This window comes from Lactuca sativa, chromosome 2 (assembly GCF_002870075.4).
Source record: "Lactuca sativa cultivar Salinas chromosome 2, Lsat_Salinas_v11, whole genome shotgun sequence".
Taxonomy (NCBI): domain Eukaryota; kingdom Viridiplantae; phylum Streptophyta; class Magnoliopsida; order Asterales; family Asteraceae; genus Lactuca; species Lactuca sativa.
Window position 1 is genome coordinate 232410842 of NC_056624.2, and position 72089 is coordinate 232482930.

General features: G+C 39.9%; 2 protein-coding genes and 1 pseudogene across 11 annotated transcripts; 1 reads left to right on the forward strand and 2 right to left on the reverse strand.

Annotated features, from left to right (window-relative positions):
- Positions 1-22857: 22857 nt before the first annotated feature.
- Positions 22858-35516, reverse strand: LOC111888843 (glutenin, high molecular weight subunit DY10-like; annotated as a pseudogene).
- A 1314-nt stretch (positions 35517-36830) lies between these two features.
- Positions 36831-38714, forward strand: LOC111888893 (uncharacterized). 10 transcript variants are annotated; one of them, XR_006188632.2, is made up of 5 exons: positions 36831-37291; positions 37358-37772; positions 37850-37947; positions 38194-38245; positions 38521-38714. XR_006188632.2 is itself a non-coding variant. In XM_042899638.2 (5 exons), the coding sequence occupies exons 1-4, from the start codon at positions 37145-37147 to the stop codon at positions 38220-38222; spliced, it is 354 nt and encodes a 117-aa protein (XP_042755572.1). In that variant the 5' UTR covers positions 36834-37144; the 3' UTR covers positions 38223-38245; positions 38521-38714. The 10 variants fall into 10 exon arrangements, 8 of the variants coding, with proteins under 8 accessions (XP_042755572.1, XP_042755569.1, XP_042755573.1 ...); XR_006188631.2 differs by having other exon boundaries at positions 36832-37291; positions 37853-37947; XM_042899638.2 differs by having other exon boundaries at positions 36834-37291; positions 37687-37772; positions 37850-37941.
- Positions 38715-40320: 1606 nt separating this feature from the next.
- On the reverse strand, positions 40321-41370 carry LOC111888842 (acidic endochitinase SE2). The gene has a single exon (XM_042899641.2). It carries the CDS (start codon positions 41289-41291, stop codon positions 40392-40394), a length of 900 nt encoding a protein of 299 aa, XP_042755575.1. The 5' UTR covers positions 41292-41370; the 3' UTR covers positions 40321-40391.
- Positions 41371-72089: the final 30719 nt, after the last annotated feature.

Genomic DNA, 72089 nt, shown 5'->3' on the forward strand with positions numbered 1-72089 from the left:
AAGGTCAAACTTCAGTTTCGATTTCAATAGACAAGAATTAAATTTGTAGGGTTAACTTTAGTTCCGATTTCAATAGGCAATTTCGAACCGGAGCTTCTTTCTTTCTTTATATCAGTAATTTTGAATCTTCAAATCCTTAGCGATTGCAGAGAGAAGAGGGAGATAATCTGGAAGGAGATTGTCTGATACTCTGTCCCTAAGATGTCGATTGAGATGGGTTCGACTATTTTGTTGGAGATGGGAGTCGTCTTCGACTCAAGCAACATGTTCTTGTGCCTCTGGGAACCCACCCCTGAAAACGTCGATGAATAGATGCAGGGCTACAATAATGTTGTTGAAACAATGAAGGAGGTTTGAACAAAAGCTTCAATTGTTTTTCAAAAAAAAAAAATCAGCAGAAACCTTCTACTATGTCTGTGTGTGTGTGTGTGAAATTAGAATAAAAACTAAAAAGAGATTCTTTTCTTACTGTTCATTAGCACTCTTTCCTAATCATCATCCGATAGAATTTGATCAAAAAGAGTTTTCAGAAGGAAGTTCATCTAGTTTTTGATTTCATTGAAATTTTCATGGGTTTATTTGATTTTCGTTGATCTCAATGGGTTTTTCATATCTGATTGGGGAAAGTAGCCATGGTGAAGGAATGAAAGAGGAAACATGCAACGGTGGAGAGAGAGAGAGAGAGAGAGAGAGAGAGAGAGAGAGGATGGGACCCTTTATATATTAAATAATTATATTTAATTTTTCTAAAAAAAATAAGAAAAAGCATCATAAATGGTCCCTGTGGCAGTGAAATGACGAAAATACCCTTTAGTTAACAGACAAAAGTTAACGGAGTTAGCAATAAGGACCAATCGTCAAAAGTTTTGAAAGCACAGGGACTATCTATGACGTTTTTAAACCATGGGGACTAAACTTCAGATTTTGGGAATCCACAGGGACCATTTATGATGTTTTTTCTTCTCAAAACAAGCGAGGTTAGGTTCAGATGCACAAAAAGAGAGTTTTGATATAAACTTCTAAAGGTTAAGTAAATGAGGCAATGTATTTTTTCAAAAAAAATTAAAATAGTCGTTTTTTAGGCTTTTATGGGAAAAAAAATCCCTAAATAACAACAAATTTCATAAGTTTTTGACCAAAATAGTATTACTGAAAAAAATATTTAATAATCTACTATAGTTTCAAAAATATTAATTAAACTAGATTTTTTTCCTCTATTTTTAGTTTTTTTTTATTGTGTTTTACTTGTAAATATAAGTTTTTTTTATTCTTTTTATTTCAGTTTTTTTTTATCTTTTTTTTTAAATGTCAATTTTTATTTTTTTTATTTCAGTATTTTTAATATATTTTTAACATCAAATTTTAGCTATTTTATATTAAAACTATCATTACACACAATATTCTTTAAGGTGTAAAAGCTTCAGCACTAAACATATAACTTTTTTAAAATAAAAAAAACTTCAATATTAATTGTTACAAAACAAAATCACCCCAAAAAAACTCTATTATTTTCTCATATATTTTCTTACATTTATTCACCGGTATGCTATGACAAAAATAATAGTTTTATTTTTTTGTTTTCTAAAAGACCCTTGTAAAGTTGTAATACATGATCATATGTTTTGCTAGGGGTGTTCGTTTGGATGGATCGGTTTGATCCGATCCAATCAAGTGAATCCAAATTGGTTTCGGTTTTCAAAACATGGATCCGAATAGTCCAATCTAAATTCAAATCCGATCCAATTACAATTCAGTTGGATCGGTTTTTATAATTCGGTTTTCAAAAAACGAAATATTTTAAAATGATATATAATTATAATATTACCCAACTTTACATAAGAACTAAAAACAAATTATTTAGTTGCGTTTTGAAATTTTTAAATAACTACTAAGAAGATATATTATAGTTAAATATTTTATAGATAGAAAACTTTTGAAAGAAAATACATATTAATGTTTTTTTATCGGGTGAAACGTTTTGAACCTATTTGAAAAAAATAAATTACCAAATTAATAAATAACTATGGATATATATTATAAATAGATAAATAATAAATGTTTATTCGGTTTTTTTATATTACTCGGTTCTTATTTTATAAACCAAAACCAATCCGAAATTCAAAATAACAATTCGGTTTTGTTAAAAACCAATCCAAAAATTCAAATATCGGAACCTAATAGTCCAATCCAAATTGTCCAATTGGATAATTCGGTTTTATCCAAATGGTGAACAGTCCTATGTTTTGCCTCCATAATTTGTTGGTTAAAGGGGGAAACGTTTGGATATATATATATATATATATATATATATATATATATATATATATATATATATATATATATATATATATATATATATAAGGGTTAGGTTCATGTGAAACGACTTAATTTTGTGAGACCGTGAGACGTAATTTTATTTATTTATTTATTTATTTTTTAGTTAATTCAAGTTCCAAAAATAATATTTAAAAAAAGAATTTTTGGATTTTCCATCTATTTTGCATTTAAAATTATTTTTTAGAATATGTACAGTGTAATATTCTATTAGAATATTTCACGTATTTTTTTAAAAAAAATAATTTTATTTTTATTTTTTTTAGTTAATTGAAGTTCCGAAAATAATATTTAAAAAAAGAATTTTCAGAGTTTTCCATTTATTTTGCATTTTAAAATTATTTTTTTTAGAATATATCAATGTAATGTTCTATTAGAATATTTCACGTATTTTTCAAGAAAAACGGATTTTTTTTTATTTTTTTTATATTTTTTTTAGTTAATTCAAGTTCCGAAAATAATATTTAAAAAAAGAGTTTTTGGATTTTTCCATTTATTTTGCATTTTAAAATTATTTTTAGATTTGGTGTTACGTTTTCAAAAAATTAGATTGGTCTCAAATGAACCTGAACATATATATATATATATATATATATATATATATATATATATATATATATATATATATATATATATATATATATATATGGGTAAAGTGAATATACCTAACAACCTTATATAAGCTTAGGTACCTAACCTCATCAAACTACGTCATTTTGCATTAAATTTTCATTGCAATCATCCAAGGTTTTTAAACTTCATCCCCAAACTTGATTTAGTTCAAAATATTTTGGAAATTCATCATTATATTTCTCCTACATCCTTTCATTTGTAGCGGTAGGATATGAAGCCTATCAGGTGGTATTCGATAGAAAGACGTGATGTAAAAGAAAGATATTGTTGAAAGTTCAAAGATTTTTGAAGTAATCAAGTTATGGGGTTGAAGTTTAAAAACCTTAGGCAATTACAATGTAAATATGATACAAACCGATGTAGTATTATGAAGTTAGGTACCTAAGCTTATATAAGGTTGTTAGGTATATTCACTTTACCCTATATATATATATATATATATATATATATATATATATATAGAGAGAGAGAGAGAGAGAGAGAGAGAGTCAAGATCAAATAAAAAGGAAAAATTTTGGTAAGAAGGTAAGATGTTTTTTTTTCTACATATTTAGCAAACAAACAAAATGAATTATCACATGATTCATTTGTAAGATAATTCATAAGAAAAAATTCTCAAAAAAAAATGTTGATGATTCATTTATACAATGATTTTGTTGTTATTCACTAAAATTGTTATAAAAATAAATATTTTCTTAATTTACTTAAAAATAATCATGAAGATGTTTTTTTGAAATTTTTTTTTCTTGTGAATCATCTTACAAATGAATCATCTAATGATTCATTTATTTTTTTCGTCAAAAAAATATGTACAAAAGAAACTTCTTACCTTCCTACAAAAAAAAATTATTAAACATTACTTTATGTTTTCTTATTTTGAGATTTTTACAATATGAAAATAAACGTTTAGTGATTACAACGTTATTGCGGCATTATCTGGTCACATGACTTGTTTTAATGAGTTTTTTTTAAGATCAAATTTCATAAATATCATATTTTACAAAAAAAAAAAAAAATGCAATTAGAAAAATATGAAAAACATCAGTTTTTAAAAAATATTTTAAGTTCTTTGTAATTTTTGATCAACTATCAAGTCCAGTTCCTTTCTTAAATTTATTAGTTTTGCAAATCAATCTTCTTAAATACATTTTTTACTATGTCATGTGTTGTGCCACTCATGTAGTTATTTTTTAATATGAACTTTTTATCAACTTCCCAATTGTAATTTGGTAGCCTGCACTCTATAATGTTTTAGCTAAACTTGAAATCACATCTTTTATGATATTCTACAAATCCTTTGCTATAGAATGATTTTTATTTGCCTATTTACATTGTATTCAGGTTTTAGGCATGTAAAGATGCTTTCATGTACTTCGACACGGTAGAGGGTTCACTCTTTTCTGTTACACCATTATAGTAAATGAATAGTCTTAGGTAATTCTATTTTATAAAGTAGGTTGTTATATATAAGAAATTCGTTGACGGGTTATTTCTTTACATACAATAGATTGTTATTAAGTCAAACTAAATAGGGGCTATTTAGGGTTACCATGATTAAATGTTGCTTTGGTTATTGCAGATTTCATTGGGGAAGATTCGCTTCTCTATCCGGGAGGGTATCAAACATTTATTGATCATATTATTTTTGAATCATATGATTTTGGATCAATAATATATTCAATTAAATAAAGTATTTGTTCAAAAAATAATTTTTCGGTCATTATATATGTTGAATCTTTTAATTTTCAATCATAACATATGTAACTAATAATCATAAAATATTTGAATCAAAATATTTTTAGATCGTAACAAATTAAAGATTATAAAATGTTGAAATATAATTTTTTTAATCATAATTATTTTGAATCATATTATGTTTAATATTTTAAAAAAAAACTTATAATATTTTAAAATAAAATTTGATATCTAAGCAATCTTATTTTTTGAAATTTCTTTTTAAAATTGTCATTATATATGAGATATGATAAACCTTTAAAATGATTTTTAATTTGGGATGAAAATTTTTACGTCTTATTTTTTATAAAAAAATTATAATCATTTAAACAAAACATGCGTATCTTTAACAATGTATTTTAAAAAAATAATAATAAGAGTTAACAATATATTTTTTATCTGACACGATACGACAATGTTTTATGTAACACAAATACTACACGACACGATGTAGTGTTTTTTTACTAACACGAAAACGAACCAAATAAAAAACGACAAACACGATACGACACAACAAAGATAACATAATATAAGTATTAGTTTATTTAATTAATATTTAATCATACATACCACAAAAAACACGATAAATAAATGTTAACGTGTCAATTTCGTGTTGAATTTTGAACACGAACACGACACGATACGACATCATGTTTTTTACACTTGACTTGAACACAAATTTCAATTTCAATTTCATTCCAATTTTATTTCATGTCGTGTATTTTTATTGTGTTTACAATTGTCAATCCTAACCGTGACTCCTAAATTTTGTAGGTCATCTAGCCTCATGTCACGTTTCTTGTTATCTATAACCTTGATTAAAACACTGTAATTAATGGGATAGATGTTTCATATCAAGGGTACCCCACTGGTTTCTCATTTTATATACATCATACATGAAGTAATTGTTTTGAATTCTTCTCTTTTTGAAAAATAACTACTTAAATGTACATAAGAATATCTAATGCACTTTTCGAAAAATAACTAATTAAATGTAGATAAGAATATCCAACGCACCTAACCAAATGCCTCTGGCAAAGGATTTCAACGTTCTTTTAATAGATATTCTCAAACTACCTTTAAAGATGCCCAAGTGTATTATATATTCAGAGAACTAGAGAGCCGTCGACCATGAGACACTTGTTATGTCTCCTTCAATTTTCTCTTAAAAAATCTTTGACCACACTTGTTAGCATAAATCTAGATACGTGTTAAAGTCAACATCATTGTTAACATATTTTACATATGTCCATTAAAATATATATTAAAAGCATACTCTTAACTTGAAAGCCAATACAAAATGGCCTGCCAAACCATGTGGAAAAGTACGCCACCATTCTAGAGACTAGAGCAATCAATTGTTCATATGGATTAAGTGACGGGTCTAATGAGTAATGACGATAATAACGTATCCGATGAAAACTTGTATTCCTAATAACATATATTTTATAAAGAATAACACTGTATTTTGATGTTGGACAACTTTTTTTTATTTTTTTTAAAAGATAGATTTATTACAAGCTGTTTGATCTACAACAATTAAGATTATTAAGTTATAGAAATCATTATCAATGAATAAGAATTAAAGTATGATTGCTGTTTTACATAGAATGATAAAAACATTAAAAATTTAACAATTGGTCCCTGTGGTTTACAAAATATTACACTTTGAGGACTTCTTAGTAAAAAGTCATACGATTAGTCCCTATGGTTTGTAAAATTACATGAAAGGTCATCCTGACGTTAAATATAACTTTTCAGTTGTTAGATTTTAATGGAGAAGACTATTTTGCCCGTATACCAATATTGCAATACACTACAAACCTCAATGACCATTTTTGTAATTTTATAAATTTGAAATCTTGTATATATATATATATATATATATATATATATATATATATATATATATATATATATATATATATATATATATATATATATATATTCAACAACTGGATAAATTTTTTTATCTTTTCGAAATTTTGTTTTCTATTTTTATTTTATAATTTTAGTTATTTATGTTTTTTTTAATGTTTTTATTTATTTTGATTCAAGTAATAAACTTAAATTCGATAAACCATATCGAAACCTTTTTATTTTCTTAATTATGAAATGAAACATTAATGTTTTTTTTTTAATTTTATGTTGTTACGATTTATTTATTGTTTTTTTACTTTGATGTTCCATAGTTAATATCCTTAGCAACTTTATGTTTGCATTTATTATTATCATTATTTCACATTTTGTTATATATATATATATATATAGTTATTTATTATTTTTCTATTGTTTTTATTTATTTTGATTCAAGTAATGAAAAATAAAAAAACAAAAACTCAAACACCAAAGTTGTAAAATACTCTAATATATTAATACATTTTCCAAGATGCCCATTTAGTCGTTCGTATTTATATCAAATTAGATTAACTAAAATGGGAACTTAAACTATAGTTTGTTTTTTCTTGTGCCCGTTTAGTCGTTTATATTTATATCAAATTAGAATTTTACTTGCCGCTTATTGTAGTGATAGTAATTTATTTCAAAAGTAGTAGAAAATATATTGCTACATGTTGAGTAGAAATGTAGGAAAATTTAAGTCGGAAAACCACAATAGTTAGAGGCCAAAGTCATACCAAACAAAGATAATTAATCAAAACTATATTATATATGACATGTATAAGTATGTTAGATATTTTTTAAGCTAATGAACGACGGTTAAAAAAATTAAAAACAAATTACATGTGGCCCGACTCATATGTATAAAAATAAGCACAAAACGTAAAAAAAATTACGTTGAAACGTAGACGAACTCGAATTTATACCAACACGTAAATAAAAAAACAAATAATTTTTTTTGAATCAACGAACTTAACTTTTAAGTTTACGCCGAAACGTTGATCACCTCTAATTATGTCGACACATACAAAAGGTTAGAAAATCAGGGGGTGGTAACTATAGGAAAATCATATTATATATTACGGGAGATAAAACAAAAGTTTAAAAAATAAAAATAGTGAAATTGACATTTTTCAAAGTTCAAATACATGGGTGAATATGAGTAAAAGGTTCAAAATGTTATTTAATAAAGTATAAGGATGATAACAATAGAAAATTAGAAGGAGGACTCAAGGTTGTAAAAATCGTTCGACGATCGACTAGGGTCAAGCGATTAATCAGTTTGGCGGGGATTAATCGGGGACCATAAGTTACTAATAAAACTATTTTAAAACTTAATATATCGTAAGAAAAAATTGTATTTGAATATTTTAAAATTTTAAATTTTGAAATATTGAAATATTTGGTATAATATTTGAAATTTTGAATATTTCCAAATTAAAATTTTTGAAGTTTTGTAAATTTTGGTGTAATGTTTAAAATTTTGAAATTTTGAAAATTTTAAAATCTTCCCGCCAATGACCGCCTAGCCTGAGTTTGACCAATATTGACTAATTTCCGCCAAGAACTCTAATCGTAATCAGTTACAGACCGCCTAGCGCCTAGGCCGATATTTACAACACTGGGGGACTTAAATTGTCAAAAGTTAAAATTGATTGAAGAGTGAAAATGAAAAATAAGAATCTCACGTTATATCCAAATCTTTCGTCAGCTCAAGTGTACATCCACCTAACAAATCACTCGATACATTTACAACGAACTTCGTTACTCGAGATTTCAAAGCCAATACCTAACATTAGTAACAAAACTCCTACTAACAACCCACAAGCAAACGGGGTTCATAATGATAACATTCAACAAGAGACTCCAATGCATAATTAATACTCCCCAACAACCTTTTACTGTCCACATGATCCAAACCAGCTGGTCACTGAGTATCCCGACTCCAAACAATGCACAAACACCCAAACATGCCAATAAGACCAACGATATGATACCTAAGAGTCTCAATCAAATGACTATCGGATCCCAGCCACATGAATTATGCAACCATTGGTTCACGATACATCGTGAGACCCTCTAGCCACTAGAAAGATAAGCTCACGATATCAGGCCAATCTTGCCTTCATTCCAAGATTGTCCTGAAAACTCACGACCAGCACCACAGGGGCCTATAAGTACTTAACCATCAACCGACCGACTTGCAGTATCCCAATCAATATCCCTCTCGACACAACACTAGCCATCCCTTCTATAACACACAATTCATTTCACAGTATAAGTTGCTTACCAACGCAAAATTAGACAAAAACATGGTTAAATAAAACCAACAATGAGATAAGCAGTTGTACTCTTGATCCAATGCAAAGGCTACTAACCAAATAAGAACCATACCAATAAATTCCTACCGAGTGTTCTCATGCTATCTTACTCAACTTACATACATCCCTCATGACAATATCTAATGAACTTACCACAATACATACCCTCAAGTGACCCATAATCAACCCTGGATATACTGCATTCATATTCCTATCGACCTTACCCAACGAGTGAAATACCAGTAGATCTAACGAAATGACGAACCTCATTTGTTAACAGAAACATCCTCATGAATAACCGAAACAAGATCTCACACCTTGACTGAAACTGAACATGTTCCACCAATACGCAACTAACTCGATAAAACTTCCAAAGTTATCCAGAAACGGTGCTAAAACCCTGGTCGGATCAATCCAAATACCAACCATGCCGACATCACATGCCAAAATTGAATTCTGCGTAGATCCAAAGCAGCACCTGAAAAACTAAACAACATCGCTCCGACGTCCGAACTCCTAATAACGAAGGAAAGGTGCCAAACCCGATCTCGCTATGAACAAAAATTCCATAACCAGTCATTAAGGGTACCCATACCTAGAAACCAAAATGTACAATGTACAGATCTTGACGATGGGTTGCCGCATCCATTGAACTTCAACTGATAAAGCTCGTAACTTTTGAAGTACCTGAACTATTGACGATGAACGAAATAACTAACGATCGAGAATGCATTGAAAATTAATCCAATGATCCAATACACTACTGAACAAAACCCATGTAGAACTAAACATACCAAACTCTGAAGCCAATTTACCGATCAATAACTGCCCAACCTAGACTATAGATAGCAATCTATACAACAAGCTGACAAATCCCTCGACAATTGATACTCAACCCGAGCATCCCAAACGCCTCTTGATCTATTCATCGACATCCCGAAATTAATCACTAGCCACAAAGAGCTCCTTGTCCAACAACTTCACGATGCAAAGACAACTCATGCATTCCTGAGTACATACATCTGATGGAAACTTTCCCTGCACCCACGACTTGACCAAATTGGAACCAAAGTCTCGCATACCCGAACTGCAGATCCATGTGACCCCTTCTTATGAAACCATAAACTCTAACAGATCGATGATCCTTCAAGCAGAATACCAAGTTCGAACTACCACCAACTGACATTGCAAACATACCAAATCTCAAACCGGATCAACCAGATACATAGCACTCCTAACCCTTGGAATGTATAACACAACGCAAAATGATCTTCTAGATAAAGACCAAGTAGACTCAAAGAGATTCTGAATCTCAGATGGAGGCCTCAAAAACTTCTCAATCATAACCGCCTCTAACATTAAGAATCCAATGTGCAATAATTCTGATAGTCCATTCATAGCACCGATTCTTTATCTAGAAACAAATGGACCACCACACACCTCGTCTACAAATCCCCAACCGTTAATTCATCGCAAGGGTCATTCATAAATACAAAAGGCATCATTCTCATAGTCGGGACACATCAGAGACAATAAAATTTGTCGTTCTCGATTCACTTCCTTGATCACTTAAAACAATCAACTAGCACCAAACCTTCCTATATTTCAAAGAAAACAGACCCTAGATCTCATCTCAAGGCAACCCTACCATAAGAATCCTCTTGTGCATTCCCATACTGCCATACATGCTGCCAAAAACTGCAACTATCTAGCCCCATGTGAGGTCTACATTCCAACTCCGAAAATCACATGTTTGCTCTCTCTTTCCTCCAAACATGGAAAGCTGGAAGAACATAACCCTTGTCGTAGATAGTGACATCCTAATTCATTAACCAATCCCTTAGCCTCCGTCTGCAATCCTCGAGCTGATCATCACAATCGTTTCCTTATTGAGGGCCTGTTTGATTAGATCTTGACTGGGTCCGGTAAGAGGTTTTTGTCTAACCTAGTATAGTCAGATTGTTTGTTTTGCATTTGATATGGTCCATATCTCTGACTTGGTCCACTAATAGTTGCTGATTCAGTCCGCCAAAAAAAAGAGTTGACCGAGTAAAATCATTTGTTTGCCCTTCTCCTCCCAAAATATGCGTAATCCTTCGCAGCTCTTCTTCCTTGTCGCCAAAGAACGAACGCAAGGACAACTAGCTCCACCGCTTCCTCCAAAAACTCTGGCCTCCTCCTCCAGCATCGTCCTCCATCACAATCGTCATCTCTGGCCTCCTTCATCGTTAGTTTCTTCTCTAATCTCCTCTCTGTCTCTGCAACACGATTTCTGATTCACAATAGATTTCTAGTTATGGGATACCTTGTATTGTTTCTATAAAGAACTTCATTTTGGTTGATTCTGGAAAAAAATTAGCTTGATTTTGGAAATTAATTTGAAGATTCAATTGTGTTTCTGTGTCGTTCTGGAAACAAATAATCAAATTGACTAGTTTGATTTTGATCAGGAAGTAATATATTAAAGATATAATAACCTTTTGGATTGAAATAATCGAATTTGTGGTGTGACTCTTTGACATTGAACATTACTTGATTGATGATTGACGAGTTGTTCAGATGCAAGACGCAAGATGATGTAGTTATGATTTACAATAGTAAATGGAAGCATTAATTGAGTTTAAAGTCAAAGAAGTTTGGATGGTCAAAATTGGAGTTCCATCCTTAACAATTAATCAAGAAGTTACTTTTGTGTTGATGTTTGCAAATTGAAAAAGATGCAATCAAAAGGAAATTCAAAGGAGTTCAAAATTGATATGCTTTATTGTATATGGATTATGAGCTTTATTGTATATGGATTATGAAGTATGGGTTTGATGATAATAACTTGAGAAAGAATGGGAAGAAGGAAAAAAGAACAATTATGTACATACGGAATATGTGTGTAGATTGTCAAATGTTATACCTTAAAGTGTTGTGTATTATAATGTTACTTTGGATTTTATATGTTATTTTATTTAAGGGTAATGTAGTTATTTTTTTTTACTGTATGTTGAATGTTTTTATGAAGAAATGTTGTTTGAGGGTAATATAGTCATTTTGCACAATCAATCAGATGTAAAATCAAACAACAAGTTTCAGTCAGAAGTTAACTCAGTCAGAACTTCTAACTCAATCAGCATCTAACTCAGTCAGTTCTTACCCAGTTAGCAGCTATCAAACGACCCCTGAGTCCTGCAACTCAACCAGCACTACCCCGAGCAAGGTCGTCGAGACCTCGATATCAACTAACTCACCTAGGTTTGCACCACTTAAACCCAAACTGACATGGTCACTAAGGCCCAAACATTCACCAGACCCATCCTCAGCCTAAACAACCATAACCGATAAAACTAAATATGAGGGAAACACATTGCAATGAATCAGGGTGCCAAACCATGCACTCTACAATCAATCAGCTCCTTAGAAACCCTGAAATTTTCCATGATTCGAGTATGGATCCTGTATTTTTAGTAGTACGGGCCCAATACTACCTTCCACACCTATCCATACTTTCCTCAAAAATCGTTTCAAATCCTCTAAGTAACTACTCATATCCACTACCATCTGATCCAATCACATATACTTGCTCTCAAATGAATACCCACTACTAAATAGTACATCAACTCCTCTAAGGCACTTCTTAGGCTCTCCTAGGATTCCTACCTTACCTTGCCATCATCTGCTGAAAAACCCCTGCTAATATTTGCTAACTACTTTATGAATACAATTACATGCAACAAAACTTAAATAATCTTCCAAATAAAAAACCCAACCCTACAACGGTTGGACTCAGACAAGAGTTGTGCAATAGAGGCAAGTCAATCACTCTAAAATTATTTAACCTTTATTTCATGTAACTTAAGATGTTCGCTTAATAGTTAGCTCACATCAATATGAGTCCCACAAAGCACAAAAGAAGCAACATTCAGGTAGTAACACCTTAAAACATAATGGAATCCTCCAACTCACTTGCTACTACGATGCTAGGAACTTCCACTAACATTGTTGGTTGCCTTATACATGCAAATTATACACACAACAGGATCACAAAGACTGTCGAATGAATGACTCTACCCTAAGCCCACAACCAGACAAAGAATATGATATAAGGCTAAATCAGTCCTTCTAGGGCTATATGATCCTAATCTTATACAATTTTAAAGCAACACTTAATAATCAATCCCACCAATATAGATTCCAAATCTTACATAGCATCCGATTTGTAACGTTTCAAAAATACCAAGTAAAATCTTCATTTTAATTAAGTTAAAGTCATTCATTCATTGTTCCTAAAGGCAATCAAAGTCAAAGTATATTCAAAACATCAGAATAATATTTTAATATTCAATACGGAATCAAACTCCAGTGGATGCAATGCGATCAAGTCAGGCCCTTCATTTTGAAAACGAAGATACCTGAAACCATAAACATAAACTGTAAGCATAAAGTTTAGTGAGTTACTCAAAGTACCACATAACATACATATCAATGAACCTAGCCATGGGGTATATTCCAACCCAACATAACCGCATGGTCCTAATCCTGGGGTATATATCAACCCGAACATACATGTAACATCCCGAGTTCAGGAGTGTAAGGTCAGGGTTCAAAGTGTAAGTATGATAGGAGAACTCGGCGAGTCCATGGGTGGACTCGGCGAGTAGGGTCGCGACTTGGTCGCGTGTTAAGTGGCCGACTCTGCGAGTCAGCGGATGGACTCGGCGAGTAGGCGCTGAGTGGAGAAAACCCTAAATCCGGAGGATGAGCCCTATTTAAAGGACATTATACCCTCTCCCCAGCCTCTTTACCCTCTGTAGAAGTCCAGAAAGCTCTAAGACGTGATTGTGAGGGATTAGAGTGCATTTGGAGCTTGGAGAAGTGATTGTTGAAGAAATCTTGAAGGAGAAGAGACTTGGATCAAAGGGCTTTGCAAGAATCCGGATTAATCTTCTCTTGGAGCTTCCTTTTGAGGTATTATTTCATTGTTTGAGCTGCTATTGTCTAGATTCATCATTTCGGGGGTGTTAGAGATCATATCTTTTGGGTGTATTGGAGTTTAGAGGTTAGATCTGAGGTTGCTACCTCAGATTTGGAATGGAGAATGGCTAGAATGCATAAAAGTCCCTGTTAATGAGTGATTGAAGGAGCTATCTTGTCCCAAACCCAAACCCTAGAGTGAAAATGCCTAGATCTCCTTGGATTCACGTAAAGTTTGCCACTTTACGTGATGGATGGCCTTAGGAAGGGTAGATCTATGGTTTGAATCATCTGCATGGCTTGGAAAGCCTCTGTATGGATTCAGACTTGGTGGTACTCGGCGAGTCACATGGGTGGACCCGGCGAGTTGCTTGAAGATAGGCTGGAAATCGACGAGTTGGAAGAACAACTCGGCGAGTTGGATGAAGATGGCCTGGAACTCGACGAGTTGGAAGAACAACTCGGCGAGTAGGTTGAAGATAGCCTTAGACTCGACGAGTCTGTTCTTGGACTCGGTGATTCTTGTCGAAGAGTCCCAATCTTTTCTGGTTGAGCCGTGAATCGGTGAGTCAAGGGATGACTCGGTGGGTTGTGGGTGAGTGGACTCAGAGTTGTTGGACTCGGCGAGTTGAGTCGTGGATTGGGGAATTTCTGAGCATGGGGACTCGGCGAGTCATCGGGTTGACTCGGCGAGTAGAGTCAGCCAAGGGTTGACCAGTTGTCTTCCAGGGGTATTTTGGTAATTATTGAGTCAGTGCTTTGGTGTTGTTCAGTGGAGGAGTTCGTGTCAGAGTTTGGAGCAGTGATATCTTATCTGTTCAGTCGGAAGTTTCGAGGTGAGTTATCCTCACTATATCAACAGGGTCTAAGGCACCAAGGCCGGCCCTTTATCGGATTGAGATCCGGGTAATTGTTGTATGTTATTGCTTAGATATGTTGCATCCTGGTAGCTAGGATGGTATATGTTAGAGACTTGGTTGAGATCGGTATCCTGAGATGTAGGGTGATGCTATGCTAGTGACCGGTTAGGTCGGTATCCTGTTTAGGATGATGATATGCTATGTGATCTGTTTGATCGGTTTGTTGACTATGAATGCTTATATGATTGTATGTTTATGTGCACATGGTTGTTTGGACTGGAGTTGGGTTGAGGCGGGTCCTGCTTTGTGCTGTAGGGCAAGATACCCAGGGCGGACCGGTTGTCCCGAAGGCCCAGCGAGTGGTCCGGATAGGCTGTAGGCCCCAAGAGGGCGGACCAGACGTGCCGAGGCTCGGAGAGTGGACCAGGCCGACTGAAGGCCCGGTACGGGCAGACCAGTCATACTGTAGACTCAGAGAGTGGACCAGGCCGACTGAAGGCCCGGTGCGGGCGGACCAGTCATATTGTAGACTCAGAGAGTGGACCAGGTGGATTGAAGGCCCAGTGCGGGCAGACCAATCACACTGCAGACTCGATGTATGTGGCTATATTCGAAGAGTGGACTAGGTGGATTGAAGGCCCGGTGCGGGTAGACCAATCATACTGCAGACTCGATGTGTATGGCTAGACTCGGAGGGTGGGCCAGGTGGACTGTTGGCCGGTGCGGCGGACCAGTCACAGAGTAGACCTGAAGTGCATGGTTGTTCTGTGATCGGATATGATATGGCATGTTATGCATGTATGGTATATGTGGTTGGTATTTTGGGGATATCTCACTAAGCTTTCGGGCTTACAGTTGTGGTTTTATGTTTTTCAGGTTCTTCAGGAGACCGTGGCAAGGCAAAGGCGTGATCGTACCGCTCCTCATGTTTATGTTGTGATGTGATTCTGGGAATACTCTAAATAAATTGTATTGAAAACCTTTTTGTAATAATTTAATGAAATCGGGTTGTTTTTGAAAAGTTTAAATTGGTTGGAATTTTTCGGTCGTTACAAGTTGGTATCAGAGCCTTGGTTTGAGTGAATTGGAGGAACAATCGTGTGACTCCAGTCTCAAATCGAGGAGAGTTTTCAAAAGAGAATTTAAAATGGTTTTCAAAATGAGTAAAGGAGGACGCGGAGGTACGATCAGCCGGAGCCAGTAAGTAACCCCAAAATACCATACATGATATTTTTTTTGAGCTTTGATAAAATAGCATGCTAGTGCTAGGCTAGGGATCTTCAGGATTTCATGATAATGCTGCCTGATTTGTGATGCATGTAGCCTAGGGTTTCCTTGTGGGAGATTTCCAGTGTTCCTCTAGTGGTAAGGGTTGAGCGTTGTTATGCATGTTTTCTCTAGGGTGTTGTGGTAGTACTTCATACAAATATGGGTAGGTGTGGAAGGTAGTATGGGCCCGTACTACTGAAAGCACAGGACCCATACGCGTATCAGGGAAACCATGACCTCTAGGGTTGGGTTGAGAGAGTTGGTTCCCGGATTAGTGGAAAGTGTCTGAGATTTTGTGGTGTTTTTCAGTATGGAGATTCCGAGTCATGCTGGGAATGGATCCGGGTCAGGATCAGGAGCAGGAGAGGGAGTTCCGGGCGGGTCAGTGTCGCCCGAAGTTATTGGTCAGATGAGCACATGCGAGTTGGATGCGAGGATTCGTGAGATCCTACATGATGAGATTGCTGCATTGTTTCGGGTTGAGTTGCCGGAACTGTTTGGGTCGATCAAGACCGCCATGGTTGAGTATTTTGATGAGCGCTATGCAGCTCTCACAGAGACGGTTGCCACGGCGGCTACAGCGGCTGTAGCAGCGGCAGGGGGAGGAGCTGGTCGGGGTTTTCAGTATCAGGATTTCGATAATACGAAGCCTCCCACCTTTGATGGAGTTCAGGAACCGATTGTTGCTATGAGATGGTTATCAGACGTGGAGTGGTGTTTCTTCACGTGTTCATGCCCTGCTGATCAGAGGGTGAGGTGTGCTCTGAACGTGTTGAGGCTCGGGGCGAAGGATTGGTGGAGGTTGACCATGGGGTCATATTCGGATGCGCAGAGGGCTGCGGTTTCATGGGATCATTTCAGAGAGATGTTCAACACTCGTTATGTCCCGCGAGTTGAGAGGGAGAGATTGGCTCAGGAGTTCCTTGAGCTGAAGCAGGATTCGGAGTCGGTGACTGAGATCACCAGGATGTTCACAAAGAGGGCGATGTTCTGCCCTGGGTTCGCTTCGGAGCAGGCTTAGATGTCTCGATATCTGAGCATGCTCAAGAGGGATATCCAGCAGTTTGTGTCTACGCAGAGGTCCGAGACTTTGTTGGAGTTGCAGGAGGCCGCCAGGCGGCACGAGTTAGAGATTGAGTTGCAGTTGCGTGAGCTGAGGCAGGCTCCGGTGCAGTCGCAACCAGCGCCAAAACGGTCCAAGACTGTTGATTCTAGGATGGGATATCTGAGTAGCCACACTTGTGGGAAGTGTGGGAGGAGTCACACCGGAGTTTGTAGGTCCGGTGGTGCATGTCACAAGTGCGGAAAGGAGGGGCACTATGCGCGGGATTGTCGGCAGTCAGCGCCGGTTCGGGATTTGAGGATTTGTTATCATTGTCATCAGGTTGGGCACTTGAGGGTCAACTGTCCACAACTTGCTGCAGGACCGGTGCAGGCTCCAGCACCGGCCACTTTGAGGATCACGGGTGGAGGTCAGGGTGGAGCGGAGCCCCCAAGGGCTCAGGTTCGTGCTTTTCAGCTTACAGTAGAGGAGGTCATAGCAGTGCTGAATGCAGTTGCGGGTATGTTTCTTCCTTGATGTCTTGTTATCTTTTGATTATTGTGGAGTATTGGTTATGTACTAGTATCTTTGTGTGGTTCTCGGTGTGGTATTCGTTGTTCCTTGAGGGTTATGGTATGGCTATGGGTTTAGTATTGGGAATTTCGTGGTTATCGTTTATGAGGGTTATTAGTGGAAATTGGCTTATAGTCTGGATGTGGGGTAGCATTTGCATTCTGAGGAGTGGTTAGCTGAAGATTGAGTTTATTTCGAGCGGGATGATCAGTGTGGAAATGTGATTTTTGTGAAGGTTGTTAGTGCTAGTGGGAATCAGTCCGCGTGTAAGTGTTGGTTTTGTGCAGGATTGTTTTGGGAGGTCGGTGATAGCGACCGGTGGTTGATAATCAGTGCTATAAGTGGGGGAGAATTGGAAAATTCTCCGGAAAATCGATGAGCATCTGAGGATTGCTTAGTTGTTTGGGATTCAACAGAGATCTGTCAGCCCAGAGTGTAGGCTGGTATGAGTAAGTGTCAGGCATGCGGGGCGGGATACAGACCTAGGGCATTTGATTGTGGAGGGCCTGGGATCAGGCCAGGATCGATTATGTGTGATGGAGTTAGAGTTCGGAACCCCTAGAGGGCTAGAACAGTATGCATGGGAGGATTTCCCGGAGAGATAGCTCGGAATGATGAATGCTAGTTGAGCGGTCCAGATAGACTGAAGGCCGGTAGACGTACCAGTCAGGCCGAAGACTCAGAGAACGGTCCAGCCAGACTGAAGGCACTAGAGGGCGGTCCAGATTGGCTGAAGGTTCTGAGAGTGGTCCAGATTGGCTGAAGTCCTGGTGAGGCGGTCCAGTCATGCTGAAGACTCTGCAGGTATTGTTAGATCGGTTCGAGGATATGGATTGTGTATGTTGCGGTGTGGTAGCATTAGAAGGTCTGGCCCCGGGTGTTGATCTTGATTAATGGAGATAGTGCATGGACTTGAGAGTCCCTGCGATCAGAGTCAGAGCTTGTATGTTGGATGGTTAGCGGTTACGCTATGAAGGAGTGGTGTAGCGTTGGGCGAGCACCGTGGCACTTGTCGGAGTGACAAGGCGGCCAAGTGGATTTCCTTGGTAAAGGAAAGAGAGAGGAGTGTAACACCGAGAGGGAGTGCAAATTCACGGAAGTGAAAGCGGCAGAGCAGAGTTATGATTAGAGTGATCCAAGTATGGTCATTGAGCAGCGTGTTTACGGCAGTGGAGTAAAATCACATCCGGTTTGGGATGTCTGCTAAGGTCGCGGAAGGAATTCCGCAGGTGTAAAGCCAAGAGGCTCAGAAGGGGTGCGGGTAGGGAGTCTTAGGCTCTCAGTGTGATTCTGATCAGGGAATTGTGTATGTAGTAGTGGTTCATCCTAGGGGATGTTTGGAAATGTCATCAGTGTAACGGGTTTTCCCAACCCGAGGGTGCTTGAGCTAGTTCAGCCTATGTATGTGATTGCATGAGGAGAACTCATGGGAGTTGCTTTTAAGAATGTGTCCTTCTGTCAGCAGAATGGTTAGAGTTGGACTCGGATCGGGAATCAGGTGGTGCATGGTTATTTCTAGCTCATATGGGTCGAGTGATGGTTGCGAATTGGAGCAGTGTTGCATCATGAGTAGTACTCAGTTGTTAAGTGGGGTTATCGTAGGGTAAAGCCGGTGGCCGGCTTGAGACGGTGGTCAGACACCGTAAGAAAAGGAGAAAGTGAGTTTCTGTTTTCTATGGTTGTATTTTGAGGAACCTGGTTGGGTTGATGCCAGGTGGTGTGTGGCAGGAGTATTTCTGGAGTTGAGTTGTCGTAGGCTTCGAGGACGAACCCTAATTTAAGTGGGGGAGAATTGTAACATCCCGAGTTCAGGAGTGCAAGTTCAGGGTTCACAGTGTAAGTATGAAAAGAGAACTCGGCGAGTCCATGGGTGGACTCGGCGAGTAGGGTCGCGACTTGGTCGCATGTTAAGTGGCCGACTCGGCGAGTCAGCGGATGGACTCGGCGAGTAGGCGCTGAGTGGAGAAAACCCTAAATCTGGAGGATGATCCCTATTTAAATGACATTATACCCTCTCCCCAACCTCTTTACCCTCTGAAGAAGTCCAGAAAGCTCTAAGACGTGATTGTGAGGGATTAGAGTGCATTTGGAGCTTGGAGAAGTGATTGTTGAAGAAATCTTGAAGGAGAAGAGACTTGGATCAAAGGGCTTTGCAAGGATCCGGATTAATCTTCTCTTGGAGCTTCCTTTTGAGGTATTATTTCATTGTTTGAGCTACTATTGTCTAGATTCATCATTTCGGGGGTGTTAGAGATCATATCTTTTTGGTGTACATGATTGTATGTTTATGTGCACATGGTTGTTTGGACTGGAGTTGGGTTGAGGCGGGTCCTGCTTTGTGCTGTAGGCCAAGATACCCAGGGCGAACCGGTTGTCCCGAAGGCCCAGCGAGTGGTCCGGATAGGCTGTAGGCCCCAAGAGGGCGGACCAGACGTGCCGAGGCTCGGAGAGTGGACCAGGCCGACTGAAGGACCGGTACGGGCGGACCAGTCATACTGTAGACTCAGAGAGTGGACCAGGCCGACTGAAGGCCCGATGCGGGCAGACCAGTCATACTGTAGACTCAGAGAGTGGACCAGGTGGATTGAAGGCCCGGTGCGGGCGGACCAATCACACTGCAGACTCGATGTATGTGGCTAGATTCGAAGAGTGGATTAGGTGGATTGAAGGCCCGGTGTGGGTAGACCAATCATACTGCAGACTCGATGTGTATGGCTAGACTCGGAGGGTGGACCAGGTGGACTGTTGGCCGGTGCGGCGGACCAGTCACACAGTAGACCTGAAGTGCATGGTTGTTCTGTGATCTGATATGATATGGCATGTTATGCGTGTATGGTATATGTGGTTGGTATTTTGGGGATATCTCACTAAGCTTTCGGGATATGTGGTTGGTATATGTGGTCGATCATAAACAAACAAGATCTAGTCTTTAAGTCTCAAATGGACCAAAAAAGCAAATTTCTTAACTTAATACATTAATTCAAAGATGTTGGCGTCCACTCAACTCCAAGATCACCTATAAAATATACCAAAAGTGCAAAAAACCACAAATGAAGATCTAAAGAACTAAAGAGCAAAATTAGAACTTTATAACTACATAGTCCATAAATATAATGTCTTTGATGGATCTAAACTTGAAGTATCATTCCTTGCAACCAAAAGAACCTTCTTGGTCTTTAAAATTCATCAAAATATCATAAAAAGCATCCAAAAGATGAGAGATGAGAGAGGAGGAGCTCAAATCTTGAAGGTGGAGGCTAGGGTTTCTCCCATGGGGTTCTAGAGGTGATGGAGGTTGATAAAATGGCTAAAAATTCGATACCTTATGCTTAAATACATTGAAAACACTAAAAATAATGGGTTTGGACCTGACTGATCATCATGGCGTGACGACTACCACATCTTGGGTTCTGATTCACACTCTGTGGCGACGGTTTTCACCCAAATCCACATCAACGTCAAATATTCATAACTTCTTTGTTTTAATTCCATTTTCAACGATCTTTATATCCACAAAAAGGTATTAATGATCCCCACACTTCTATGTAGTTGATTTTGGCTTAACACATGTCGAACTAAAACGATAATCCATGCAAGAAGCCTAACATATAATTTTTCCCATTTTACCGTTTGGCTCCAAAACACAAAACGATAGCTTAGATCACATAACCAATAACATCCAATTGGGTCTACCTCCTATTCCCTTGAAGCCCAAAGCCATTACCTGATCCATTTATTGCCCACAATCCCGAAATAAGAAACTTCTCGAAAGAGGATGTTACATGTTTGTTTTTTGTTTGTAGGTATGCATGACCTCTTCTATCTGTGTCTGATAGACATAAGGGCTTACAGTGTGTTTTGTTTTTTAGAAGTCCGCAAACATGGAAACATTTGTGCGAGGTGGTCATGGCACATACTTGACCTTAAGTCTTCTAAGGTCTGCATACTTTATTCAAAACCTTAAAAAAACACGCTTATTATTTCACTTGACAACACCTCACTACTAGAAAAACAGCCTTTTACGATGCTCATTGCGCGTCGTAAAAGGCTTAGACGATGTGCAAATGCGCGTCAAGGAAGGCCTTGTCATAAAGAGAGACGACGCGCTTTTGCGCGTCGTCTATAGATGACGCGCATTTGCGACACGCAATGCGTATCAAGGAAGGCCCTATCATAAATGAAGACGACACATATTCGCGTCTCGTAACCTTACGACGCGCTTGTTAATGACACGCAATGCGTATCAAGAAAGCCCCTGTCAAGAAAGGCCATGTCATAAATGAAGATGACACACATTTTTGCGTATCATAATTTTAAATGTTTAAAGAAAATATTATTTATAGATTTACTAATTCTCATAATAGAAAATAAAATATCATATACAAAAAATACAATCCATTGCATAAAATTTAATGTCATACAAATAATCGTTCCATAAAAAGATAAAACAAATCAGTAGAGTTGTAACAGAAATTTACAAACTAATAGTTCTAATAACCTAATGTGTGCTTCACTATAAACAAGATTTGTGCTGATTTTTTTAAATGTGTGCCTCACTTGTCTCCACTCTTCCTTTGTAACATCATTCAAGGACTCTAAATCTATGAATTTGCTCAAAGTATCTATATTGCCTGCAAAAAAAAAAGCATAACTACAAAATAAGTGTGAAGATGGATTATTACATTGTAAGAGAAGTTAAGAACCTTGAGCTTCCTCCAATGGGATACATGGGTAGTCAGAATTGATACACTTTGCAACATGTATATCTCCTAATGCAAGATCAACTTTATTTCTCCAACCGGAAGGCCAAATGAACCTCTTTAGTTTATCCTTAAAAGAGAAACATCAATTAAATTATTAGATTATTTATTTATTTTGAAAAAAGTAGTCGAAAAATATTAAACACCTGACCAAAGCCAGCATTTACAAAATCATTCACAAATGTAGCTGCCAGGTTTTGCCTGGCTGAATCAACACTTGCACCAACACTTGCCCGCCCATCCAGTAAGTGTGCCTAAATAAAGATAAATTATTTGTTAATTATAAATTATAAATTATAAATTATAAATATGATATAAAAATTATGAAATGGTCCAACCTTATATATGTCTTTCTCCATGACTTCAATATATCGAGCAAGGGTAACCAACATTATATATGTCTTTGGGAGATTTGGGCACCAACACTTACCACAATAATATAACCAACATTCTCTACTCATCTTACCTGATCATCAACTTTGTTGAGGTGAAGCTTTAGCAACCGCACCACCACCACCACTGATACCCTAACTTGCTTGGGTTGCCGGAGCAGCCGTTTCGCCGGCATATGCAGGAGGTTGCTGGGGGTAACCACCACCATATGAGCCTCCATATGCTGCTGCCCATACGCTGCTTGGGCATACCCTGCAGCAGCACCACCATAAGGAGGGCGCTGACCGCTTGCATCCGCCTGCCCATAACCACTATAAGGAGCTGGTTGGGCATAGCCACGACCTTGTGGGGCAGCATTAGGAGACTGTTGTGGCGGCGGCTGTCCATAAGCCTGTGGAGTAACAGGAGGCTTCTGTCCATAGCCACCATATCCAAAAGGCGGCTGGGCCCCATAGGAACCATATGAAGCAGCAGCAGGCGGCGGAGGCTGAACATAACTAGATTGAGCTCCAAATGCAGGTGGTGGAGCTTGAGCAACAGTGGTATCAGCTTGTCCACCATATGAATCAGTTTGACCAGTTTGACCATTAGAGGTTTCATTATATCCAACTATTGGATTACCATAGCCTTGTTGATCATATCCTTGCGCATAACCAGATTGCGAGTACCCACCATACCCATCTTGACTGTAACCTTGACCCTGCTGACTGTACCCATAACCAGACCCATCTGCTGCCGCCACAATGCCACCAGGTGGTTGGGTATGGGGAGCTTGTTGCTGGTTGTAGTAATCATAACCACCATCAACACGACCAGCAGCAACACCTCCTGGTGCGGTTTACTGACCGGACCGGTCCCAGTTGGCGACATATCCGGCTGAACGAGGGTAGCCGCCATATTGGGGTTGGGAGTATTGAGCGTGCTGACCGGGGTATGCACCTGGTTGCATGTAACCATAGCCTTGTTGTTGCATTTGGGGTGCGGGTGGGGCCCAGGTGTTTGTCTGGGGTCGAGCTAGGTAGCCTTGCTGTGAATATCCTCCTCCACCGCTTCCCATTGAGTTTCTCAGACGATTTTGCATATGATAAAAGTCATCATAATCTCAAATTAGCCAAAAAAAACATTTCTATAAACATGCATGGTAAAAATTAATTAACAAAGCATATACTTGTAATTTTATACATTCATATAAATATGGTAGGTAGAAAAAAATAGCATGGAAATCAATTACATGTTACAAGTAATCAGTAGCACAAATATTATTATTATTAGATTATTAAGGCACATTAATTAATATTGATGAGCATATATCAAGACGGGGTTTAGTGGCCTACATACCGTACTGGTCGGGTGGTATTACCGAGCTTACTCCAGCAGTACAACACAAGTGAGAAGAAGACCATCCTCTCCCTATTCGAAGTGAATGGGTACAACAATAAAAAAAAGGAGGCAAAAAACTTTACAATATATGATAGCAGTGTATCATTCTTGTCCAAAGAAATACTTATGGTTTACAAAAATGGTGAATAACACCTATAAATAGTCGGATAGGAATTAGGCAATTAATATCCTCAATCAAACCCCAATATGCAGAAATCTCTTTAACAATGATATATGTAGCACCCGGTTCTTGGTACGTAAATCTTATTTGAGTATTTCCCTTCTTTTAGCCTTGGACTCGGCGAGTCATAGGTTCGACTCGCCGAGTGGATGCGGGACCCGGGACACGTTTAAGTTGGCGACTCGGCAAGTCCATATCCTGGACTCGGCGAGTCCATATCCTGGACTCGGCGAGTCACAGCTGTTGGATGAAACCCTAAGTTTCAGGGGTGTGCACCCTATTTAAGCGACTTATCCGCCCCAGGCCAGCCCCCATTCTCTCCCCAGAGCTCCCAACCCTCGTTTATGCTTGTTCTTTGAAGAATTGAAGCTTTGTTGTGTGCTTTTGAAGGTTTTGAAGGAGGAAGGAAGTAGATCCAGAAGAAGGGAAGCCATCCAGGCATAATTGTGTTCTTCCAGCAGTTCCTTTGAGGTATAACCCGTTTTCCCCATGATTCTATGCCTAGTACTTCATTTAGGTCTTTCTTGGACAAATCCCCAAGCTTGTATGTGCATTATATGTCGTAATAAGATGGTTGGCCTCTGGATCTAGGCAAGATTGAGCTCCAGGAGCTCAGATCTGTTAGCTTTATGGCCCCATGTTGCTTGTTCACCCTTGATCTACCCTTTTGAGGCATTTTGAGCCCTAAAATCCATATTGGTGAATATCCACACGTAAAGTTGGAAACTTTACGTGTGATTCGTGTCCTAGAAGTCCAAATCTGTGAATGGCATGGACTGGAATCGAGCAAATCTGTGTATTTAGTGGGTGCATGGCAACGACTCGGCGAGTCGTTCATATGACTCGGCGAGTCTGTTCACGAGTCTCCGAGTTTGTCCCCTTTTCGTAGTGTCGAGTGAGCAGTGAGTCACAGGGTGTGACTCAGTGAGTCGGAAGCTGAACTCATCTATGGAGGTACTCGGCGAGTCAATGCCCTGACTCGGCGAGTTCAAGGCAATCTCCTTAGATCAAGAACAGACTCGGCGAGTTGTTCATACAACTCGGCGAGTCGCAGCAGCAAGTATTCTTCGGATGAAGATGAACTCGACGACTTGTTCATACAACTCGGCGAGTAGGATGAAGGACTTGAATATCAGTTTAGAAGGAGAACTTGTCAAGTCGTCGCCTAACTCGACGAGTAGAAACGGGATTCAGGACAATTGTTTGGGTAGGGACTCGACGAGTTGGGAAGCCAACTCGGCGAGTCGGGTCAACTGAAAGTTGACTCTGACTTTGACTTAGGGCATGATCAGGGGTAAAATGGCCATTTTACCCAAAGGACAGTTAGCAGTGTTTGATTGAGTATGTTGTGGGAATTGCAGTCGGAGGATTTCCGGAGCAGCAGCAGCAGCATTAGACAGTCAGTTCCCGATCAGATCAACAGCTACTTCGAGGTGAGTTACCTTCCAGTAGCGGTGGGTCTACGGCCACAATGTCGGCCCACCAGTAGGAGTTGTATGTTAGATGATTGTCTTTGTGATATCATATAGGTTTGCTACTACCTGATATGTTGTATGCTAGCATGATATGTATATGTGATAGATGTAGAGTTCGGTTGTTAGGACCGAAGGGTAGGTCGGACACCCCAGATATGTTTGACAGTACGTGATGATATGATTTCATGCTAGCTTGTTATGTTATATGAGATAAAGGTAGTAAGAGGGGACTAGTCCCCGAGGATCGGTTGTTAGGACCGATGGGTAGTCAGCACCCCAGAATGGCTTGACACGGGTAGTCAGCACCCCAGAATGGCTTGACATGGGTAGTCAGCACCCCAGAATGGCTTGGCACGGGTAGTCAGCACCCCAGAATGGCTTGACACGGGTAGGACGGCACCCCAGAACGGCCGTACCGGGTAGTCAGGCACCCCAGAATAGCCTGGCAGTATGTATGTTATGTGTTCGTATGGTATGTGGTACGATGGGGGAACTCACTAATCTTTGTGCTTACAGTTTTCGGTTTTGGTTTCAGGTACCTCCTCAGCTAGGGGAAAGGAGCCGGCGCGGTAGCAGCATGTCACACACACACTCTCCGGTTTCCGCATTTACGAGCTTCACTGGGATTTGTACTCTGATATTTTGGATTGGGTGTATGAATTAGCTTTTAGACATGGTTCACTTTGTGTTATGGTTTGATCAAACAATGTTTTTAGTTATTAATATTTTCTAAAGTAATGTTTTAAAACAAAATTTTTGGTCGTGAAAATTGGGTCGTTACAAGTTGGTATCAGAGCCCTGATTTGAGGGATTCGGACACACCTTCGGGAGTGTCTGAACTCAAATCGAGGGATTAAAAGATTTTCTAAAAGAAAATGTTTTCTAAAATTGAGAAAAGAGTTTTGAGAAAGAACGAAGTGTGTGATGTGCGCGACCGGCCGAGCTCAAGTAAGTATTCCCCAAAGTACCCATACAAGTTTATGTTATGTTTATCAGCTTTTGTAGAACGGCATGCTAGAATAGGACTAAGGATGTAGGAGTGATGCCTTATGTGCCTGCTTTATGTGTTTCAGTTGTATGAGAATTGCGTGCTAGATATTGAGTAGACAGTAAGTAGGATAGCCTGATTAGGTTATGCCTGGTAGTATGAGCTTAGCACTAAATGCTAGCTCAATTCCTGAAAGTAGATAGAGTTAATTGAGATTGTTACCCTTATCTGAATGTTGCTTGCTTCGTGCTACGTGGGACTCTGAATAATGGGTGTTAGCCATTAGGCGAATGCGTCACGTCACATGTGATCAGGGTTGAATAATCTTAGAGTGCCGGATTCGATCCTACTGTGCAGCTCTTGTTTGAGTCCAACCGTTGTAGGGACGAGTCGGGTACTCGAAGGATTATCTGAGCCTCGTCACATGTGATGGTATTCGGGTAATGGCTAATTGGCATTACAAGGAGGCCTGCAGCAGCTGAGGACTGGTTAGAGTAGAGATTTCCATAGGGCAAGCCTAGGATGAGTATAGCAGTGATCAGCAGTAGTGAAAGGGATCTGGTGGAGTCGAGGCATTCCTTGAAGAAGGTACGGATAGATGTGGAAGGTAGTATGGGCCCGTACTACTGAAAGCAGAGGATCCGTACCCGAACCAAGGAAGGCCAAGATAAGACCAGGGAACTTGTAAGTAGTTGTGATCCCTCAGGAAGTATCAGTATCACTAATGATTGTTGTGATGTATTGTAGAATGGTGGTACTTCGATCGAGGCCGGTAGATGGCGGTTCAGGAGAGGGGTCAGGTTCGGGATCAGGTTCCGAGCCGGTTGATGAGGGACTACGCGATTTCATCGCGTCAGAGATCACCAGAGGCATCCTTGAGTCGACCCCCATTCTCTTTGGGTCGATCAAGGAAGGGATCATGGAGTTGATGGAGGATCGCCTTCGGGCATTCGGGAGTGATATGGCATCTAGCCAGTCAGGATCTCGCACACTGTCCTTCAAGGACTTCAGGGGCAGTGGTGCGCCGGATTTCCATGGGGTGAAAGACCCCATTGCTACCAGGCGATGGATTGCAGACATCGAGTCTGCCCAGTTGACTAGCTTCTGCCCTGAGGGGTCGAAGGTGAGGTATGCAACAGGGTGTTTACGGGACCGAGCCCGAGATTGGTGGGAGTCAGTGGGTGACTCGTTGGGAGCCTCAGCTACCAAGGCTATGACCTGGTCGGACTTTGTGACCAGGTTCAGGGCAGAGTTTGCGCCGGCTGTCGAGCTTCAGCAGCTGGCCAGGGAGTTTCTAGACATGAGGCAGACGACGGAGACTGTGGCGGAGATCACCGCCAAGTTCCGGGAGAGGGCTTTGTTGGTGCCCCAGTATGCTGGTGACGAGGACATGAGGAGGACTCGTTATCATGATATGCTACGAGCTGACATTCGGGAGCATGTTAGCTTTTCGGCTTGCCCTACCTTGGACTCTATGATTGCCAGGGCAAGGGAGAGGGAGATAGATTTGGAGCACATCCGGAAACGGAAATTAGAGGAGGATCAGGCAGGAGGGGCTTCGGGGAAGAAGCCCAAGGGATCAGATGGTAGGCCAAAAGGCCAGTCAGGACCGAGCCGCTGCAGGAAATGCGGCAGGCCGCACGAGGGGGCGTGCAGGATGGGATCATCAGGCTGCTACAAGTGCGGCAAGACTGGGCACATCAGCAGGGATTGCACTGCTCTGGCAGTAGTCATTCAGACATTAGAGTTGCTGTGTTTCCACTGCAACCAGAAGGGCCACAAGAAGGCCAATTCCCCCCAGTTGACAGTCTCAACGCCAGTGAAGGCGCCAGCTCCAGCGACCCTGTGGATCACGGATGGCCAACAGGGCAAGGCAGAGGCTCCAATGGTGAGGATTCGAGCATTTCAGCTGACTACCGAGGAGGCACGTGCCGCACCCGATGTGGTGACGGGTATGATTCTTTCCCTCTATCTTATTTTTATGATGTTATGTTATTGATATGTGCTCTGTATGTATATGTATGCATTAGGATCGTTCCATGTGAACGGCCTCCCAGTTCAGGTGTTATTTGATTCGGGTGCATCCCGATCATTCGTTTCCCTTGCGCTTAGCAAGAAGTTTCATGAGTCATCAGGCGAGTTAGATTGCCCTTTGGAGGTGGAGAGTGCTGATGATCGATCGGTGCGAGCATCGATGGTATTTCGAGATTGCGTGTTGCGTTTGTTCGAGGAGCGCTATTTGGTAGATTTGGTTCCCATTCCGTTGTGTGGGAACAAGGTGATTATAGGCATGGATTGGCTGAGCCCTAATGGGGCGGTGATAGATTGCGCGCAGCAGCTAGTGCGGGTCAGGACCCCAAGCGGGGGAGAGTTAGTGATTCATGGTGAGAGGCCTCAGTATGGACCTGCTGTATGTTCAGCAGCGCGGGCTAGGCGCTACCTTCAGCAGGGATGCGCAGGATATGACGCGTATGTGATGGATACCCGGGAGCCGGGTAAGGCGACAGTGAGCGAGGTTCCTGTGGTCCGAGACTTTGCAGATGTTTTTCTAGAGGAGCTTCCTGGGATACCTCCGGAGCGACAGGTTGAATTTAGGATTGACCTTGTTCCTGGTGTGGCTCCGATAGCCAAGGCACCGTATCGGTTGGCTCCTCCTGAGATGCAGGAGTTGTCTACGCAGCTGCAGGAGCTGCTAGACAAGGGATTTATTCGTCCGAGCAGTTTGCCCTGGGGAGTCCCGATTTTGTTTGTGAAGAAGAAGGACGGGTCGCATCGGATGTGTATAGATTATCGAGAGTTGAACAAGGTAACGGTGAAGAACTGTTACCCGCTCCCGAGGATTGATGACCTCTTTGACCAACTTCAGGGAGCATCTTGGTTCTCCAAGATTGATTTAAGTTAGGGTTATCATCAGATGAGGGTCAGGGAGGAGGATATGCAGAAGACCGCGTTTCGGACGCGCTATGGCCATTATGAGTTCGTGGTGATGCCGTTTGGGCTCACCAATGCTCCTGCCGCGTTCATGGACCTCATGAACCGCGTGTGCAGACCGATGCTGGATCGGTCTGTGATAGTCTTTATCGATGACATCTTGGTTTATTCCAAGACTCGGGAGGAACATGAGGAGCATCTGAGGGAGGTGTTGGAGACCCTGAGGAGGGAGAGCTTGTATGCCAAGTTCTCCAAGTGTGAGTTTTGGTTGTGCGAGGTGCGATTTCTTGGACACCTCGTCAACCAGAACGGGATTCTGGTCGATCCGGCCAAGGTCGAGGCCGTGATGAGATGGGAGGTTCTGAAGTCTCCATCTAAGATTCGGAGTTTCCTGCGATTGGCAGGCTACTATCGGAGATTTATCCAGGATTTCTCCAAGATAGTCGTGCCCCTGACGCGGCTGACGAAGAAAGTCGTGGTCTTTCGGTGGGGACCCGAGCAACAGGCTGCATTTGAGATGCTGAGACAGAAATTGTGCGAGGCGCTGATCTTAGCCCTGCCAGAGGGCGTAGAGGATTTTGTGGTTTATTGTGATGCGTCCATTTCTGGGTTGGGCGCGGTACTGATGCAGAGGGTGCATGTGATTGCCTACGCTTCGAGGCAGCTCAAGCCTCACGAGGCGAACTACCCGACGCACGATTTGGAGTTGGGGGCGGTGGTTTTTGCCCTCAAGATTTGGCAGCATTACCTCTACGGGGTTCGATGTACCATCTACACGGACCACAAGAGTTTGAGGTACCTCATGGATCAACCGAATCTGAACATGAGGCAGTGTCGATGGTTGGACGTGGTGAAGGATTATGATTGTGAGATCCTTTACCACCCGGGGAAGGCCAATGTGGTGGCCGATGCGCTTAGCCGCAGGGCGGCGCCGATCAGGGACGTTTGCATGAGGATGACCGTGGTGACTCCCCTGATGGAGCAGATTCGGGAGGCTCAACAGGAGGCTATCAAGGATGAGCATCGAAAGAGCGAGCGTGTGGTGGGTCAGGTTTCCTCCTTTGATTATAATAACCGAGGACTATTGACACTACACCGTAGGGTGTGGGTGTCGTATCACGGAGGCGTGCGCCAGATTTTGATGGAGGAGGCGCACAAGTCCCGATTCTCTATTCATCCCGGGGCGACGAAGATGTATAGGGATCTTCGTCTAGACTATTGGTGGCCCTGCATGAAGCGGGAAGTGGCATGGTACGTCGAGCGATGTTTGACCTGCAGGAAGGTCAAGGCCGAACATCAGAGACCGCATGGCAAGATGCAGCCGTTGGATATTCCACTGTGGAAATGGGAAGATATCACGATGGATTTTATCACGAAGCTTCCCAGGACCGCACGTGGAGTGGATTCGATTTGGGTCATCGTGGATAGATTGACCAAGAGTGCTCACTTTATTCCGATTCAGGAGAGCATATCGGCCGAGAAATTGGCCGACATCTATATCAGGGAGATTGTGGCACTGCATGGGGTGCCAGTATCGGTGATCTCGGACAGGGATGTGAGTTTTACTTCCAAATTTTGGAAGAGATTCCATGACGAGTTGGGCACTCGTCTGCATTTTAGCATTGTCTTTCACCCGCAGACGGATGGTCAGAGCGAGCGGACCATCCAGACTCTGGAGGATATGTTGCGGGCGTGCGTGCTAGACTTCGGTGGTAGCTGGGATACCTATCTTCCCCTGGCTGAGTTCTCCTACAACAACAGCTATCACGCGAGTATCGACCGCCCTCCCTTCAAGATGTTGTACGGACGGAGGTGCAGGACCCCGATATGATGGGGTGAAGTTGGCCAGAGGGTCATGGGGAGCACCGAAGTGGTGCTCAAGACGACCGAGAGGATCCAGCAGGTCCGGAGCAGGCTTTAGACTGCTCAGAGTCGGCAGAAAAGTTATGCCGATAAGCGTCGATCCGACTTAGAGTTCCAAGTCGGGGATATGGTTCTCCTGAAGGTGTCGCCCTGGAAAGGCGTCATTCGATTCAAGAAGCGGGGCAAGTTGGGCCCGCGATTTATCGGACCATTCAGGGTCGTAGCCCGGGTAGGCAAGGTAGCGTATAGGTTGGATCTACCAGCCGAGCTCAGCCAGATCCACAGCACTTTCCATGTTTCTCAGTTGCAGAAGTGCTTAGTGGACGATTCAGCAGTAGTGCCTTTGGAGGATATTCAGGTTGATGACAGCCTGAATTTCATTGAGCGCCCAGTTGCAATCCTCGACAGGAAGTCGAAGGATTTGAGGAACAAGAGAGTCTGTTCGCGAGTCTCCGAGTTTGTCCCGTTTTCGTAGTGTCGAGTGAGCAGTGAGTCACGGGGTGTGACTCAGTGAGTCGGAAGCTGAACTCATCTATGGAGGTACTCGGCGAGTCAATGCCCTGACTCGGCGAGTTCAAGGCAATCTCCTTAGATCAAGAACAGACTCGGCGAGTTGTTCATACAACTCGGCGAGTCGCAGCAGCAAGTGTTCTTCGGATGAAGATGAACTCGACGACTTGTTCATACAACTCGGCGAGTAGGATGAAGGACTTGAATATCAGTTTAGAAGGAGAACTTGTCAAGTCGTCGCCTAACTCGACGAGTAGAAACGGGATTCAGGACAATTGTTTGGGTAGGGACTCGACGAGTTGGGAAGCCAACTCGGCGAGTCGGGTCAACTGAAAGTTGACTCTGACTTTGACTTAGGGCATGATCAGGGGTAAAATGGCCATTTTACCCAAAGGACAGTTAGCAGTGTTTGATTGAGTATGTTGTGGGAATTGCAACCGGAGGATTTCCGGAGCAGCAGCAGCAGCATTAGACAGTCAGTTCCCGATCAGATCAACAACTACTTCGAGGTGAGTTACCTTCCAGTAGCGGTGGGTCTAAGGCCACAATGCCGGCCCACCAGTAGGAGTTGTATGTTAGATGATTGTCTTTGTGATATCATATAGGTTTGCTACTACCTGATATGTTGTATGCTAGCATGATATGTATATGTGATAGATGTAGAGTTCGGTTGTTAGGACCGAAGGGTAGGTCGGACACCCCAGATATGTTTGACAGTACGTGATGATATGATTGCATGCTGGCTTGTTATGTTATATGAGATAAAGGTAGTAAGAGGGGACTAGTCCCCGAGGATCGGTTGTTAGGACCGATGGGTAGTCAGCACCCCAGAATGGCTTGACACGGGTAGTTAACACCCCAAAATGGCTTGACATGGGTAGTCGGCACCCCAGAATGGCTTGAAACGGGTAGTCAACACCCCAGAATGGCTTGATACGGGTAGGACGGCACCCCAGAACGGCCGTACCGGGTAGTCAGGCACCCCAGAATAGCCTGACAGTATGTATGTTACGTGTTCGTATGGTATGTGGTATGATGGGGGAACTCACTAAGCTTTGTGCTTACGGTTTTCAGTTTTGGTTTCATGTACCTCCTCAGCTAGGGGAAAGGAGTCGGCGCAGTAGCAGCATGTCACACACACACTCTCCGGTTTCCACATTTACGAGCTTCACTGGGATTTGTACTCTGATATTTTGGATTGGGTGTATGAATTGGATTTTAGACATGGTTCACTTTGTGTTATGGTTTGATCAAACAATGTTTTTAGTTATTAATATTTTCTAAAGTAATGTTTTAAAACATAATTTTTGGTCGTGAAAATTGGGTCGTTACAATATATTTGTAGTTCTTCTCTCTTTAGCCATACCAACTTCAAGTAGGTGTCACCAAAACTCCAACTACCCCAACACCCACTGAATCATACTAACAACAATATCAGCAACAAGACATAATATTCGAGTCCTTAAACCCTTTATATGCTTAATATAACTATATTAGATATCCATATAAACCCTAGATTTATCATATTCATAACCAGGTTTGTAATATATATATATATATATATATATATATATATATATATATATATATATATATGCATATTTCATTGTTAGAACCCCAATAAGACACACTCATCAGTTAATTCTAACAACTGTAAGTATAGATGACAAAGTTCCAACTTCCAACAGCCCTGCAGAGGCAATCCGATCCAATATACAAATATGCTCCCTTCTTTTCATTATGCAATATATGTATCTGCATGCATTTACCATTCAGACAGTTGTTGATTCCAAAGAGCAACACCAACAGAAATCCGCAACCTCAGATTGTACATGTAGAATATAGGGAATAGAAGCACGTGGTGGCAATTTATCAAGTTTATGGATTATGGTATAAGATGATCTCAAAATATATATATTCTACAATAAGAGACCAAATAAGAAGGGCATAAATGGGAGGTGTAAGAACCTTTAACTAAAAGATACCCAACTTGTCTTAAATTAGCAGAAAGTTCTTTAAAAAAAACCTTTAAAGAGTTTCATTTTGAGTCATGCAGCCATTGGATTCACATATTGAGAAATCAAAGTATACTATGTTATCCAAGTAAGAATAAAGATGCTATGTATACTGAAAAGCAAGTGCAATCTAGCATACAGTTTCTGAAACCAAGCTGATGCTTGGTCTCCTTGTAAAACTGCACATACCTTACTGATTACTTCATTAACCAACTGTTTTGCAGCCTCAATCTGCTCACTGGATCCATCTATCTGTACTGCCCTCTCTGTTGAAGTATCACCAGGGGGTGGGTGTAGTGATATCACCTGATAACCGGTACAATAATCTTTTCAGCTATAATCATTTCTCTTGTCAAGTGTAGTCCTCAAAGAAAGACTTTAACACTCGACATAGAAGATAAGCTTATAGAGAACAGAGAAACTTAAATAGACCTGAATACGAGCTCCTGTAATGGCTTGCATATTCTTTATGGTCTCTTGCAAAGCGTCCCTATCCTCATCATCCCCACACATCTCTTCATCAGCCTCAAAACGTGTTCCCTACGTTATGTAACATCTTTATAATTACAAATCACATACTTCAACCTCATCAAAATGCTAAACTTTTTCATCTATAATAATAACTCGTTTGCTCAAAAGAAAGTTTTTCACTCGAAATGTAAATGGAACATAATCTCTCATGAATGAAATTCAGCGGTAAAATTAAATATTATTTCAGACAATTTTTTGATCAAAAGAATATACGCCCCTTTCTTTAGCATTGACTTGTACCTAAACATAAAAAAACTTGTAATCAGAAAAAAATACTCTTTGGTGCGTTTTACCAAACACCTTATGTGCAGAGACAGAGAGAGGTACCACTTTCTCCATATTATCCATCTCCATAACAAGTGTGTTTCTGCATACAGAGAAAATAAAATTATCTAGATTCCATAAGTAAAAGTAGATGATTTGATTAAGAATTTATTTGACATAGCGAGTCAGTATCACAATCTTGAAACACGCTCCTGTTTAGAAAATACATCAAATTGATAATACACAGGTAAAGAACTTATAGGCGTTGGAGAAGAGGGAGTTGGGAGGAAACGTTGAAGGAAGAGACAGTGAGGTAGAGCCGATGGATGGTTCCTAGGGTTTTCTGAATTGAATTGATGACTTGGTTTAGGTTTTGCTTGGGATCGGTGGATGACGAGGTAGTTGTCGTAACTATTGATTCAGCAGGTGAAGCATCGATGTGATGGTGGTAGAAGGTTTTAGGTTTTTTCTCATAGAGTGATGGAAGCAGAGCATCATAGAAGGGTGTGATGGCGGTAGTGGAGGCGGTAGGTTGCTCGGCCGTAACAAAAGAGGATAGAGAAGAAGAGGGAGAATAACGATTACCTTGAAGACGTTTCATGATCGATAGTGTTTGTGTGTGGAAGTCATGAGGGATAATCAGAGACAGATATGAGGAAGAAAGCGTGTTGAGAAAGCGGTACATTCAACTATTCAACCACAATCATGATCAATGATTGTTGTAGAGGCCAGAGAACACTGAGAACTTCATTCTTGAAAAAAGCCCTAGCAAGAATGGTTCCTGCGATTTTGTGGAATTTAGGATAGTTAAAAAATAACCCCTGCATTCTATTATGATATCGAAAATCAAGCTCAAGATAACATATAAGAGAAGAATCGAACCTGCTTCTGCATCAATCGAACGTAGGGCTTGTAAGGAGAAGGGATCTTTGACTGGTGAAAACAATGGAGAAAAGAACACAAGGCGGGGTTTTTAACTTTTTGGATTTCGTTTCCCCCCTTTGTTATTAACAGAGAACATGCGTTTCCTAAAAAATTATAAAACGATATGCTTATACGACACGCTCTTTTTAATAAGTGCCCTCCGTGTTTTTTCTTTTTTTGTTGTGACACAAATTTAGGGGCACACAAAAATGTGCGTCCAAAATTCTTCAAATTTCTAAAGATCTAACAGCTTTTTTAGGTCACACACTTTTGCGTATCATTAATCAGCGCGTGTCGTAAATTGCACGTCGTAAAAGGTTGTTTTTCTTGTAGTGCCTCCTTCCTTCTCACTATTCAACCCTCCATCCTTCATCGATCATCCTCCTCCTCTAGATGTCGGTGCCTTCCAGACTAGTGGCCGCCACAATAGTCGTTGACGTCGACGTCCACAGTTGCCGCCGACATCCATTGCTCCCTCCATATCATCGACGACTCCCTCCACCACCGATCTTTTTCCTCTTCTCACCATCGATCTTCTTCAATCTCTCACTATCGGATTTTCCCCTAAAAAAAGGTTTGCACCTCTTGTTTCTGATTTCACCAAAAAAAAAGCTTGTGAAATCAGATTTTGTTGCTTAAATGTGTTATGAAATCATATTTGTGATATCATATTTTTTTATTATTGTTATATGGTTGCTAAAATTATTTTGATTGTTGTTATTCTGCTTATAATGATCTTTTGTTTCAATTTTGACATATTATGTATGTTTAAATTGATCTAAATAGGGTAGAAATTAGTTGATAATCATAGCACACCAACTGTTTAATTAAAGTCCTCTAGAATCCTAGACTTTTTTTCTTGCAAGTATGACACTACAAATAAAATTACATTTAGTTACACATTTTATTTTGTTCCACTGTATCATTTTTTTTAGTGGCACATGTATTTATGTATATCTACTTAAAATTCTATTTTTAATGTCCCGCTCCTAATTCCCTCCATGGTCCGCTCTTTTTTTTGGTGAAATCAAATAGTCCACTCTTTTTTCGTGAAATCAAATGGCACAAAGGAATAGAGCACTCATAGTTTCATCCTTACAAACTTACTGCCGCTTCTCCAAGCCACCTCTCCACCTCTCTTTCTCTCCTCACCACGACGATCAATGGAGCAACACTATTTATCTTCCTCACGGACCTCACCAACAACACCACAACACTGTCTTGATCTTCTATGGATCAAACATACACCTCCAATAATCCCCCCAATATCGAGGCTTTTTCATCTATCACATCATATATTCAAATATGATGTATGCTATATTTCGGAGGTCAATCGCATATGTATGTCACATAGGATCGGATGGTATGGTATATAAAATCATATTTATCGCACATTGGAGTAGATTTAGGGTTTTCGCCGATTCTCTCATGATGAACACGGATCCTAATCAGGTATGCATTCTTCAATAATTTCACTCTCCTTCAACCTGAAAACAATTGGCTAACTGATTGCTTCAGTCTCAGCGTTGGATATTTGGGAAGTTCTTGAAGAACCCTTCAAGTTTCCATCAAGTACTAGATCAACAATATTCAAAGGATTAGTTAATAATTTGATTGATTTTTGATTTCTGTGAAAAGTTCAAGTATTCAATCCTATTTTTATGTTTTGAAATAAGTTTGGGTGAAGAAATTTATGAAGGGATTTAAAATATAGATGAATTTTTTGATGCACATAACTTGTTTGATGAAATGTCTAAGATAAAAAGTTCAAGTTAAAGTCCACATTTTAATTAAGAAGAAGGTGAAGATGAATCATATTTTGAGTGATGTTTTTTTTTGTCATTCAGGTGCAGTACGTGTTGTCGATGCAGATGAGAGGCAGAAGTTCTCTGAGAAGGTCATTGTGCTGCTTCTTATTGTTGACGCCATTGAGGTAAATTGCAATTTTTATACCATTGACATGATGAGTTTTGTAATGTGTAGTTTTTGAGGAAATGGTTTTGATTGTAGCAGGGGGCTGATATCATGGTTAGGGCTACCAAAAAGGTCGATGGTGGATGAGCTAGAAGCAATGCTGGACCTGGTGGATCCGCAGCCAAGAGGTGATGGTAAGCTTATTCCCCTGATTTTGTTTGATTTGTGTTCAATTTTCAGAAATGGGTTTGAACCATCAACTTTGTTACATTTCTTTATTGAAATGGGATTGTCTAATTGTCTTGCTGAATGGTTTATAGAATATGAACTTATTTCACTCCAATTTATGATTTTTTTTCTTTGATATGATGAACTAATTTATGCTTTAAAACTGATTTTGCGTTGATTGTTACTCTCGATGATTAATTTGTGTTCAACAGGTTTGATACATTTGGTTGCTTTTTTTTAATGCTTATGTGGCCCAAGAAAAAGGTACATAGCTGAAATGGTTTTGTTAACAATTTTTTTGTTTAGTGGAATTTTATTGTTTAACAGAGGACATGAATAAGATTTATGCTCAACTGTTTTGCATTTCCAACTTAGTTACTTTGTATTTGTTCCATGTTTAATGGATTTGTTTAACATTTTTTATTAGTTATGTCTCTTCGTACATGAATAAGAATATAAGATATATGCTTATTGTTTAATAATTTTTATTAGCTATGTCTCTTTGTAGTTAACAGTTTTGTTTCCCTTTCCAATTCCAGGTTTCAAAGGAAGGGAACAAGAAATGGAGCAAGAAATGGTAGTCCAATGAGATGGAAAATTACTAAAGATTTTAGATGTAAAGACGGGATCACAAAAACATTTGAAAATCCTTGTGTTTTAAATATTGATAATATTGTTGTTAGAAAAGTTTGAATTAAATTAATGATATTATGTTTTTTATTTATTATCTTAATTGTCTTGTTATTATTTTATAATCCGTTTAAAATTAAAAAATCAGACCTAATTTATGAATATAGTTTTTCTGTGGTAAAAAAAGTGTCACCAAGCATAAAAATAATATTTATTTTAACAGTTAAATAGTGGCATAAAAATAGTGCCACTAAAACTACAATTGTTTTAGTGGCATAATAAAAAGTGTCACTAAAATTTAATAGGGCTGTAGCGACACAACTGAAAAGTGCCACTAAAGGCCTTTAGTGGCAGCGCTATTAGTGGTATTTTTTTTGGTTTTCAGTGGCATTTTTTCTATGCCACTAATTGTCATTTTATTTGTAGTGTGAAATACGTAAATGATTATAGACTTTGGTGTTACAAGAGCAAAGTTTTGAATGGGTGAAAAAAAAAATCAATTTTATTGGTACCTATTGCTAAAGTTATTTATTTCTAGTGCAAGAAGTTTATAATCATTAACATATGGTGTTCATTAACTTGATGTTATCATTTTTCTATGACTCGATGGTCTCTTTCAAGGAATGCAAAACTCCCAAATGCTATTAAAGATTCTTGTTTATTCATCTTTTTTGTTTTATTTACGTGTAAAATAGTGTCATCTTTTGGTGTTTTGAAAGTTGTAATCAATGTAATTATAACAAAAGTATAATTTGGCTTTAATTTTAATCACCTTTTGATTGTTAATCATTATTTTGTAATGGTTTTTGTTTGAGCTCTAGATTGGTAATCAGCATAAAGTTGGGATTTTATTTTTTATAATGGTCAAGTTTCAAAATGATAACATTTTTACAATGAAAAAGGCCATGATCTTTAATACCATTAGCTTTATAAACTTTATCTCAAGTTTAACAATGATAGTTGTAAGAATTATATTTTAATATTATAAAATTATAATTATTTAATATTTAATATTGAAAAACTCTTTTAAGTTAAAAAAATCGGTTTATTTCAATTTTATTTTATTTTAACAGTTTGCAAAAGTTAAAAAACAAATAGTCTTATTCTTATAGATTGCAGACGTTTGATTCACATCTTCTATTGCAGAAAGATGCAGATATGGTCCGAAGACTGCAAACCTTTTGCCTATGAAAAAACAAACAACACCTAAAAAAACCGATTTGTATCAACTTTTTTGAATTTAGGTTTATAAAATACCAGAAAAGGTTTTGCAGCAATTATTGAACTCCAATAAATTATGTATCTCTATTATAAATAGAAAAAATTTGGATGCCAATTAATACAAATCTAAAAAACGATTTGTTTTGCCACCTCTAAAACTCGTCCCTTTTGGATCATTTAACACTATTAATTATCACAATGAACCAGAAAGTATTTGTGTATTTGTAGTGGATATATAGTTATTACATCATATTGATTAATTAAAAATAGAATACCATCCTCAACACACATATGCATCAATTACATGCATAGACCATATGATCGTCCATGTTCATACTTCGTATCCCAGAAGATATGAACTTATTCATATATATATATATATATATATATATATATATATATATATATATATATATATATATATATATATATATATATATATATATATATATATATATATATATATATATATATATATATATATATATATATATATATATATATTATAATTTAACCGACCACATACTTAAATTAATATATATGCGTATGCATGGATGCATCAAACACTGTTTTTGATAGCGGCGCTGTATCCAGTTTGTTGATCATAGAAGGTGTTCCATAGCATTACCCCAGCATACTTGGGAGAAGTCTTGATGAATGGAAGAACAGTTAGAGTAAGAAGATCCGCCGGAATGTATCCACTGAGGGCAGCTCCGGCCGGGGCAGCGGGCAGACCCAAGAAAATACGACTGGAGGTCACCTGAGCAGTCCAGCGGTTCCATGCAGCTAATAAAGCAACAGCATTCGCTCCATACTCGCACTGCCGGTTGTTATAGAAACGCACCCAGACGTAGTCGAACAGCCCAACACCAAGATGAGCGTCAGCTGGGAATAAGCACGGGACTGCAGCAGATAAATAGAGTTTTTTCTGCAGCTGGGCCTGGGATGATGAGCTGTGCACCTTTAAAGAGGTAGCTACGTCAGCCCAGAACTGTCCTGATCCTGATCCTGCCTCGATGTTAAAGTTGATTCCGTCAAAAACAACGTCACCGAACGGCCGGGAACTGGACTGGCCACCGAGAAAGGTGTTCCATATGTAATCGGAAAATTGCTGTGCATCTTGAGAGACAGAGTAGCTACCGTCTAAAGAAAGAAACACCTTCACACCTTGGCTCTGGCATGCTCGTATGTCAGGGATTAAGCCGGAGCAAGTGGCAGCAGAATCACGGTGATCAGTGCCGGCTGGGTTTTGAAGTGATGTAGTTTGGACGTTGGAGGCGGGAATATCGGCTTGGACAACAGCAGCAACTGAGAAGACGTAGACAAACAGTCCTTCGTTGTCGATTCCGATGGATATGTTGGGGCTGGATTGTGAGTGTACTGGAAAGAAAAAGAATGCAAGATTAATGGAGATAAGGAGTAGAAGTGCATGTGCATGCTTGGAATTAATGGAAACCATGTTTTCAGATAATTACTACTAGTAGTATTTAATTATGTTGTTGTTGTAAGTTGTTTGTGCGAGAGAAGGGCTCCCAGCTTATTTATAAGCAAGCAAGCAAGCATGCATATGGAATATAAGCCAAGTGGGTTGATCAGAACTGAAGTGTCATCATATAAAACAGATAAATTAATTAACAACTTGTTCCTATACTTCAATCTTATTCAAATTGTGAGAGATTCACGGATTGTAACTAGGTGATATGCTAGCCAAAGAAAGAAAAAAAGTTTTTATTTTTTACTAATATTATAACACGCTCAAAATCCTATGCAAAAAATGGGTTGTTTTTAAAATGGTTTGATGGACCCATAAACTAATCAAATTGGTTGTTTATATTTTCAAAATTTACCCAGCCCTATTACTTACATTCAAAATTATATATACATCTTTATGTATCTTATTTCCGTTTCTGTACATTTTTATATAAAATTAATATAGACCAAACAAAATAGAAACTTTAGAAACATAAAAATAAAATAAAATTCCACCAAAAAATTAATATATATGGACCTTATAGGATTCATTAAAAGGAAAAATGACTTATAAGCCCAATAAAGTTTTCAAACCGTTCAAAAAACTCAATTATGTTTTGTCTGTTCAAGAAAAACCTAACGAACTTAACATTTTGTCTAAAAAATCTCAACTAACTTACACTTTCGTTCACTTCTCATTTAGGGTCAACCGTCTAATGAAAGTCAACGAATGACGTTGCTTATGACGTGTAATTAAATATCGGAAAATGACTTGTAAGACTAACGAAGTTTCAAAACTGTTCAAAAAACCCCGATCATGTTTTGTTTGTTGAAAAAAACTCAACGAACTTACGTTTTTGTTTAATTCTCATTAGATGCAACCAGATTCATTAGGTATACAACTAGTTGTAAAATGACATGACATTATATTTAATGACATTGAATAAACATATTAGAATTGCCTTTATCGATTTAGGGCTTGGAAAAGAGAAAAATGAATGACGTCTGTGTTCGATCTCTTGTAATAGCTACTTCTTATTCTTCATCTCAATCGTTGATGTCCAACTCAAGATCTACAAATAAGATATTTGATGATGAAAACCCTTGTGGATGTGGACGCCCTTCTTGGATTTGGACATCTAGAACGGAGGATCATCCAAAGAAAAAAGTTCAGGGGTTGTTCGAACAAAGTTCAGGGCTTGTTCGAATAGATGGGTAAGTGTAATTGAAAGCTTTATCATGTCCATATTCTATTTGTTTGGTTTCTTTCAAAAACAAAAACTTATTAAAATGGACATGATAAAGCTTTCAGTTACACTTACTCATCTGTTAGAACAAGCCCTAAACATTATCTCGATGGCCCTCCATTCTAGATGTCCAAATCCGAGAAGGGCGTCTACATTCACAAGAGTTTGCATCATCAAATATCTTCTTTGTAGATCTTGAGTTGGACATCAACAATTGAGAGGAAGAAGAAGTAGCTATTACAAGAGATCGAACACAGACAACGTTCGTTTTTCTCTTCTCCAAGCTTTAAATCAATATATAAAGGGCAATTCTAATCTGTTTATTCCATGAAGTAGCTATTACAAGGACCTTTTGAGCTCAAAGTCCCATGAAAGCACGTAAAGGTTGTAACTTTACGTGCTAGTTCGATTGTTGAAGCATAGATCTATCTTTTGATCGAAGGTTGTACATCAAAAATCGGAGATTTAGTGAGTGGATGTGACTAACTCGACAAGTCCATTCTTGGACTCGGCGAGTCCAAGGTTTCTATCCCATATCAGTTGAGGGTCAAACGGACCCAATTGAGTGAGGAAAGGTTTTAGGGAGGGTCTCGGGGAGTGACCCAACGATCTAGACTAAGTCTTTGTTCTGGAAGTTCATGGGACTCGGCGAGTGCATGAACGGATTCGACGAGTCCAAGGCAATCTTCTAAGGATGAAGATGAACTCGACGAGTTGTTCATACAACTCGACGAGTCAAGGACATGACCTGTGTAACGGTTGATGATGAACTCGACGAGTTGTTCATACAACTCGGCGAGTCGGATGAGGATTCAGTTGATGTTCATTTAGAAGGAAAACTCGTCGAGTCATCGCCTAACTCGATGAGTAGATACGGGTATAAGGACAAATGGAAGGATAGGGACTCGGCGAGTTGGCGAGCCAACTCGGCGAGTTAGGTCAACTGGAAGTTGACTTTGACTTTGACTTGGTCAGGGGTAAAATGGTCATTTTACCCTAAGAACAGTTAGCAGTGTATGACTAATTAAGTGTTTCTGGGAATTATAGCCGGAGGATTTTCGGAGCAGCAGCGGCAACAGTCAGAGGATTCCCGCACAGTTCAGCAGCTACTAAGAGGCGAGTTACCTTCCGGTAGTGGTGGGTCTACGGCCACAATGTCGGCCCACCAGTAGGAGTCGTATGTTAGATGATTGTCTTTGTGATATTTGGTGTTTGGTGGTTGTCGAGGCCAACACAAATAATAACCCTAAATATTACACACTAAATTAGTGTATAGTGGTAAAAGGGTCGAATCCACGGAGATTGGTTCAATTTATAACTCTATGAAAAATCTCTTTGTAAAAATACTTGTAAAATAACAATAAAAATAAAATGGGGGGGGGGGGGGGGGGGTTGGTGTATTGAAATACTTGAAACAAACTAGAATTAACTATGATTTAAATAGACAATTTCAACAAAAATAAGGGTTTGGTGTAAAATCAATAAGGGAGAGATGGTTGACTTAAAGTTTCCTCACTTTGACTTTTAATCAACATATCATTAGAATCCAATGGTGCAATACTTTGATTTAAATCCTTAATTTGGCTATAGTAATCCAAGGAGCTTGAGATTACCTAGACTTTTCTTAATTGTTGAAATAGCTAGAGAAGCTCATAACAATTTCCTTAGTCAAAGCCACTATGTCACACCCCCAAACCAAGGATGGCAGAAACGTCCGGGGGTGGAGGACTTCATGTAGAGTATCACAACAACTAGTATAATAGTGCTCAAAGTAAATACAACCATCATAAATATAATTGAAAAAGTTACACCAAAGTATATGTTTACATGATTCAAATCAATTACATTATGATAAAAAATGAACTGTTTGACGATTTATCGTCCCATCCTCAAAACGTGGTTGATTTCCTGTTTCACTGAATTCCTGAGAATACAAGTAGTTTTGAAAAGTGTCAACACAAAGGTTGGTGAGTTCATGAGCTTTTGAAGGTAAGAGTTTGAAAATCGATCTTTGTAAAGAGATGTATGTTACCAAGAAAAATCCAATATTTTCCTTACACAAGTTATGTGGTCCTAAAATACCAGGACCGAAATCGAACAAGTATTCGTCATACTTAAAGATATAAAAGTGGTTTTAAATCGGCATAAAACCCTTTTTGATTTGAAAGCGTACAAGTATTTTTCCATACTTAAGGTAATTTCTATGAGTTAAATCGACATAACTAGCTAATTTAAAGTTAGAACCCGTAAATCTTATGATTGCTAATACCACATGTGAGCTATCATAACCATACTTGACATAGACGGCCTCGTAATACGACGTTCTTCAGACGTCGCCGTTAAATGACACTTGTCACCACAGACCTGCCGGTCTAGCTGTTGCAAGCAGCTCTGGTGTGGGTTTGTCAAACCCAATATAGATCTATACACAACTATCACGTTCTCCATACAAGAGATTCTGGTTAGAATTTACAGGACTTTTTGAATTGGTTACTTTGGAAGTAACCTGAAGCGAATGACTCACAAATTTATTCATTAACAAATTTACGTGAACTAAACTAAAAACCTTTGAAAAATAAGTTTGAAAAGTAAATGATACATAAACTATACCTATTATAGTTTATCCAAAACGTTTGTAATGTATAAGAACTCTTTCATGAATATGCATTTGTGCTATGAATCCATAAACTATGCTTATTATAGCTTAATATATGTGTTCTAAATGAATGAGTAATGTTATCATGAATGACTAAGTTTCAGTTTATGATGATAAACTAACAAGGAAACACATTCAATATTTAGAACTTATTGTTATACACTTTGCTCAACATAATACAAAGTGTTATGAAATTTATATGCTGTTAACTAAATTTAACCTTTCTGCGCTGTTTTAGAAAAGTCATAGAAAAATCATACGAAGTCGAAAACTAAATCCGTAAATTATGAGAGTTCCCAAAATGTGTCTAGTTTACTCATAATTTTTATCATGATTTTTAATGACCTCCAACTTGGGTGAAATAGTCCATAATCACAGACTGGTCCGGATTGGTGTTTGAAATGATAGGCAGTTTTGTAAAAATCACCATAAATTGTAGAAAAATCGTATGGAGATGTGCAAGTTTTCATTTTAAAGATAAGAACTAGAACTAATTACACCTAAAACAGTTTTTCAAACAAAAATGTTTAAGTTGTCCAAAACAGTCCGTGAATGGAGTCCAACTTTTCTGATGAAAGCTGTTAGAAAATTCTAGTTATGTTCTTGGTGTTTTAACTTGTATTCCCCCCCTAAAAACTTGAGAAAACATAAAAAGGTAGGGGTATGAACTCACCTTGAGTGATTTCAGAAGAGGATTGGTGAATAATGGAAGTAAACAATTCAAGAACACTTGAAGATGCCTTGAAGATTTTCGAGAATCTAACATCAAAGTGATGGAGTTTGTGTAAGCAATCAATGGTTTGAGTAGAATGAAGAGAAATAATCACAAGGAGGGTGAATTATACTTACCAAGAATGTGAGAAAGCTTGATACTCAGCCTTGAATCTCGAATTTTGAAGGAGAAAGTTTGAGAGAAAAGTGGAGATGGATCCTTGGTGAAATGAGAGCAAATGAGAGAAGTGAGGAGAGAGGATGGTTTGTTCCAGTTCTAAAACGTGGGAAAGGGTGATAATTGAGTGGAAAGGACATTGAAGTGACCTAGGGATGGGCTGATGGTGAATAGTGACATGAAGTGGGTATGGGAGTGGTTGCTTGTGTCATAGAATAAAGGAAAGTCAACACTCCACCTCTTGTACTTCACCCACTTTTCTTGGATAAGGTTTTATCCTTAAAAACGTGATTAATTAATAATTAAGGGGTCTTATATGTCAAAATAAAGTTTTGGGTGAAATTCCCGCGTTAAAATAATTAAAAACGAAGCTAAAATGCAAAACTACTCGAAAACCGAAAAGAAATGGACTTCCAGCGAGGCCTCTCGGTCCTAGGCCGAGGTTCGGTCCTCCTGATGCTAGGCGCGAAGCGAAGGAAGCGAAGGTAAGCAGGAAGCGAAGGGCTCGGTCCGAAACAGTTAGAAGCGAAATAGACCGAAGGCATCATGGGCGAAATGGACCGAGGCTTCGGGTTCGGGTCTTGTGCGAGGTTCGGGCCCGAGAGGACCCTTCGGGTTCGGTTCAGCAGCTTTCAGCTCAGAAGGGTTCGGTTCTTCCAGCTTCGGTTCTTAGCAGGTTCGGTCCCTATAGGGACCTTCGGTTCTAAGAGGACTTTCGGCCCTAAGAGGGGTTTTGGGTCCTTAAGAGGGGTTTCGGGTCCTCAAGCCTATTTTACTCGTTTTTACCCCGTTTCAAGCCGTTTTTGACCCGGTTAAGGGTCGGAATGAACCGAATGACTTCAAAAAGTTACGGGAACTTTTGAGAGAGATTTGGGAGAGATTTCACATACTTAGAGAGATTTGACATTCTTGGAGAGATTTCTCATACAAAGAGATATTTGGGAGAGATTTCACATACTTAGAGAGATTTGGGAGAGATTTCACATACTTAGAGAGATTTGGGAGAGATTTGACAATAGAGAGAGATAGAGTGAAAACGATTGAGAGAGGTTTCATTTGTGACCTTTATGAGTGTCCGGCTTCGCAATGCAAGGTCCGTAAACCCTGTTAAGCCTTGTTTAAGGATCTTACATACTCCCGATGAGTATGCAACATTGATTTAATGGTTTGGCTCGCCACGTATCACAGTTTTAGGTTAAGGAGATCTAGATGTACGCACTTTTCGACTTATGATCTCTCATTAGAATAGCGAGTTGTTTAGGAATTACATAATGTAAACTCTAGCACTCACGGGCAAATTGAGTCGAACGGTTTGACTTGTTGACTTCAGTTGACTTTGACTTGACCAAAAATTGACAGTTGTCACATCATCCCCCCGTTAATGGGAATTTCGTCCCGAAATTTGAATTTAGGCAAGGAGTAGGCATGAACAATCGAGTCAAGAAGTGGGGATACTTCCTAATCGACTGATTCTCGCGCTTCCAAGTGACTCCAGGTCCTTGGTTAGAATTCCAGTGAACCTTCACTAATGGGAAGCGGCGTTGCTGCGTTCACTTGACCTCTCCGTCCATGGTCACTGCGGTTCTTTCACGAAGGTGAGGCTCTTGTGGAATTCGATCTCGTCAAGGGGGATTACAAGAGTCTCGTTGGATAAATACTTCTGCAAGTTCAGGACGTGTCGGGTAGAATGTACTTTACCAAGCTCGCGGGAGTAGATTGAAGTTGCGATTATGTAACACCCAAAGTTTTGAAAAGCCAAGTAAAGAAAGAAAACCCCAATTTTAAGGGGAGACTCGGCGAGTCCAAGGAGGGACTCGGCGAGTCCGAGCGGGATCCGGGTTGAGGTGTAAGCGACCGACTCGGCGAGTCGGCCAAGGTGACTCGGCGAGTCTGGTCTGAGCAAGGAAAACCCTAAATCCGGGACTTGGAGCTTATTTAAACGTCTCATTCTCTCCCCTAGGGTTCCTTTACTGCCTCTCTAGCACATATCACTAAACCCTAGCCGCCATAATCATATTGGAGCAAAGATCTACCCTTAGTGAAGCTTTTGGAGCTTGAGAGAGAAGCTAGTCTTTGTGGAGCAAGAAGGGGGCCTTGGATCCAGAGTTGGTGGAACATTTCTGAGCATTTAAAGGTAATAAATCGTTACCTTCCCTCTTTTGTTTAATAGATCAACCTTGGCTATGTGATTTGGGGATTTTATGCCATGCTTAAGAACTATTTCAAGTTAGAAGCCTAGATCTGAAGTTGCTACTTCAGATCTGAGTGTATCTTGGCCCATAAAGCATTTGTTCTTGGGTTGATAGTGAAGCCTCTTTGTCTTAAACCATAGTTTGGATTGTTTTAAGCCTAGATCTCTTGATCTACACGTAAAGTTTGCCACTTTACGTGGGGGATAGGCCTTAGAAGTATGGATCTATGAGTTGGAAGCCCTGTTTGGCTCGAAAAGCCACTGCATGGATTAAGGACTGAATAGAATCAGCGAGTCCTTCGAGTGGACTCGGCGAGTAGCTTGAAGATGAGGAGGAACTCGACGAGTGGGATGAACAACTCGTCGAGTCGGATGAAGTTAGGCATGAACTCGGCGAGTTGGAAGAACAACTCGACGAGTTGGTTGAAGATTGCCTTGGGCTCGGCGAGTCTATTCTTGGACTCGGCGAGTCAGGTCGCGAAACCCCAAACCCTTCGAGTTGAAACTCGAATCAGCGAGTCGGGTGAAGACTCAGCGAGTTGGACAGGTCAGGACTCGGGAATAGTTGACTCGGCGAGTCATGGACTGACTCGGCGAGTCGAGTCGCGAATAGAAAGACCCTGAGCATATGAACTCGGCGAGTTATTAGGTGGACTCGGCGAGTAGGGTTGATCTGGAAGGTTGACTTTGACCAGGAGTTTGACCTTGACTGGAGTTGACCTAGTTGACCTTTGGGGGTCAGTTGGACTAAGTGTTATATTGACATTGGTAGCTCGAGGAGCTAGTGGAGCAGCAGTTCGGAGTCAGAGGTCGGGTAGCAGTCAAGAGGATTAGCGGCATCAGTTCAGCTGTCTCAGGTGAGTTTCCTTCCAGTAGGAACGGGTCTAAGGCCACAATGCCGACCCGTTTAGCTAGTAGTATTTTCCAGATTTGATTTGATGCAGTAGTTAGCATGTTTGATGCCTTCGTGGCTCAGACAAGATTTATGTGTTATGTGATCTGGGCTATGGCCTGATGTAGTATATGTGTGTTCATGCTAGTGGATATGTTTATGCTATGTTCAGTCAGCTTCGGACTTTGGTCCGATGTAGGGGACAGAGGTCCCAGTCAGCTTCGGACTTCGGTCCGATGTAGGGGACGGAGGTCCCAGTCAGCTTCAGACTTCGATCCGATGTAGGGGACGGAGGTCCCAGTCAGCTTCGGACTTCGGTCCGATGTAGGGGGCAAGGCCCCAGTTAGCCCGGACTTCGGTTCAATGCAGTTGGCAAGGCCCAGTATGTGCTTTATATGTTATTGTGTGGTATGTGGTAGATTGGGGGAGCTCACTAAGCTTCGTGCTTACGGTTTTCAGTTTTGGTTTCAGGTACTTAGTTTTCAAAGGAGGAGCTCGGGAAGATTGCAATGCACACACCATAGTCAGTTAACCTGGGAATGTTTGACTCTGATAATGATAATATGTTTTGAATTTAATACTCGAAGATTATGTTATGACTTATGATACAATTTTTATAAATATGATTTAGTAATGTTTTTAAAGAAATTTTTAGTTCTGATTTTTTGGGTCGTTACAGATTACAGGGTTGATTCTTACAAGAATCTCGAAAGGCATAATTATCTGGGGTTTTGGCTTTCCACGCTTTCCGAAGCGTACTAAGCCTACCCAGAGCAAGGCTTCCAGAGGAATTTGGTCTCTTATTCTGGAGTTCTAAAGGTTTCTTCCTCTTGCTTCTCTTCCCAGTCAAGGGTTGCTCCCTTCAGGGTCAGAGTCCTAAGGGGGTTCCGTAATTTACGAGAAGTTCCGAAGGAACTAAGGCGGTAGGTCAGCGAGACCCGGACCTTTGGCATATTCTTGTTGACGCCTTTGGTGCTGATTGTTTCTCAATGGTTTTTGATCAATTGAAAAGAAACCTTAATAATTTACACCTTGATAATGATGTGTCTTAGGAATTCGAATCCTCAATTCCAAAACTCGTATCTGGAGAACTTTAGGTGAGGCTTCTTTGATCGTATTGCTTTCGCGGTTTGTTGTAGCTGCTTTCCTTGGTTTCCTTCTTACTATGAGGGTAGATAAGCAAGTCATTTACAATGACAATGACGAACTGATCCTAGTAAGAATGACATATCCTATTTATCACCTTCATGAATACTGCGAGCGGGTTGGTCCTATTCGAGGGGTATCACTATGGATTTTCAGCGTCCGCATCGAATTTGGAGGATTTTCCTCGGACATCCTTCTCCAATACTCGCGACTGGTGATATTCAGATCTCAGGTCCAATTCCTGAAGCGTACCTCGTTCCTTGCGGTTGGTCAACCTATTCGCCTATGCGAGGCAGATAGTAAAGGTTTCTATTGGAGATATTGTCGGGGCCTTTGAGGTTGATGGAACTACGAGCAATTTGCCTTTCTATTTGAAGAATAAGACCGGAGCTTTCCAGGGTGAGAAGCTTGGTTCTTCAATTTCATTGCTGAGTAGTTCGACAGGTTTGACCTGAAAGTTCTTGTAGCTCGGTAGGAAGCATGTGGGTTTGGTGTTCACGACTAGACCTTTTCGGATGGTAGGACATTTACTCGTCCTTCTAGGCAACCTTGGCCCGAAGTGCATGGCAGGACTCGTACCTGGTCCATCTATCATTAACTTGCGCATATAGGTCATATGTGCTTAAGATTGGCAAGACATTTGGATGGGTGACTCTGCCCCAAATCCACAACCAGACATGGAACAGGAAATAGGGCGGAAGCGCACATCCAATGTCTGTAGAATCTTAATAATACATTATCCTCGCGTATACACATAGTAGTGGTGGACTAACCGTATCCGTCCCAAGCTTCTGTGCTTGAACCTTATCTGCTACATGCGTGACATTCCCGAAAGTCTCCTGTAAATACTTGTGATAAGGTTTCGGGATGTATAACACTCCTCTGGTGCGTGTTTTGGGGTTTCACCGCGAGAAATGACCCGGAGGTCCGTGATGGACGCGTTTATGGGAGACAAAGATTCCGATATTCGGTGAGTTAGGTGAAGGGTTCTTTTGTAGTCGTTAAATCGGGAAGATGAGGGATATATCCTTAAAATTGGATGATGACAACAATATCTTTTTAGACAACATGCGTTAAGTTGTAGTCATAAGAAGAGATCACTAGAGTGATAGAGTATCTCGTGTTACTTTTCCTTGTTCCGTTTTGTTTGATGTTATTATTACTGTAGATGATTTATACCACAGTGTCTAGCACTGGTAGTGGGTGTGTTTCGATAATCAGTAATGATACTTGACATCGTGATCCCTGACAGGTCTCCCTATGATCGAACGGTATATAAACATCGTATGAGAGTTGATGTTGGCGAGATTGTCGAGTGGGTGGCCCCACTTAGTTCTTACTGCTAGACACGGAATAGGAGTCAGGATGGAATTATTTGTTTCATGACTTCGGTAATTTGATTATAACTAGCCCCGATGCATGTACAAGTCATCACATCTTACAGGTAATGATCCTAAGATCATATATGAATGCCTTCGGTTTGATTTGTACGAGGGAGTATTTTAACTACCCTTAGAAAGACATGGATTTTAGCAAGCATATAAAATTCATTACAAACATATGATACTTAAACGTTTTTGTCGTTGGAAACATTACAAAGGTCCTAATATGGTTCCATGTTACTCTTGTTGGTTCGTTGTCACACTCCTCCGGCTTCCCCATCATTCTTCTTAGTTGGACATTTTCTCCTGAAGTGTCCTGTTTCGCCACATCGGAAGCACGCTGGAATTACTTTGGTAATGGGGGTTGAAGTGATGTACTGAGTCGGGGCCCTACAGAAACGGACGGTATGCCCTTTCCTGTTGCAGTTTTTACAGTGCATATCTCGGCAAGCCCCATTGTAATGGAAACCACACTTGACACACTTTGGGAGTGATCCCTCATATGGTATGGCTGACGTTTGGGCGGCAGACCCCGTGGCTAGTGTCGCGGCGTTCGTCGTGACTGCTGCTGCAATGGCAGGTGCAGCTACGGATTGCTTTCTTTCAGCGAGTTTTTGGGGTAGGTTACACTTCTTTTCGTCCCATAACTTTCGCTTCTTGTTCGTAGGTTTGTGGCCTGAGGTATTTTCGCTGGCAGACACCCGTTGGTGTTCCTGATTGATACCGCAATCTGTATTGTCAGTACAGCTTCCATTTCTGCTGGCGTTGTTAGCATTGAAATGCGCCATGACGGCTGTCACGGCTGCCGTGACTGCAGCCTGAAAAGTAGCAGAGTCTATTTGTAGAGTTGGCGCCTTGCTAGTTGGTTGGTTGCCTCTTGGTGAAGACATAGCTCTGTTTCACGATGAAAAACGACTTCGTTAGTGGAAGTGATTATCTTAAGTGCATCCTTACGATTTATATTTACGCATATGAATTTTGGCACATTACTGTACTATTCCTTAACGTTCTTGAAATGGAGTTATGGCAGTGGGTATAAGTAGGTTTCGTGCGGGCGTTAAGCTTTTACTCATCTTAGAATCATGTTTGTCCGAACACGCTTGGCTGAGGAGTTTTGATGGGACCCGGTGATTTAGTGCCTGAACGATCGCAGTCCATAGGTCAATGAAGAAAGCCTCCCCTCAATCATAAGGGTTAAGGGGAGAGACGGTAACGAGTCTTTAGAATGGCTATATGTTGCGAGTTTTCTAACTAAGTTTATCGATCTCAGTTCAATTTATAACGTATTTCAGTTGTTAGGGGCGTTCTGAAAACTGTTCATAACGGGAGTCTTTATATGGTAAACCCATGAATTTTTAGTAGTTCAGTATCCAAGTGAAACCTTGTAACTTGACCCAAGCTAGGTCCTTATTATGACCAATTGATGTATGCTTAGTTATATAATTAAGGCTAAATAGACCTTTGAGTCTGTTAGGTATGTCCTAAGCCCATCTTGTTAATATGATTCTAGTAATTCTGGTTTCAGCGAATTTTTTTTTGACCTAGATGTAGGTTTACCTCACATCCGTGCATGGAAAGTTTTGATAGCAGTTGGATCTCTCGTTTAGTATGACCGCTTAAATCACAGTGTCGTGCTTACACCTAGAATAGAGTAGCACCAACGCATACTCACGAACCTATTTACAAGGTCTTGTGAGCGGTATGAAATCTACTTACGACGATTCGTCCCTTGCGATGCCTGAGGCAAGGTTGATGCACCTTGCAGCTCTATCAATCGATGCTTGGCTGCAATCCTCCTCTCTTTGAATGACGTGTGTCTACCCCGTTACTCTCTTGCCTCTGCCTGAGTGGCGATAAGGTCCTAAACAGAGAGTTGGTCTCCGAAATAGTAGTCTCTTTCCGAGTCTCGAGTACGTGAGACAGTAGGGTCTGTAGTAGCGCGCAGTTTCCGAACTCGGGCTGTAGTCTACCTGCTTTAATCCCCAATGTTCGCGATCTGCCGGGTCTTCGCCGGGAGGGCTCTGTCAATCGGTCCCCTGTGGTTGAGGTCATAGCACCCTCGTTGGTCTCCACATGGTGGTTGTTGTCATTGCTATCGACATTCAAGCCTCGATCACGATTGCCCAACGGGGCACAGGTTCGATGTAGTCGAAACGGTTCACGGAAACCCTTGCTATGCATGGAGGATTGATTACCTTCGGTTCCGCTTCTGATTCTCCTCATAACCATTTACCATTTCTCAGGTTCGGATTGGGAAAGTAGGGGTCGTCCGGTAAGTAGGATCTTACTATGTTGTACGTGCGAGAATAGAAGTGGAAGAGATAATTACTAGGCGTCTAACTCTATAATTAATTACTTATAGGGGTGATCCTTATTAGTTACTTCTATAATGAAATAGTGCATACTAATTATATATAACAAGATATGATAGACCATCGAATAAGGGATCCTACCCTAGGTCCACATCCAAACAAGGAAAAGGAAGTGAGGCAATGACCACAAATTCTAAGTCTATGATTTCTAAGTTATATATAACCTTAGAGTATCCACTTAGGGATTATAGACCTATTATTAAGGATCTATTTAGTTTTCATATAAGATATGATATTACAAAATACTCCTATAGTATTTTAAACTCATGTTCTGTTCTAATGTTCTCATTGTGGTAGTGTCGGTAAGTTTTTAGACTTGTTGCCATATCACCACCATTCTTGGGCATGTGCTAATCACTCCTCGGACTAGCATAGTTGATCAGGCTATGCCATTCCCAAGACTGATCATACGACCCCGAGCTTACCTGTGATATTCAACAATCGTTACTTTTGTTTTGTTCGAGAATGATGTTGACCTTAATATGTATGCATGCATGTATACTTTTAATAGGAAATTATTTATTTCTAAAAGTATAATTGTTTTGAAAACTTTAAATCAGAGACTTTTAGTCCCAATGCATTTATAGTTTGTATATCTTATGTGGTTCGATATACTGAGTTCACTATACACAATGCTCTGATACCAATCTGTCACACCCCCAAACCAAGGATGGCGGAAACGTCCGGGGGTGGAGGACTTCATGTAGAGTATCACAACAACTAGTATAATAGTGCTCAAAGTAAATACAACCATCATAAATATAATTGAAAAAGTTACACCAAAGTATATGTTTACATGATTCAAATCAATTACATTATGATAAAAAATGAACTGTTTGACGATTTATCGTCCCATCCTCAAAACGTGGTTGATTTCCTGTTTCACTGAATTCTTGAGAATACAAGTAGTTTTGAAAAGTGTCAACACAAAGGTTGGTGAGTTCATGAGCTTTTGAAGGTAAGAGTTTGAAAATCGATCTTTGTAAAGAGATGTATGTTACCAAGAAAAATCCAATATTTTCCTTACATAAGTTATGTGGTCCTAAAATACCAGGACCGAAATCGAACAAGTATTCGTCATACTTAAAGATATAAAAGTGGTTTTAAATCGGCATAAAACCCTTTCTGATTTGAAAGCATACAAGTATTTTTCCATACTTAAGGTAATTTCTATGAATTAAATCAACATAACTAGCTAATTTAAAGTTAGAACCCGTAAATCTTATGATTGTTAATACCACATGTGAGCTATCATAACCATACTTGACATAGACGGCCTCGTAATACGACGTTCTTCAGATGTCGCCGTTAAATGACACTTGTCACCACAGACCTGCCGGTCTAGCTGTTGCAAGCAACTCTGGTGTGGGTTTGTCAAACCCAATATAGATCTATACACAACTATCACGTTCTCCATACAAGAGATTCTGGTTAGAATTTATAGGACTTTTTGAATTGGTTACTTTGGAAGTAACCTGAAGCGAATGACTCACAAATTTATTCATTAACAAATTTATGTGAACTAAACTAAAAACCTTTGAAAAATAAGTTTGAAAAGTAAATGATACATAAACTATACCTATTATAGTTTATCCAAAACGTTTGTAATGTATAAGAACTCTTTCATGAATATGCATTTGTGCTATGAATCCATAAACTATGCTTATTATAGCTTAATATATGTGTTCTAAATGAATGAGTAATGTTATCATGAATGACTAAGTTTGAGTTTATGATGATAAACTAACAAGGAAACACATTCAATATTTAGGACTTATTGTTATACACTTTGCTCAACATAATACAAAGTGTTATGAAATTTATATGCTGTTAACTAAATTTAACCTTTCTGCGCTGTTTTAGAAAAGTCATAGAAAAATCATACGAAGTCGAAAACTAAATCCGTAAATTATGAGAGTTCCCAAAATGTGTCTAGTTTACTCATAATTTTTATCATGATTTTTAATGACCTCCAACTTGGGTGAAATAGTCCATAATCACAGACTGGTCCGGATTGGTGTTTGAAATGATAGGCAGTTTTGTAAAAATCACCATAAATTGTAGAAAAATCGTATGGAGATGTGCAAGTTTTCATTTTAAAGATAAGAACTAGAACTAATTACACCTAAAACAGTTTTTCAAACAAAAATGTTTAAGTTGTCCAAAACAGTCCGTGAATGGAGTCCAACTTTTCTGATGAAAGCTGTTAGAAAATTCTAGTTATGTTCTTGGTGTTTTAACTTGTATTCCCCCCCTAAAAACTTGAGAAAACATAAAAAGGTAGGGGTATGAACTCACCTTGAGTGATTTCAGAAGAGGATTGGTGAATAATGGAAGTAAACAACTCAAGAACACTTGAAGATGCCTTGAAGATTTTCGAGAATCTAACATCAAAGTGATGTAGTTTGTGTATGCAATCAATGGTTTGAGTAGAATGAAGAACAATAATCACAAGGAGGGTGAATTATACTTACCAAGAATGTGAGAAAGCTTGATACTCAGCCTTGAATCTCGAATTTTGATGGAGAAAGTTTAAGAGAAAAGTGGAGATGGATCCTTGGTGAAATGAGAGCAAATGAGAGAAGTGAGGAAAGAGGATGGTTTGTTCCAGTTCTAAAACGTGGGAAAGGGTGATAATTGAGTGGAAAGGACATTGAAGTGACCTAGGGATGGGATGATGGTGAATAGTGACATTGAGTGGGTATGGGAGTGGTTGCTTGTGTCATAGAATAAAGGAAAGTCAACACTCCACCTCTTGTACTTCACCCACTTTTCTTGGATAAGGTTTTATCCTTAAAAACGTGATTAATTAATAATTAAGGGGTCTTATATGTCAAAATAAAGTTTTGGGTGAAATTCCCGCTTTAAAATAATTAAAAACGAAGCTAAAATGCAAAACTACTCGAAAACCGGAAAGAAATGGACTTCCAGCGAGGCCTCTCGGTCCTAGGCCGAGGTTCGGTCCTCCTGATGCTAGGCGCGGAGTGAAGGAAGCGAAGGTAAGCAGGAAGTGAAGGGCTCGGTCCGAAACAGTCAGAAGCGAAATAGACCGAAGGCATCATGGGCGAAATGGACCGAGGCTTCGGGTTCGGGTCTTGTGCGAGGTTCGGGCCCGAGAGGACCCTTCGGGTTCGGTTCAACAGCTTTCATCTCAAAAGGGTTCGGTTCTTCCAGCTTCGGTTCTTAGCAGGTTCGGTCCCTATAGGGACCTTCGGTTCTAAGAGGACTTTCGGCCCTAAGAGTGGTTTCGGGTCCTTAAAAGGGGTTTCGGGTCCTCAAGCCTATTTTACTCGTTTTTACCCCGTTTCAAGCCATTTTTGACCCAGTTAAGGGTCGGAATGACCCGAATGACTTCAAAAAGTTACGGGAACTTTTGAGAGAGATTTCACATACTTAGAGAGATTTGACATTCTTGGAGAGATTTCTCATACAAAGAGATATTTGGGAGAGATTTCACATACTTAGAGAGATTTGGGAGAGATTTCACATTCTTGGAGAGATTTCTCATACAAAGAGATATTTGGGAGAGATTTCACATACTTAGAGAGATTTGGGAGAGATTTCACATACTTAGAGAGATTTGGGAGAGATTTGACAATAAAGAGAGATAGAGTGAAAACGATTGAGAGAGGTTTCATTTGTGACCTTTATGAGTGTCCGGCTTCGCAATGCAAGGTCCGTAAACCCTGTTAAGCCTTGTTTAAGGATCTTACACACTCCCGATGAGTATGCAACATTGATTTAACGGTTTGGCTCGCCACGTATCACAGTTTTAGGTTAAGGAGATCTGGATGTACGCACTTTTCGACTTATGATCTATCATTAGAATAGCGAGTTGTTTAGGAATTACATAATGTAAACTTTAGCACTCACGGGCAAATTGAGTCGAACGATTTGACTTGTTGACTTCAGTTGACTTTGACTTGACCGAAAATTGACGGTTGTCACACACTAATTCCAAATAGCATGTAATTAGTGAAAGTCAACTAGCATTAAGAACCAAAAAGTCACCAAATCCAAGAGGGGTCAAATGCTTTCACCACCATATTGGAGGAAATGTTTTTATGATCGTGTGAAGCAAAAACAACACAAAAATCATTTGTTGCTTGCTAATGTGAGGATCATTTACTTAATCAAGAAATTAGCTAACTAATCACCACAAACACATTTAAACTCATGAATAAAAACATACTAGTAGTGATAATATGATAAAACACAAAACATTTTCATAAAGATTTAAGATCAAATTCATGGATTCTTCAACACCCAACAAAAGTTCAAAGGATTCAACAAAAAGTCAACCAATATTTTTTAGCCAAGCATGGCTAAACTCAAAGGAACAAAGTTAGATGAGATTGTACCAAACATTTCACAATAATCAAGAGATGAAATCAAGTTGTTCTTGAGGTGTTCTTGGCCTTCATAAGCACTCCAAACTCCAGAGAGAACCAGTCAAACTCGGACCTCCAAGATAAGGCTAAAGAGGCACACCAACCTTCCCAATATAGAGCTCTAAGTAAAATCCCGAAAATACCCTTGTCAGGAATCCACGCGGGCCGCGGGCTTCGACGAGAATTTTGGGCTTCTTCAAGTCTTGGGCCCCCAAAGCAAATCCATTGGCCCAGCTCCTAGTCCATTTTCTTCAATATTTCTTCAATTAAAGCCCAATTTGTCTTTCCTCGTCATTCAAAACTTCCGCAAACTCTTAAACATCGATCTTGCACACTCAAGAATTCTCTCGCTCCCTTTCAAATTTAAAGTTCAACACTTCTGCGCCTTCAAGCAATCGACAAGCTTACTCCCTGGATCACCTCCAAAGCTATCAAGCATGAGATCCCCACTGCTCTCCAAGTCCAATCGCCTTCCAAAAGAACCCGCACACTCCCGCTCCTCTAGTTTCTTTAAAATCTGCAATAATGCTCAAGAAACTAGAAAGTACCCGAAATGGTCATAAAAATAACAAAAAGGAAAATATGCATGGAAATTAACTAAAATGCGAATGGAATGTGCTAAAAAAACTATAAAAAGAAGTAAATAAAATGAAGCTATCAATATTCATCTAGGTTTGCTATTACCTGATATGTTATATGCTGGCATGATATGTTATATGTGATAGTAGTACAATTCAGTTGTTAGGACCGAAGGGTAGTTCGGACACCCCAGATATGTCTGACAGTATGTGATGATATGTTTATATGCTGGCATGATATGTTATATGTGATAGTGGTAGTAGGAGGGGAATAGTCCCCAAGTTCGATTGTTAGGACCGGAGGGTAGTTCGGACACCCTAGATATGTCTGATAATATGTTTATGTTATTATATATGTGATAGTAGCAGTAGGGGTGGAATAGTCCCCGAGGGTCGGTTGCTAGGACCGACGGGTAGGTCAGCACCCCATAATGGCTTGACATGGGTATGTCGACACCCCAGAATGGCCGCATGGGTAGGTCGGCACCCCAGAATAGTCGTACGGGTAGGTCGACGCCCCAGAATGGCCGTACCGGGTAGGTCGGGCACTCCAGAATTGCCTGACAGTATGTATGCTATGTGATTGTATGATATGTGGTACGATGGGGGAACTCACTAAGCTACGTGCTTATAGTTTATAGTTTTGGTTTCAGGTACCTCTTCAGCTAAGGGGAAGGAGCTGGCGCGGTAGCGGCACATCATACACACATTGTTTTCCGCACTATGAGTTATTCTGGGATTTGTACTCTGACATTATTATGTTTTTACGATTCGGTTTTCAGACACGAGACATGTTTTCATGAAATGATATGATCGGATGATATTATGTTATAAATGTTTTGCAAATCACTTAATCAAAAATGAAATTTTTGGACGTGAAAAATTGGGTCGTTACAGATTCAGCAACGAAGTTCTGCCCCTGCAGAGCTAGACTCCTAGCTAAAACCCCATTGTAAGTAAGTTATGCTTACCCTATTTTAATACAGTTTAATTTAAAACTAGTATTGTTATTATGAACTGATTATAAATATTTGAGCTATTATTATATAAGTGTCGTTATATTATCTTTTTAACTATTCGCAGTACGGGGAATCTGGTTTAAAGGGCCGCATAGGGTTGTTGGATTTCAGAAGTGTTATATGCCAAAATGGTCATGCCCTCCTGTGTTTTTGTCTGGCCCCTGTCTGTACATAGTGGTTGGAAAGTATTGTTTAAACACTTATATAATAATAATAATAATAAGACTAATAATTAGTCACGGTAAATATTAGACTAAAATCTAGTGGTAATAATACTAGGTTTCGTCGAAGGAAATTATTTTAAAGTAAATGAAGCGTTGTCCGAGTACCGAGTCACCACCTTCTCGGGTGAGTGCATAGTTGCTCTCATCTTACACATAGATATGAAGTATTTTATATAAATTACGTGCTATGTGTGCATATTATCTGAATACTTGTTGTCTATGCTAGATGAACGATTTTATACATGTTTTAAATGATTTAAATTGTATATGTATTTTATATCTACGATAATGTTGGGGTAAAACATGGGTAGATGTAATAGATGGAGTATGAGTTGGATGATGAGTTGAGAGGTGAAACAGACCGTGAGGTGAGGATGAGAGGTGGACGATGTGAGAACCCTTTTTTCCCAAATGATGGCCCCGTCATTCAGCAGAGTATGGATGACAACCACGGACTATTCTAGACAGTCCATTGGAACACTAGCAGGCTCGCAACCTGTAGGTGTTGTGAACGATGTGTTCACCTGGTGTACTCTAAACCTTGGCGATCATGCATACTTGATGCCTAAACCCCAGCGACTATGTAGACTTAGTGTCCATTGTGTAAACCTTGGCGATCATGCAGACTTGATGCCTAACCCCTGGCGACTATGCAAACTTAGGCTCTGTTTGATACTCGTCTGACTGAGTCAAGTCAGACATTTTTGGCTGACTCGGTCGGTTGTAGCTGTTTGATAACCCTTCTGACTGAGAAATTGAGGTATGATCCGGTAAGAGAGAAGGAATCTGCTGACTGAGAAAGGAAGACGACTATTTCCACTTGTGCCCTTGTGTGTGTATCCCTGTACGTGTAGGAAGAATCAATCCAACACCCCTTTTGCATCTCATTCGTAATAGACTAACAAAATTGATCATCCAACACCCCCTTTGCTTTCTTAAAATCAATCACAGAATCGATGGACTGCCTCTCTCCACTTCGGTTCGAATTTAATTGCAGGTATGTTTCCCCTTCTCTTTTTTGTTTATATCTCTAGCAGTAGTAAGAAATTAACCATCTGAAATCACTTCTATTCATCTTCTCCCAATCAATCAACCATCTGAAATCATATCAGAATCCATATGCTCCTATGTTCTCATTTTTCTTTTGTATCTGCTGGTAGAGTAAGGAAGAAAGAAAAAAAAGAGATTGATTTTCTCTTTGGGGTAATTTACTTTCTCTATGCTGCTTCTCTCCTAATCTCTCTAATTTTGCTGCAGGAGTGGTGCTATGTACATTTAAAACATTCGATGGATACACTTGGATTTTTTTTACTACAATAGAAAGTTGTGCTATACTCAAGTCTAGATGCTCCCTCTATTACTATTAAGCCCCTGAGATATATCATTATTTGTAAATGGCAAGGGTGTTTTGTTGGTAGTTTAAAGTGGCTACAATTGATGTTTCTTTCACAAGGTTGCTGGTAATTCTCTTGCTTTGGACAATTTTGCCCTTGCACAAGTTTTATCCAGAAAGGCCTTTTACTCCCCTGTTTAGTATAGACTTTGGACAATTTTGCCCTTACACAAGTTCCTTAATTTTAAGCTAAACACTCAAAACCAAAAAGCTTAAATATTCGATTGTCATAATTCTAGATTGCCTGCTGATGTTCCCTTTGTTCAAAACTTGGGGTTCTGTCAAAGCAGATTGTAAGACATTCAGGTGTTATTCTAGATCCTGAACCAAATAAGCAATGCTCTCTCAGTCTGAAAATAAGTTAGATTAGGTTTATTCTTCAGTTTTCACTTCCATAAAAGTTGGGGATGCGAAACTGGAGGAGATTGATATGCTTCAGGAAGTGACTAAGTAGATTGAAGGGAATACGATTTGTGCACTTGGTGATGCTGCTGCTTGGCCTGTTCAAGGGCTTATTAGACATTTTAGGCCTGAGATGGAGAGGAGGATCAGGGAGCGTGCTGCTCGGGAGTTGCTCCAAGCAGCTGCTTGAAATCAGGTTTGCAAATTGTTCAAAATACCAATGTACTTCACCTTTCTTTTACCAATTTATGAAATATAAAAAGTCTACCTGATTATGGCAGTACCCTCTCTTTAGATTGAGGGTGACTTTTGTGTGTTTAAGGATACAAAGACATCCTATGGTTATTATTGAACTTCAGTTAGCCATATGCTTTTGGACATGTGTCCAAATGTTAATAAGCCGAGTGCATTGTTGTAATCAGACAATGGGAGCTTTTTATAACAACATATAAAACGAACTTCAGTCAACACTTTCTTAGTAAGCAAATATCAAACGGGGCCTTAGTGCCTGTTGTGTAAACCGTGTAAACGATGGACTTCGTGACGATTCCTTAGGATGATCCTTAGGAATAAATGAACGAGGAATAGCTAATTCTTAGGGTAGATCCTTAAGAGTAAAGAAGATAATGGGGATGGGTAATTGGGTTGATTGTTTGATGTTTAAACATAATAATTATATTATTGTGGGTTGAAAACCCTATGTACTCACCAGGTTTCCCAATCTGACCCACTCAGTTTATTTATATCACAGGTGTCAATATGAAGTTACATTACACTGAGAGATTAAGGAGATATAAATCACTAGTGATAATGAATGTAAGTTCTGTTTATGCTTATGTTTCTGTATTGACGATGACATCCCAAATGTTTTAAAATGAATAAAAATACATTTCTTTAGAAATTCTTTGATAACGTATTTATCATGTTTTACTAGGAACAAATTCTGCAATATTTTTATTAAAAAAAGTACTCTGATTTTTATAAAGCATAAACAAAATCGGTCTTTTCTGACCGAGAAAATGGGGATGTCACATCAGGTATTGATAGTATGACTTTAAATTTCAAGTTTCAAGGTCTACTCGACATCTGGGTGTCCTAACTCGTCGAGTAGGAGCGGGATTGGGCCACGTATTTAAGTGGCCAACTCGCCGAGTCAAAAAGTGACTCGACGAATTGGAGCTGGAGGGTGAAACCATAATCACTTGGGTTTTGCACCCGATTTAAAGGATCCTTTGCCCCTCCTTATCCTTCCCTTGCATCCCCTGTGAGTCCAGAAACCCTAAATCTCCATTGTCTCTCCATACTTGTGTGTTTAAGCTTGAAGGTGGAGCTTGGTGAGGAAAAGGCTTGAAGATCAAAAACCCTTGAGCAAGGAACAGTTGGGGATCCGAAGTCTACCTTAGTTTATCATCATTTGGAGGTATCAAGTCATCACCTTGAGCTTCTTCTAGCTAGATCCCTTTTATATTTGAGTTTTAGGGCCATTTTTTGCATTTGGTGTTGTATTTCGAGTGATGAACCAAGATTTGAAGTTGCAACTTCAGATCTAGGCTCATCTTGGCTTTTATCATCATAAAGTCTCAGTCTTTAGCATGTTGGTGAAGCTCTTTTTCCTAGAACCTCTTCTTTAGCTTGATTTAGGTCATTAGCACATTGCATGCACGTAAATTTTCCAACTTTATGTGATAAACATGCCTTGGGGGATTGGATCTACAATATGGAGCCTTAGCATGGCTTAAAAAGCCTCTGTATGGATGAAGGACCGAATGGACTTGGCGAGTGTCAGGACAACTTGATGAGTCCGATGAAGATAGTCGTAGGCGTGACGAGTTGGATGAATGACTCAGCGAGTCTGATGAAGATTGCCTTGGGCTCGGCGAGTTAATCGAATGACTCATCGAATCGGCTAGGGTTTTCCCAACCTTTGGACACGTATGAACCCGATGAGTTGTAAAAGTGACGTGACGAGTTGGCCAAGGTGTTTGCGGCCACTAACACTAGGAACTCGGCGAGTAGTTGAGGGTACTCGACAAGATGAAGTCAACCTGGACTTTTGACTTTGACTAAGGGTTGACTATTGGACTTCTGAGGGTATTTTGGTAAATTGAATTTGTATAGCAAAGGGCATTGGTGAATATAGTAGTTGGAGTTGGAGCTACATCTGGAAGAGCTTGACACTACCTTCCGAGCTACTTGCGAGGTGAGTTACCCTCACTATATCTACAGGGTCTAAGGCACCAAGGTCGGCCCTTTATGATTTACATCCGGGGTTAGTATGGTTGCTATGTTATTGATATATTAGATTTTATTCTAGTTTAGGATGGTTGTTATGCTAGTAATCTGTTAGCTCAGTATCCTAGTTATAGGATGGTTGTCATGGCCCATGAGTTGTGATCTGTTAGATCGGTATGATTATCTGATATTGCATGCTAGCATATGATGTTTGTGTGCACATGTTGATTGGTTTGGGGAAAAGGGTTGAGGCAGGTCCTGCTGTGTACAGTAGGCCAAGACACCATGGGCGAACCGGGTAGAATGCAGGCACGGGCCGGGAAAATCTAATCAGGTCGAAGGCCCAACGAGTGGTCCGGATAGGCTAAAGGCCCCGAGGAGGCGGTCCAGACGAGCCGAGGGCTCGGAGAGCGGTCTAGATAGACTGAGGACCGGGATTTGGTCTAGTCATACTGATGGCTCATTATGCATGTTGTTTTCTTATACATTTATATGATATGGTTATATATGTGTGGCGTTGGTATTTTGGGGGAACTCACTAAGCTTTCGGGCTTACAGTTTCAGTTTATTATTTCAGGTACATCAGGGGATCGCGGCAAGGTGAAGACATGATCATACAGCTCCTCATGTTTTATTTCTGTTTCTGGAAAAACTCTGATATTATACATTTTGAAAACAAAGTTGTAATGATTTTAATGTTTTGAAATGTCTTTGGAAAAATTTAAATTGGCTTGAAATTTTTGGATGTTACATATTTACACGACATAAACCATGTCATTCGTTGACTTTCATTATCGGTTAACCCTAAATGATAAATGTAAGTTAGTTGGGTTTTTTAGACAAAATGTTAAGTTCGTTGAGTTTTCTTGAACAGACAAAACATAATTAGGTTTTTTTTGAACGGTTTGGAAACTTCGTTAGACTTATAATTCAACATTAAGTTAGAAAATTAATTAACAATATCGATTCAATAACACACAATTCACGTCACATTGAGAACGAGTTTTAGTTTTATTTGAATAAATATAAAAGCTATATATAGGAATCATATGACATGGTCAAGAGGGTTACGCATCAAGTGAGGAAAACTTGATTGATGACATATGTATCATTGTTTGTTGGGGGAATTATTGTAGGGTGATAGTGGAGAACTTAATTTTTTATGGATTTGTAAGGTCACTTTCTAAAATCATATTTTCACTTTGTGTCCGAGTTACAGAAAATTTAGTCTAACATAATCCAAAATGACATTCACTAATCTAGGCACAAAAACACATGCCAAATTGCCAGAAAGTTCCAAGTTTGTTTTAGTATGAGAGCTGAGAAAATGTATTCTATATGGCTCAATAGAGGAGTCATATTTATACCTTGACAGATTAGAGTTTCCATCTTCTAAATTTGTTAAGAGAACCACATATATATTGGCTTAATTAATGGTTTCCAAAAATGACGATATTTGTCAATTTTACCATAATTACTTATTAGAATTTAGATTTTCCATAAAGAAACGAATTCAAATTTTCGAAGACCTTTTAAAGCGATCCCCTCGATCAGGGGTGAAGCCAGAAATTTTTTTCAGGAAGATTCTTATAATTTTTTTTTGGAGAGGTCTTTATAAATTAATTGGAATATATATATATATATATATATATATATATATATATATATATATATATATATATATATATAAAAGCAAAAAAAAAAAAAAGATTTTTTAAGATTTTTGAGGGTGGACCTGGGCCTACCCTGGCCCATAGGTTGCTCCACCCTTGCCCTTGATCCCACCCATTGGCCGGTCAGTGGGGTTACCGTCATAGGGTCTGCCCCTTGGACCCCGCTAGTAGAACTTTATAAGGGGGCACGGCCCCCTTGGACCTGTTTTCTTATAAAACAATTAAAAAGAAATATCACACGTCCTAACACACTATCCTAAACACCACGATCATAACTTGCCAACTTGCCAACTTAATGCCGCACACATACGAATAAAAAAACGTATGTAATACCCATTTTCCATGGGAATACCATACCCCCAACGTCATATGCACCATTTTTAAACTATATATACTATACCCATTATCCACAGTCCACCTCGGCATTCTAATTTTTTACATCATCGCGAAACCCGACTATGCGGGGTTTATTTTTTAACACAGCCATATACCCGAAGAAAACAAAAACGCCTTATAAAAAGAGGTTGAATAAAATAATAATCAATAAGTTAGGTCTCTTATGTAAAAATCAAGACATTCTAACCAAATCAACACATTTCTATAATGGAACTTAAACACAAGACCTTCAAGAAAAAGACATGCGTCTCAACAAACTAAGCTAAATGTGAATTTTCTTTTTAGGATATAGCTTCGTTCAGGCCCGACCCTGAGATATTGGAGACCCTGTGCAAAAATTAAATAAGCCCCATAACTTTTTTGTAAAATATTATTAAGGAAGTTTTTTACCGTTAAAGACAAAAAGAGTCCACTATTTTATCAAACAAAATTTTTATTGTTTATAATATAAATGAGATTTGTAACATGCAATTCCATTTTAATTAACTTATTATTATTATTTTCTTCTAACTTTTTTTAGTAATATAATATTAACGAAAATTCTCAATCGAAGGCTCCTAACGATTGGAGGTCTGGTACGATTGCACACTCGCACCACCCCCAGAGCCGCCACTGGCTTCGTTTATAAATGAATATTAGTTAGATTTAAAAACATGTCGTGTAAAAAAAACAATATTGATGTAATATGTAAAGTAATTATCTTGTCCAGAATAAGGCATTTTGGACTCAATTTCGGCCGGGTACCAAACCATCCCCATATTTATAGTCCATTTCCAAAATGTAGGATCCACCAGATGTTGAATTGGCATTAATTTCGGGCTCTTTTTTTTTCTTTTTCTTTTTGAAGATAATAACTTTTGAGGATGATGGGATTACGGTGTTGTGGGTAAAATTTATTTATATTAACTTTTTTAAAACGTTTTAGCAATTTAAATAAGTTCGGAATATGAAGATCAATTCTAGAACATGTATAATGGGTCCAAAATGAAATTATTGTTTTGATGAAAATATGTAGTTGTTTAGTTGTTAATATTTAGGTCTTTTTCTCAAATAGACTCATATTAGGAATGTAAACAGATGCATATAATGTTTGTCCACAACATGAAATAAAGGTCGGAAACTTGAAGAACAACATGTATTGAGTTTGAAACATGAAGGTCATGTCCAAGGTGTCAGAATGCTAATTATTTTTTCCTTTTTAAGCATGTTCATGTATACGACACGGTACTCACTACTACTTGCATTGCAAACCTAACTTGGTTCAAGACATTATGACAAGGCTACAACGCATCCTGGCACGAGGAATGATTTTCAGTGCATCCTATTTTTCTATGTAGGTTGCTGTACCGAGGGACATGGAAGGTCACCCATTACTCCGCCGTTACTTGTTATGCAAGGAGGTCATTGATCAATCCACGTTCCGATGTGGATAAGTTATTATTTCTATTGGATGACTACGAGATAAAATTTGATAAGAGATCATTATGCTTAATAGTGTGTTTGTGGTTCACTGACTATTGCATTGCTTGTCTCACAAGTCACAACCACATAGTTCTAGCATCATGTATTTCTATTTGTCGTGGGTACACATACAGTGAATGTTGTTAACTTTGAGTTTGTCTGTAGTAACTCACTTGATGAATTATCCGGCGATAATGCACTAAATTTTTTTAAAAACATCATATACGTGCATATCACTTACGATAAATATGTCAACTTTGATGTTTTTCTAACTTTGATGAGAGACGACCAAACATATATTGAAGAGAAATTGAGTAATCTAACCCTTCTTGAAACGACCCAAAAATACCACCCAAAAATTTCGATTTTTATTATAACAAAACCACAAGACTAAGTATCACATAATAAAAACCATATGCTGCGTGTATCGAAAACCATAATAGAATATTGTGAGAAAAACTGTATCACAACTATTATCCAATATATCAAGAAAACTAAATAAACTCCCAGGACAAGACTGGAATTGTGGTGTGTGCGATGCCATCATCCCGAGCTCTTCCCTTTGCTTGCGGAAGTACCTGAAACCAAAACTGAAACTGTAAGCACGAAGCTTAGCGAGCTTCCCCAAACTACCACATACCAAACAATACATATAAAGCACATATTGGGCCTTGCCCACTGCATCAGACCGAAGTCTGGAACTAGCTGCATCGGACCGAAGTCCGAAACTGACTGGGACCTTTTCCCCTGCATCGGACCAGAGTCCGGAACTGACTGCATCGGACCGAAGTCCGGAACTAGCTGCATCGGACCGAAGTCCGGAACTGACTGGGACCTTGTTCCCTGCATCGGACCGAAGTCCGGAACTGACTGATCATAGCATAGCATAACACATATCAACTATTATAATCACATATACTGCATACTGCATCGGAACAGAGTCCGAAACACATAACACAAACATGCTTGAATCACAAAGACATCAAGCACTCTAACTACTGCATCAAACCAAAGTCTGGGACTACTGCTACTAAACGGGCCGGCATTATGGCCGTAGACCCGTTCCTACTGAAAGGAGACTCACCTCGTGAACTGGCTGCTGTGTGAATGGCTCTGGAAGCTAACTGCTGCTGCTCCGGTTCTCCCCGGCTACAAGTCCATAAACACACTCAATCAAATACTAAACACTGTACTGGGGTAAAATGACTCTTTTACCCTTGGTCAAAGTTAACTCTCTCGGTCAAAGTCAACCCACAGTTGACCTGACTCGCCTAGTTGGGCCGCCAACTCGCCGAGTCTATAGTCTCACTTCCCAACCCTACTCGTGGCTACTCGTCGAGTATGGCATCGACTCGACGAGTACCCTCTCGATCCAAGAACTCAGACAATCTTCATCCGACTCGCCGAGTCATATGAACAACTCGACGAGTTGTTCTTGAGCTTAAGAAGATTGCCTTGGACTCGCCGAGTTGTATGAACAACTCGCCGAGTCCCTCAATTACTGAGTCTGACCTCGAAATCGCTGAGTCCACTCTACTACTCACTGGTCCCACTTGGCATCACTCAAAACGGAAAAAATCGGGGACTCGCGACTCGACTTGCCGAGTCGTTCTTCCGACTCGCCGAGTCGCTTGCATGCAGCAACTCTAAACTCGATTCTGCTTGAATCCAGTGTACAAAACTTATAGATCTGGACTCCCTTAACTCGATTAGCACGTAAAGATTCTATCTTTACGTGCCCATATGCATCCATGAAGCTAAAATGGTTCAAAAAGCATAAAAAAGGCTAGATCTAGGGTTTTCATGCAAGGTAACTTCAAAAAGGCAATAGATCTGGGCTCTACAACTCCTAAATGAACAGATCTAAGGATATCTCGACATAATAGGGTACCCATACAATCATAAGGCTTGAGGAAAGCATCAAACTAGATCTAGAAGAGTTCTAATGGAGGTTAAAAGCATAAAACAGGAGGGAATCCGAAGAATACCTCAAAGAACTCTGATTTTCCCTTGGATCTTTGCTCTACACCTCTTCTCCTTGCTCCTTTCTTCTTCTCCTTCTTCAAGCCGGAGACGGGTCGTTACAATTCTCCCCCACTTGGCTCAGACTTCGTCCTCAAAGTCTGCTACGGCTGAATCTGCAAATATCTCCGGGTAGTGCTCTCTCATCTCCTTCTCAGCCTCCCACGTCCACTCAGACCCCTTCCGGTGCTGCCACTGCACCTTCACTAACTGAATTTCCTTGTTCCTCAAGGTCTTTGTATTCCGGTCCAGAATCGCGACCGGTCTCTCAATATAATTCAGGCTGCTATCAACCTGAATATCCTCTAGGGGAACGACTGCTGACTCATCCACCAAACACTTCCTCAACTGAGATACATGGAAAGTGTTGTGGATCTGACTAAGCTCCTTAGGAAGATCCAACCGATAAGCAACCCGACCCACCCGGGCCAAAACCCTGAAAGGACCAATAAACCTGGGACCCAACTTGCCCCCCTTCCGGAACCTGATAACACCCTTCCAAGGTGAGACCTTCAGAAGGACCATATCACCTACCCGGAACTCCAAGTCTGAACGCCTCCTATCGGCGTAACTCTTCTGCCGACTCTGCGCAGTCTTCAGTCTACTACGGACTTGCTGGATTAACTCGGTCGTTTTGAGCACCACCTCTGTGCTTCCAATGACTCGCTGACCTACCTCGCCCCAACAAATCGGGGTCCTGCACTTCCTCCCATAAAGCATCTCAAAGGGAGGTCGATCAATGCTCGCATGATAACTGTTGTTATACGAAAATTCCGCTAACGGAAGATACGTATCCCAACTGCCACCAAAATCCAGAACGCATGCCCTAAGCATGTCCTCGAGAGTCTGAATCGTCCTCTCGCTCTGCCCGTCCGTCTGAGGGTGGAAAGCGGTGCTGAAATGGAGACGAGTACCCATCTCGTCATGGAACCGCTTCCAGAATCTGGAGGTAAAATGGACATTTCGGTCTGACACCACCGATACCGGCACTCCATGACGTGCCACAATCTCACGCACATAGATATCGGCTAACTTTTCTGCCGATATACTCTCCTGAATCGGGATAAAATGAGCACTCTTCGTCAACCGATCCACTACTACCCATATCGAATCTACTCCTCGTGCGGTCCTGGGGAGCTTGGTGACAAAATCCATGGTGATGTCCTCCCATTTCCACACGGGAATGTCTAACGGCTGCATCTTGCCGTGAGGCCTCTGGTGCTCTGCCTTGACCTTCCTGTAGGTCAGGCACCTCTCAACATACCAAGCGACATCCCGCTTCATGCAGGGCCACCAATAATCGGGTCGAAGATCTCTATACATCTTCGTCGCCCCTGGGTGGATAGAAAATCGAGACTTATGAGCCTCATCCATCAACACCTGCCGTACTCTTCCCCAGTACGGTACCCACACTCTCCCATGAAGTGTCAGCAATCCCCGAATGTCATAATCAAACGAAGATGCTCGACCCACTATCCTCTCACACTTCTGCCTCTCCTCCTTGAGGCCCTCGACCTGAGCCTCCCTGATCCGTTCCAACAACGGAGTAATCACTGTCATCCTCAAACACAAATCTCTGATAGGGGCTGCCAACACTTTGCGGCTTAGGGCGTCGGCCACCACGTTGGCCTTCCCTAGATGGTAAAGGATCTCACAATCATAATCCTTCAGCACATCTAACCACCTCCTCTGCCTCATGTTCAGACTCGGCTGATCCATAAGGTACCTCAAACTCTTGTGATCTGTGTAGATAGTACAACGGACCCCATAAAGATAATGCCTCCAAATCTTGAGGGCAAACACAACCGCCCCCAGCTCTAAATCATGGGTAGGATAGTTAGCCTCGTGAGGCTTCAACTGTCTCGAGGCGTAAGCTATCACATGGCCTCGCTGCATCAACACTGCTCCCATACCTGTGATTGAGGCATCACAGTAGACTACGAAGTCCTCTACTCCCTCTGGCAAGGTTAGGATCGGAGCCACGCACAATCTCTGTCTGAGGGTCTCGAACGCTGCTTGCTGCTCAGGCCCCCAACGAAATACCACCGACTTCTTGGTCAGTCGGGTGAGCGGCACTGCTATCTTGGAGAAATCCTGAATGAATCTCCGGTAATACCCTGCCAACCCTAGGAAGCTCCGAATCTCAGATGGAGACTTCGGGACCTCCCACTGCATCACGACCTCTATCTTGGCCGGATCCACCAAAATACCCTTCTGGTTG

Coding starts and splice junctions, on each gene's coding strand:
- LOC111888893 (XM_042899633.2), top strand. CDS start 37,145: ATGATGTATGCTATATTTCGGAGGTCAATCGCATATGTATGTCACATA. Junction 37,292..37,686: donor TGAACACGGATCCTAATCAG/GTATGCATTCTT, acceptor TTTGTCATTCAG/GTGCAGTACGTGTTGTCGAT. Junction 37,948..38,520: donor TCCGCAGCCAAGAGGTGATG/GTAAGCTTATTC, acceptor TTCCAATTCCAG/GTTTCAAAGGAAGGGAACAA.
- LOC111888842 (XM_042899641.2), bottom strand. CDS start 41,291: ATGGTTTCCATTAATTCCAAGCATGCACATGCACTTCTACTCCTTATC.